At 48.6% G+C, this 69,512-nt stretch overlaps 4 protein-coding genes and 1 long non-coding RNA gene across 9 annotated transcripts in view; 3 read left to right on the top strand and 2 right to left on the bottom strand.

Annotated features, from left to right (window-relative positions):
• LOC117876295 (NACHT, LRR and PYD domains-containing protein 1b allele 2-like) overlaps positions 1–8,245 on the bottom strand; it is a 9,395-nt gene extending 1,150 nt beyond the window's left edge. The window contains exons 1-4 of one of the 2 annotated variants that reach the window (XM_034768310.1): positions 8,025–8,245; positions 5,615–5,865; positions 1,414–1,542; positions 55–196 (exon numbers count right to left, since the gene is read on the bottom strand). In XM_034768310.1, the coding sequence (XP_034624201.1) occupies positions 55–196; positions 1,414–1,542; positions 5,615–5,865; positions 8,025–8,112 (610 nt within the window). In that variant the 5' untranslated portion in view covers positions 8,113–8,245. Of the gene's footprint in view, positions 1–54; positions 197–1,413; positions 1,543–4,683; positions 5,109–5,614; positions 5,866–8,024 lie in introns of those variants that run through there. The other variant, XM_034768311.1, reaches the window with a different exon arrangement.
• Positions 8,246–9,475: 1,230 nt separating this feature from the next.
• On the bottom strand, positions 9,476–18,952 carry LOC117876607. The gene is made up of 7 exons (XM_034768859.1): positions 18,572–18,952; positions 15,397–15,456; positions 14,743–14,811; positions 12,142–12,198; positions 11,589–11,665; positions 9,679–9,743; positions 9,476–9,530 (listed from the first exon to the last, which is right to left on the bottom strand). Exons 1-7 carry the CDS (start codon positions 18,804–18,806, stop codon positions 9,476–9,478), a joined length of 618 nt encoding a protein of 205 aa, XP_034624750.1. The 5' UTR covers positions 18,807–18,952.
• An 8,206-nt stretch (positions 18,953–27,158) lies between these two features.
• LOC117876307 (apoptosis-associated speck-like protein containing a CARD) lies at positions 27,159–32,854 on the top strand. Of its 2 annotated transcripts, XM_034768333.1 has the most exons (4): positions 27,159–27,450; positions 29,012–29,068; positions 29,430–29,486; positions 30,682–32,854. In XM_034768333.1, exons 1-4 carry the CDS (start codon positions 27,174–27,176, stop codon positions 30,936–30,938), a joined length of 648 nt encoding a protein of 215 aa, XP_034624224.1. In that variant the 5' UTR covers positions 27,159–27,173; the 3' UTR covers positions 30,939–32,854. The 2 variants fall into 2 exon arrangements, with proteins under 2 accessions (XP_034624224.1, XP_034624225.1); XM_034768334.1 differs by lacking the exon at positions 29,430–29,486.
• A 6,033-nt stretch (positions 32,855–38,887) lies between these two features.
• LOC117876325 lies at positions 38,888–42,014 on the top strand. The gene is made up of 2 exons (XR_004645463.1): positions 38,888–39,239; positions 41,705–42,014. It is a non-coding gene; the product is annotated as an uncharacterized LOC117876325 (long non-coding RNA).
• A 9,457-nt stretch (positions 42,015–51,471) lies between these two features.
• On the top strand, positions 51,472–67,338 carry LOC117876277 (gastrula zinc finger protein XlCGF52.1-like). 3 transcript variants are annotated; one of them, XM_034768266.1, is made up of 4 exons: positions 51,472–51,778; positions 52,519–52,630; positions 53,121–53,234; positions 57,857–63,571. In XM_034768266.1, exons 3-4 carry the CDS (start codon positions 53,156–53,158, stop codon positions 58,903–58,905), a joined length of 1,128 nt encoding a protein of 375 aa, XP_034624157.1. In that variant the 5' UTR covers positions 51,472–51,778; positions 52,519–52,630; positions 53,121–53,155; the 3' UTR covers positions 58,906–63,571. The 3 variants fall into 3 exon arrangements, with proteins under 3 accessions (XP_034624157.1, XP_034624159.1, XP_034624160.1); XM_034768269.1 differs by lacking the exon at positions 51,472–51,778 and adding an exon at positions 65,406–67,338 and having other exon boundaries at positions 52,218–52,630; positions 57,857–58,836; XM_034768268.1 differs by lacking the exon at positions 52,519–52,630.
• Positions 67,339–69,512: the final 2,174 nt, after the last annotated feature.

Below are 69,512 nucleotides of genomic sequence, written 5' to 3'. Positions count from 1 at the left end.
ACACCATGCACAAACCTCTCCCCCTGCCGTGATCTCCTGCTGAGCTGAGCCTACCTGGTCTCACATGTGCCTCCCAGATGGGCTCCTTGTTAATTTTCTCTACCAAGCTGAACTCCAGTCCCCCCTGAATGTCCTTGGTGTAGATTTCCATATACGACTGCAGACACTCTGCTTGGATGTTACAAAACTCCAGCTCCTGATTGAAAACAAAAGAACTGCATTCAGGGTGACCCCCCTCTTGAGCCAGCAAGGCTCGGAAAGGGGATATGGTATGTTAGTTAGAGCAGGCCAAAGAATGTTTTTGAATTGCAAAAACATTCTCCGGACAGTCCTGTGTTTGGGGGAACTGAGGCACAAAGTCCACACAGCAGACAATGGCAGAGCTGGGAATAGAACCCAGAGGTCCTGAGTCCAAATCTCCTTCTCTAACCCACTAGACCCCACTCCTCTTCCACAGTTGGCAACAGAATGCACAAGTCTGGGCTCCCAGGGCCCCTGCTGTAACCCCATAGACCCTACTCCCCCCAGGCTAGGGAAAGAAGCCAGGAATCCTGACTCCCAGGCTCCCCTGCTCTAAAGACTAGGCCTCACTCCCTTTCTAGAGGGGTGTTGACTAATATATGCTGGCTAGCATAAAAAAAAAAATCATAATACGTATTATCTATACCATATTTATTAGTATGCATTACGCACCAATAACATTAAGTACAAATATTGCAACAGTGATGTAGCCTAAACTGGTCTATACCATAATCGTGTTCACTTATGCTAAGTATCCCATAACATCTTGCAGTAGCTGAAGTAAGCATTGGGCATAAACAGATAGGAAACTTGTCAGGATCAAGATACACTTGTTCTATGTCTTAATACAAGCTAGGGAAGGACCTTCACGGACCACTATCTGGAATGTTAGTATCCAAAACCAAGATAAGGAAGAAACAAGAGAAGTTAGTGAACTGGAGCAAACGGATGGGTTGGATTTTAGTGACGTGTAAAGAGATGTGTAGCCTGTAAGATCATATAAACAATACCAGCTGAAATGTGTAACTTTGGGGAGCACATCTTCTGTGTAAGGTGAACGCAACATCACTACGCAGGTCGGCTCCTCGAAGACTAGTAGTGTACAGAAGCTTTTTCCTGTACCATACTAATAAGCCTGATTGACATTGTTTATTTGGTCTCTTGAGTATATTTCATAATGAACCAAGCCTGGACAAGCAACTGACTAGACAAAATATCAACAGCTGGGACTAGAAGGGAGTCCTGACTCACAGCGCCCCCTGTTCTGACTCGCTACTAAAGGCAGGAACAAAATCCAAGCGCTTTAACTCCCAGTCCACCACTCCCCAACAGGACAGAGAACCAGGATGTTTTTCCGGCCTCTATGGAAGAAAAGAGGATCATCTCACTTGCCTTGGGAGTCACCTCTATGTTTGCTTGACTGGACACAACGTAACGAGAATCAAAGGTCAGGGGCTTATGGGTCTGAAGAGATGTCGACACCAGCCTTGATGGACACTTCTTTTCATAGTCATCAACGGCCTGTAACATACAAGCACCATCCTTTATTGGAGCTACACAGAGAAAACACAACAGCGGCTGCCAAGTTCCCTTTTCCCTCCCACACAACAGCCCTCCGAAAGAAGGGTCTTTGTTACTTAGGGTATGTCTATACTACCTGCCGGATCGGCGGGCAGCGATTGATCCAGCGGGGATTGATTTATCGCGTCTAGTCTAGACGCGATACATCGACCCCCCGAGTGCGCTCCCGTCGACTCCGGTATTCCAGCGCCGCGAGAGGCACAGGCAGAGTCGACAGGGGAGCAGCAGCAGTCGATTCACCGCAGTGAAGACACCATAGTAAGTTGATCTAAGTATGTCGACTTCAGCTACGTTATTCACGTAGCTGAAGTTGCTTAACGTAGATCAATCCCTCCTCCCCCCACCCAGTGTAGACCAGGGCTTAGACCGAGAAAAGCTGTATCTTTTATTAGGAGGGCAGACTTCTCTCGGGGAAAGGTTATAATGAGCTGGGCAAATAGTTTGCATCCATTAATTTCATATATTATTATTATTTGTATTATTGTAGCACCCAGGAACCCCAATCATGGGCTAGGACCCCATTGTGCCAGGTGCTGTACAAAGACAATCCCTGTCCCAAGGAGCTCATTTCCCCTTGAAACAGGGACACCACCCCCAGAACATGACTTCATGGCACGGGGTGGCCCTGTAGGCACCCCACCTTCAGTTCCCTCTCTTCAAGAACCTGACTGCTGCTTTCTCATGGCCACTAACACCCCTGCTGGGGGCTGGTTTATTGCAGAGATTCATAGCTTCCAAGGCCAGAAGGGGATCACTCTGATCATCTAGTCTGACCACCTGTATATCGCAGGTCACAGAACTGCCCTAAGATCATTCCTGTTTGCACTAGAGCAGACAAGGTGGGTGACGTCATATCTTTTACTGGACAAAAGATACGACCTCACCCGCCTGGTCTCTCTAGTAGCCATGTCGGTCCCAGGATACAACACCACTGCTTGACCTAGAGCAGATCTTTTAGATAAACATCACCCTCTCCATCCAGTGAGAGAGAATCCTCTACAGCCCTTGGTATGTTGTCCCAGTGGTTAGATACCCTCACAGTTAAACATTTATACATTACACTCCCAGCTCTGCTCTTCATGGTGCAGCCACTTCCAGACCTTTTTATTTGGAGTCTTTATTGCCCCCAGGAAAAGATCCAAACGCTCCCTGGGCTGTCTTCTCTTTGGCTTGGAGACACCAGGAGACAAACTTCTGGTTCACTCCCACACCACTACCTTACCTACGCCAGAGGCCTAATTGAGTCACATGACCCACGTCACATGAGTATCTTCATTTTCCCCATTTGGGGAGAGGCACTAACAGTGTCACAGGTGGGGCTGAGACCCATCTCCTCGTAAAGGGCCAGCCACCCCAGTGCGCACCTCTTTTTCTGATCAGAAATTGCCTACTGCAGATCATCATTTTCTCAGCAAATCATATGCAAAGGAACGAGAGCTAAGGCCTTGGCTACACTTACCAGCTAGTTCGACGGCTGGAAATCGAAGTTCTGGGTTCGACTTATCGCGTCTAGTCTGGACGCGATAAGTCGAACCCGGAAGTGCTTGCCGTCGACTGCGGTACTCCAGCTCGGCGAGAGGAGTACCGCGGAGTCGACGGGGGAGCCTGCCTGCCGCGTGTGGACCAAGGTAAGTTCGAACTAAGGTACTTCGACTTCAGCTACGTTATTCACGTAGCTGAAGTTGCGTACCTTAGTTCGAATTGGGGCGGGTAGTGTAGACCAAGCCTTACTGTTGTGTCACAGTCTCTGCGATGGACACAGGTCTTTAGGACAAAACTTCCTAATGGAGAGATCAGCTGCTCTCCTCCAGTATGTGCTTGCCAAACAGCTGCTCTCCCATGCCATTCTGGAGCACTCCCAAGTGTGATCCGGGAACCTCTTGGTGCCAACTGGCAGAAGACAGCAGGTGCATAGAGTTTTCCAGGAATCCCCTGGGTCAGATGTATGCCTATTCAGTTTACCAAAGCGTGGCATGTGAGGTCTCCTCCAAGAGCCAGAAGCCCATTGGTCATCACAATCATCAGGCAATGTATGCCTGGACAATGCTTAAGGAATTAAGTATCTGTACTGAAAGTTCTCTTCTTAAGGTATGCAAGTTAAGGGAAGTCACCAGAAGGGGATAAACATACTCATGTCAGGTTTCTCTCTCTGGCTAGTCTGCTTCACAGTGGAGGCCTATCTACATTACAGAGCCTGAGGCCAATCGGAAATGGCGAATGCAGCAAGAGAGGAAAGCTGTAGGGAAAAAACAAACAGCCTGGGGGTAGACGGTTTACAAGTGAAGACAGCAGATTTGGGGGGTATAACTGGGGGTACGGAGGTACAGCATGGATCCTGCCCTGAGGAGGGGAATGGTCAGCGTGTTCTGTCATATAAAAGCAGGGTCACAACCAACCTGGCAGGAGAATGCTGCAAAGACTTTAGGGGCGCTAAACTTCAATAGACAGCAATTGCATCTGGTGAATTAAGTCTAGGCTCTAGAAGGCAAGTGATGATTTTGCTTCACATGTAACCATTTGTCTCCAATACTTTTCCTTGATACTTCTCACATCTCTCTACCTTGCTAAATAAGCTTTTATTCGTTTTCACTATGAACACATCTCAGTGCTGTGTGTTAAGTGGAGCGGTGATCTGAGGTGCAACTGGTAAGCTGGTGCGTACTGCTTCTTTGGGAGCAGCGAATCTGAATACTGCAAGTGTTCAGTGGAACAGGGGCTGGACATTTCAGGAAAATACTTGGAGGGCTCGAAGGGTGGAGTGTGCCTATAGCTAACCTGCAGGGAGAGCGCGTGGCCCGGAAGGCAGTGCTTGTGTTGTTGGTGGAGTTGGGGAGCTGACCCCAGCAGGCACAGACAAGACTTCCTTATGCTAAGGGTACATTGTAGTGAGGTGCCTCACAAACCAGGGTACTCCCAGGAAGCCTGACAACAGGTTGATGAGATTGTCTCCCAGATGCTTGATAACCTTCACTTGCTCATCCAGGCATTCAGACACTGAGGAGGTACGGTAGCAGGACCTGTTCCCAGTCTTCTCCAGCTACAGTGACTGGTGAAGGGCTTCCACTCTCTTCCCCCACTCACCCTGCTCTGGCTTCTTGATGGCTTGCAGCACAATTGCTTGTTCTGGTATTTCAGGAACTTTTCTGCATGCTCCCCCTGCTCATGGGACTGCTTCTTCAAGAACTGGGCTGTTGGCCTCGAGGCCACTTCATGACTATCAAAGTAGTAGGACATGGAAAGGTAGACATAGCCAATATACAGCTCCAGATTCTCCATGAGGATAGCAGCAGCCTCACAGTCCACGCAGAAGTTCCACCATGCCTGTGACTCCATTTCTGAACCTATAAGATTATACTGCAAAGGATCAGCAAGAACTTCTTGTTTCAGCAGCCTGGGTTATCCAGAACACCAACCCAGAAGTCCATGATTTATTAATTTTTCATCATCATTTGCCATTAGACTGTTATCATTTTTAAAGCTCCTGAACTGGTTTATTTCAAAATCGGCTTGATGCTTCAGTCTCAGTGAGATCTACAGAACAAGCCAAGTTTGAAGTGTGTAGTTTAAGGCTATCTGAACACAATAAATCTGGGACCAAAACAGAAGGAGCATAAGTAACTTATATTTTTCACTGATAATCTATTAGATCATTTTCTGGGTGATGTAACAATAAAATATTATTAATAATAAATAATACCCAACTCTTATATAATGGTTTTCATCAGTGGATCTCAAAGTGCATTACACAGGCAAGTCTGCATCATGATCCCCATTTTAAAAAGATGGGGAAATTGAGGCACAGAACGGGGAAGTGACTTGCCCAAGGTCAACCGGCACACTAGAGTCAGAGCAGGGAATTGTTGGAGTGAAATGACTAGTGGCAGAAATTGGTCTTCAGAAATATGTTTCAGTGCACAGTTATCACACCAGCTGCATGCCTTGTGAATTATGCCATGCTCTCTGCTATAGGGTGGCTCACACCGATTGTAGGTTGTAGCCGATTCTCAGTTACCTTGAACCGGGAGTGGTCATTAGGGATGATGTAGAGGTGAAGAGTTGTCTTTGCCATCTTGAGTGCCCAGTAGAGCAGCACAATGGAGTGGATCAGAACTGGTGGTTTGGAGCGATTCCCCCAGACCACTCCATACAGGGAGAAGCTGGGGTTCTCCAGCACGGCGTGGAACGGCCTCACTTGCATTGGCTTCTCCAGGGTCATCCCCTCCTCGATGAAATGGGCGATTTGAATCCGGGAGGTGTCAGCCCCTGTCAGTAGGACACAACGCAAATGATGCTCCATTAGCTTGTCGTGATTTCTTGCTGTCAGAGAGGCCACGTATCCACCCGAGTTCTGCAAACGCCTGTTCCTGCCCCCCTTATGGAAGGAGCTCTGGGCTGCTTGGATTCTGGTGCTGGCGCCAGATGTCCCCCCTTCCCTATGCTCGGTCTGACCCCACTCCCTGGGAGCTCCCAGCCTGCTCCCTTAGTTACTGCTAGCCTGGGTTTGTATTTACTCCTGGACAGCCAAGCAGCTGCTGTCCAGCGTAGCATGGCCCGTATGTACAGACTCCGGGAAATGGGAGCAGAGCCCTGTAGAATCTACACTCCCAGAGCTAAATCAAAGCTCACAGTCCAATCATTGCTACTTCAATCAGCCTTGGTAAATGACTTGAAGATCTAGGGATGAAAAGCCCTGTATTAATAGTGCTCAGTACTATATTAATGATCATGATCACAAATAGGATACTCCAATTTGTAACCATCAGTGTAAATAGGTTACAATCAAAATTAAAATGGTAATCAATACAGTCCTGATTCCGACAGCAACTGTGGTAGTGACTATAATGTGATCAGGGCTGAAATTTCAATTGAGTTTGTGGCAATGACTAAAATTGTAATTAGAGCTGTCATTTCAGTTAAGATTGTGGTAATTACTAAAAGTCTGATTACAACTGTTTCAGTAAAGATTATAATTATGGGTGTGATTAAAATTCCAGTAACAATTATTATTTGATTATAATTGTGATTGATCATGACTATGGTTGTAAATATGATTAACATAGCCACTGGGATTGCAGTACTATTTCTGATAGTAGGGTTACAACTGTGACCCTCATCATGATAGCGATTATGCATTGTGATTAAAGGTGGGCAAAAGCCATTTTTCAGTTTGTTGGAATTTTGAAAGTTTAAAAAAAAAAAAAAAAAGAAATTGTTTCGGATGGAATGAAACATTTTGTTTCAGTTTCAACCTTTTTTTTTTTTTTTTTTTTTAAATGATTTTGAACTGAAAGGAAATTTGGAAACAAACAAAAAAAAAACCCGAAAAAACAAACAAAAAAAAAATTTATTTTCAAAAATGTTAAAATAAAACATTTCAATTTTTTTTTTTGTAATTTTTTGTTTTAGGCTTCCCCCCCGCCCCGCGCAAAAAAAAGAATAATTTGGGGGGGGGGGGAAGAGGACAACAAAGATTAGTGAATCTTTTTGGTGTTGCCAAATCTACAAAAGGTTAATGCACAGAATTTTGCCTATCCCTTTCATTGAGTGACGCTTGGGTCTTGTGTTACATAAAGGGATAAATAACACTTTCACCACACCATTCATGATTTTGTGACAGATATGATTGGGATTACAATTATTACATATCCTGCTGGATATGAGTCAACAGTGTGCTCTTGTTGCCAAGAAGGCTAACAGCATTTTGGGCTGTATAAGTAGGGGCATTGCCAGCAGATTGAGGGACAGGATCGTTCCCCTCTATTCGACATTGGTGAGGCCTCATCTGGAGTACTGTGTCCAGTTTTGTGCCCCACACTACAAGAAGGATGTGGAAAAATTGGAAAGAGTCCAGCGTAGGGAAACAAAAATTATTAGGAGGCTGGAGCACATGAGCTATGAGGAGAGGCTGAGGGAACTGGGATTGTTTAGTCTGCAGAAGAGAAGAATGAGGGGGGATTTGATAGCTGCTTTCAACTACCTGAAGGGGGGTTCCAAAGAGGATGGATCTAGACTGTTATCTGTGACAGCAGATGACAGAACAAGGAGTAATGGTCTCAAGTTGCAGTGGGGGAGGTTTAGATTGGATATTAGGAAACACTATTTCACTAGGAGGTTGGTGAAGCACTGGAATGGGTTACCTAGGGAGGTGGTGGAATCTCCTTCCTTAGAGGTTTTTAAGGCCCGGCTTGACAAAGCCCTGGCTGGGATGATTTAGTTGGGAATTGGTCCTGCTTTGAGCAGAGGCTTGGACTAGATGACCTCCTGAGGACCCTTCCAACCCTGATATTCTATGATTCTACCTTGCCTCTGAAACACATGAAGAGAGGGAGGTGAACAGTTCTGTCTGGGGCACATGGTTTGGGCTCTACCTCCCAGTCCTCAGTCAAGGTGTCAAGACTAGTTATTGCCCTTGGCTACGGTACCTCTGAGACACAGGAAGTGCGGGAGGTGAATGGCGGCCACGGCCCCGGCCGGTTCTGCCTGGATGCTGAACAAAGGGCCAGCGATCATCCATTTAGGAGTGCTCCATACACTCAGATGCTGATCCCAGAAGCCGTATCTGTACTGGACAGTCACTGCTGCCCTCACCTCGAGTCCCAGTTCGGTTTCAGAGCAACGGAATGAGCCTGCTCCGGGGAGGTGAACCCTGCACAGTGCGGGGAAGGGAAAAATAAAAGAACAGAGCTAAGCAGCGCTAGATGGAACCATCCCACATCTCCTGGACTAACTGAGTTGCTGTCATAAGAACCTTAGTGAGGCGTAGTGGCCTCCCTCCAAGGCCCGCAGGGAGGAACCACTCCCCACCCTCTGGTGGGCAGAGCCAGGCCAGGCCAGTCCCTCACGCCAGAAGCGGAGGGGCAGAACAGGAAGCATAAGAAGCGGGGCCTCCAGCTCAGTTGGCCGGAGCCAGGGAAGGAGTTGGACTTGCTGCTGGGCCCTGGACCAGGGACCAAGCTGTGCCAACCCCTGCCCTTGGAGCAAGACCCCAAGGGAGGGAAACTGTGGAGGCTGCCATTGGCTGAATACCCTGAGGAGCCACCAGGACTGCCACTAGAGGAATACCCCCAGGAGCCGCCGGCGGCAGAGTACCCCAAGGAGACTGAGGACCTGCAAGCAATGGAGCTCTACAAACAGGTAGGGGTAGGAAGTAGCCCAGGGAAACCAGATATTAGTCTGGTTGTGTTGCTGAAACCACAGTCAGCATGTTTCAGTAGGACCCCCGCTGACCCATGGGGGGACCACTCGCCACTGGTAAGGTGCTGGACTGGGACCTGGTGGAGTAGAGTGGGCCCGGGTCCCCCTACTGCCAACCCCACCCCTGGGGAGCAGTCTACCCAATTTAGGCCAGATGACTTGTCTGTGTTTACTATAGATTGCTACTGCTCTGCTCTACCCACAGGGCTTGAGCCTGACTGTTTGCTGTCTGCCCCAGCCAGGGATCGGAGCTAAAAGACTGGCAGCTGTGCTGCCCTGCCAAAGGGGCCAAGGCCCTAGAGTCTTTTCTGACGCTTACCACACTAGTCCCTTGTCAATTGGCTATTGGCCACTAGGTGGCGGAGCAAGGCTGAGTGGCCAAGGCTGACAGGGAGGAACCACTACAAGAACTTAAGAACGGACATACTAGGTCAGCCCAATGGTCCATCTAGCCTAGTGTCCGGTCTTCCGACAGTGACCTGTTCCAGTCATTTACAGGGTCTAGAAATTCTCTCTTAGCCTCCTGTCCTGAGGTGACGGACCCAGTCAGTAAGGGGGTAATTGAAATCCCACAATTGTGTTTTCTGCCTTTGTAGCCTCTCTAATTTGCCTGAGCATTTCACAACCACAGTCACCATTCCCGTGGTTATTGCCACTTATCCCTAGACAATTTCACTGCTTATTTAATTGACACACCAAAAGCCAGAAGAACCTTGTCTAGGTCATCATTCCCCCTGGGGCAAATAAATGGGGGTTAGCGCCAGTGAGAATTTTACTGTGAAATTCTCCAGTGTGGAGAAAGTCTCAGTGCGATAGGGACTGGCCTGGGCACACAGACTCCTGCAGAGGGGGTGACTTCAACCTCCCAGCCCCCGTACTCACCTGTACATCTCCTGGTTCCCATCTGGGCCCCGAATAATCTCTGGGTTTATTTCTTCTGGAGGCTCCTAAAACACAGGAACAGGCATTAACTCGGCTTCACTGGGGATTCCCACTGCAGAGCTCTTGTGAGGTGGAAATCTTGTCTGCTGTGGCCTAGTGTTCAGCTGGCAGCTGTCGCTGTGGCCTGGGACCCTTGCAGTGCATCTGGCAGAGAGGACTCGGTGATCAACTGAATTCCAGCCTCATGGTCGGATGCATCCCAGGTGACCGAGATGCCCCAGGTCACAACTACGATGCCTAGTTATCTTTAGCTAGCTGAGGTGGGATCCTCACCGACAACTGTCAGGTGTGATCACACTCTGGATTGCAGGAAGAGAGGTTCTGTGGAGTCATGAATCGTCTCTCTAAGCCACCAGCTGCACTGTGGTGGGTGTGAGATGGGACTACTCCGGATCGATTCAGTCCAGGGCCCAGCTATTCCCGTAGTTACATGAATATCTCCCGCTGAAGCTAAGAAGAGCTGCATGTAAACAACTGATTAGGCCTCTGATCTGCATTTGGCCAGACTCCTGCTGTATAAACAGGCTCTGTTACAAATAGCACAACAGACACCAAAAGATGAAGGGAAATGGTGTGTGCACTGGCCGTTCTGATGATGCATTACGAGAGAGATTTGAAACCCAACATTTAATAAACGCCACTGACACGATCCCTGTAGACGTGCTTGAAGGGGAGAGCGGGTTTCCAACCCCCCTCTCCCCAATCTACATTCTGATCATCTAGCAGACAAAGGCACAATGAGACCCAGTGGCTGGAACCTGAAGCTGGACAAATCCAAACTATACATAAGGCCACTGGAATAACTACAGACCTAGGGGATGTGGTGAATTCGCCATCACCTGGAATCTTTCAACCAAGACCGGATGTCTTCTAAAAGCTACACTCCAGTGCAAACACAAGTTATGGCTTGATGCAGGTTAGGTTCTCTGGCCTGGGTTATGCAGGAGGTCAAAGTAGATGATCATAATGGTCCCCTCTGGCCTTAAAAATCTATGAATCTAGGATATTACAGACTCAGGGTAAGTCTACACAGCAGTGGGGGCCTAAAAATTCACACTGTGGCAACACAGCTAGTGGCTCAGGCTAGCCCGAATACAGTCTCGCCCGAGCTCCGTGGTCACACTACTATTTTGGGGCACGAGCTGAAGCAGAGCCAGTATGCGGCCATCCACCCGAGCTGAGAATCACACCGCCCAGCTGCTGTGTAGACATACCCCAACGGGGAACACGTCTTCCTTGCAAATACAAGTTGTGTTATTAACTTGGGTTAGCCAACAGGTAAAACTAGCAGCAAAAACACAGTATCTCAGCTTTTCAATCAGGTTAGTACCTCGCGTTAAAGCCTATAGGGCCGCCAGGGTTGAACGTGAGCTGCTGATCTGAATCAAAAGTGGAGTTGCTGCATGTACACTGCTATTTTAACCCGAGTTGAACGCTCTTTGTTCTGTGGTCCACGCCTCGATCTCCCAGGCTCTACCGTAATACACCTAATACATAATATACAGAGCCCAGCACAATGGGGTACTGGTTCATAACTGGGGCTCCTACGGGCTACCGTAATACACCTAATAAACAACAGTAATTAAGAACACGTCTTTTTTTCTACCGTGAAGACATATCCTTAAATAGTTTCCGATTCCTCCATTTGCCATCACCTGACTGGCCCACCAGGCACAATCCCGCCTAAATAAATTTTCTCTGATCTAAACAGTGGAGGTGTTAGACTACCCCTGGCTCAGCTCAGAGGGTGAAATCACAGCCAGAAACCCCAGAGAAGGAGACAATACATAAGGAAAGAGACTGACAGACAATGAGCAAGGAAAAAAAAAAAAATACACCTAATCCCTTACCTCCTCCCTGGGACACAGTTTGCATTTGTCCGTTCCCCAGTTGTCCCCAGTGGGATCCTCCTTCCTGCTTTGTTTTCCTGCAGCAGTCGGGGAGATATTATTTCAAGTAACACATTCTCCAGGGGATTATTTTTAAGTGCAATTGGGTTTGGGGGGCTGGTGAAAAACAAATGAGGCCAGAGCAGAGGCAGACTCTGCAGCCTGGAGAATATTAAAAATTAAAAAAAAAAAAAAATGTAGGTGGAGATTAGCTAAACAGAGAGACAAAGGGAAAGCGGACAGGGGAGAGGGTGATGGAGGAGGGTGTGAGGAGCAGGTGTGGAGGGGAAGAGACTGTGAGGGAGAGATAGCCAATAGCCAATCAGTGCAGGGAAGAACACTATCAAAAAGCAGCCTGATGACAGTGCCAGCAATCAACAGATTAAATCCAGTGCAGCTAAAGGGGGACGTTGTGTGGATGGTCCAAGCAGCAGGCCAAGGCAGCGTCTGGATTCTATCCACTCAGGCCCCTCAAACTACCCCACTTCGCCCGGTCAATTTCAGCCTCACTCACCTGCAGCTTCGGCCTTGGAGCCAGTGAAGGAAAGATGCCTCTTCATGAAGGCAATTGCTGGGGGGTGTGGAATTACAGTATTAATAATCAATATAAATATCTAGCACAGTTCTCTAGCACCCTTTGGCCCACAGCGCTTCTCACAGGTAGGAACCCAGGAACTGCCAGACTGGATCAGAGCGGAGATCCAGCTAGCCTAGGGTCCTCTGACAGTGCAGATGCTTTGGAGGAAGGTGTAGGAACCCTGTAGTAGCAGATGTTGGGTAATCCGTCTCCCACATAGCTCTCATCCTGGTCTCTAATAGAGACTGGCTTAAACCCTGAAGCAGGTGGCTCAATATATCCTGCAAAATCGATATCATTAAGAATTATGCTAACTCGGGATATTCTTGTGATCCATATGAATATCCAATCCCTTCTTGAATCTTGTTAAATTCTTGGCCTCAGTGACTTCCTGTGGCAGGAAGTTCCACCGGCTAATTACACCTTATATGGAAAGGATTTCACTTCATCGGTTTTGAATTGGCCACCTTCCAATGTCATTGAACGTCCCCTAGTTCTTGTGTTAGGAGGAGAGGAGAGGAGAACTGAAGCTCCTGATCTCTCTTCTCCATGCCATTCATTATTTTACATATTTTTATCATGTCCCCTCTTATTCCATTCCTTTCCAATAGAACAATCCCAGTCTTTTCAAGCTCTCTCCATAGGAGAGCTTTCCCAGCTCCCTAATCATTGTCATCACCCTCCTGTGACACCCCCCCCCCTCTACTTCTGCAATATCCCTTTGGAGATGGGGTGCCCAGGACTGCACAAAGTATTCCCGATGAGGCCACACCATTGATTTATATAAAGGCTTTATGAATCTGACTAAATATGGATCCACCTCATTGAAATCAATGGAGTTGCTGAGATCAGAATCTCCCTGACCCTGGTGTAAATCCAGAATAACTATCTTGATCTCACTGGAGCCAAAGCCAGATTTACTCTGGGGTAACGGAGGTCAGAAGCTGACCTAAAGTGTTTATTTGCTGTGAGGGCCTCTCACCAATCTGTTACAGTAAGAAAAAAAAAAGTGAACATGCAATAAAACAGTATTCCAGATGAGGCCTGCCTATATGAATATGTGAAGGACCTATTATCCTTGTGCATGCACAGAATATTATTCACCCATACACTGAAATGTAGCCACCTCTGGGGTGGGGCACAACAGCTGCATAGCAGCCACTCCACCCAACACTGAAACGCTCTTTAGGTTGGATGTTTTGGAAGGAAAAGGGGAATGAAATTTAGCACCTACTCCAGGAAGCCAACCCCAGGTTTTGCTTTCCTCGATCAACCCTGTAGCCTATACAGCTAGCTTACTTGCCTGTATCTCTTTTCTTACAGTTTTGATTATTTGTTTTATTATAATAGGTTTATAGATTTATATTAAAGTAGTTTGGCTGTAACAGAAGAGACCTACAGGCCATACCCTGTATGTTAAGCGAAGGCAAAGTTCGGTCCTAGACATATGTATGCTTTCACCTAGATAGATAGTGATAAGTTAAAGCACAAGGTCCATATATGGCAGCGACCTTTCACTTTAACCGAAAGAACCAGGAGAACAAAAATAACAAATGTGTGAATGATCTAATGTCATTTATATGTATGTACACGTCATCAATATGTACACACATACCACCCTATGGAATAAGTGTACCCCAAAGTTGTGGGGGGTGGGTGAGGAAACTAAATTTGGACATATAGGGCATGGGTTCTTGAGCCCTCCTAAGCAGGATGACACACCACGCTACAATACACCATTATCTCATCTAAGTGTTTAAGAATCTACACTTCAAGTGTCTGTCTTAGTTTATTAGTCTGTTAGTTAAGTGAAATTCTAAGTCAGCTTCAATAGCTCTTAGCTCCAGCTTCTTCGAAGATCTGCACCTCCCAGTCAAAAGAATTGAGGAACCGGAGGCAAGGCTGGTCCTTGGTCTCTTATAACCAGGTCATCAAGGAAGGGTGTGAGTCTATTAATCAAAAGCGTTATAGTGTATAACAAATATAATACAACAGGGCTTAACAAAGCCCTGGTTGGGATGATTTAGTTGGGAATTGGTCCTGCTTTGAGCAGGGGGTTGGACTAGATGACCTCCTGAGGTCTCCTCTAACCCTAATATTCTATGATACAATACCATATGTATCTTTAAAATAATAGTATTGCATTTGTAACTCTCCAATATTTTGCCATTTGATTATAATTCCTTTTTATTAATAAAAGCCTTTAAGACTATATTGGTCTCAGTGTGAGCGTCCTGTCATGCCCCCAAGGGTCCTGTGCATATTCTGTGTAGCCAGATTCTGGGACAAGAACCTTTATTATCTTCTGATCAGATTGATTGGTGAGCCTATAACCCATACTATCCAAAATAATAATATTAACCTCCTAAAATCAGGCAACAACCCCCATTTGGCCCTTCCCTGAGGGGAAAAATTAAACAGGCCCAAACCCCTGCAATGACTCTGGTCTGACATACAGTTCCAGGGCTGTCACAGTCCATCACAGCAGTGAATTTCTCCCAGGGCCCCTGCTATCACCATGAGCGATTCTCAACTCACCAGATGCTAGTGTCCCTCCTTCACCAGGGGGAATCTCATCGCCTGAATGCGTGAAGTGGCTCTTTGGTCCTAAAGATAAGAGAGAGCAGAGGAGTTTTCCATGGAGAGGTACTAGAGAGTTGGCTTCCCAGATCAGAGGAGAAGGCACTAACCCTGGAGTGACGCTCTCCTAACCCCTGCACTGACACCCAGACAAACGGACAGAGGCGGAGAGAGCGAAAGTTTAGCATTACATGACAGACACACAGCTTTGTAAGATACTCAGGCCTGGTCTACACTGGGGGTGGGGGGGTGTCAATCTAAGATACGCAACTTCAGCTACAAGAATAGCGTGGCTGAAGTTGACGTATCAAAGATTGAATTAAAATTACTTACTTCGCGTCCCCGCAGCACTGGATCGACGGCCGCGGCTCCCCATTCGACTTTGCTTCCGCCTCTCGCACTGCTGGAGTTCAGCAGTCGAGGGAAGAGTGAGCAGGGATCAATTTATCGCGTCTACACTACACACGATAAATCAATCCCCGATAGATTGATCGCCACCCGCCGGTCTGGCGGGTAGTATAGACGTACCCTCAGGTACTTCCACCATGAGCTTGGGATAAAGAGATACAACAGACCACAGGGCCAGATTTTCATGGGCTCAGCACAACTCACCTGAGTCGCCTGCTTTAGTGCAAGTGGACGGCTTCCGCTCTTGTTGTGGATGGCTCGAAGCTGTGGGAGAGACCAAAGGAGAGAGAGAACTTGAAAGGTAAAAACAGGCCAGGACTAGAGATGGACAAAAAAAATTTCATATGACTTTTTGTCGACCCAAAAAAAATTTAGCTTCAGCCACACCAAAATGTTCTGTGAATTGGTGTCACTTTGGCTGACTTGTTCATTTAGAAAAAAAACCTTTAAAAACAAAACAAAACACTCCAAAAAATATGAAATATTTCATGTTGACATATTGAAAACATTTTGATTTTTCACTTCAAAACAGAACTTTTTGTTTCCAGGTTTCCTTTAATTTTTTTAAAATCAATCAAAATGCTTTAAAACAGCCAAAAGTGAAACAAAAGTTTCAAATTTTGTCAAAACAAACCTAAAATGAACATTTTTACATTTTTTGGGTTGCCATTAAGGTATAAAATAATTTTCAGTTTGATGCAAAAGGAATTCCTCCCCACCCCCCAATTTTTCAGAAACCCAAATATATATTTATTTTCCACACAGGACCTGAATAACCTGGGATCTTTAGGAATAACACTAGCTGAAGTCTGCCCCTAGTAGTTGGTTTATATCAGTTATGTTTCCAAGGCTCTGCAAGGAGAAAGAACAGAAACGTCCTTGCTGCCTGGTGCTGTCAAATCAGTTCTCCATTCACATGAATAATAGCTGTTTACACTGCTGATGATGATACAGTAGATAGTTTTTGACACCTGAGCAGAGGTCTCAATTACAACACAAAGCAAGATAGGGGAGCTTCAGGCTTTAAGAGCAGAGGGAAACAAAAGCTTAAGATGAGGAGGAATGAGCGAAAGGAAGGAATCTTTAAAACATTTGTGGCCATATAATTTTGGCAGGCTATACTCAAGTTCCATTGACCCTCATACCCGACAATCCACTAGACCAGTAGCTTCCCTTTACTGAATTCCACTGGGATTCCCCTGAATAAGGATTGAGCAAAATCAGAGTGTCAGCCACTGAGAACTGAAATCTCACTTGTATAATGTTTGCTACAAAAGAGGAAATACTCCTATACATGCAGGCGGGGTGGATAAAAATTAATGATTTAAAAACAATTTTTTTTTAAATTGATTTTTTTGATAAAATGCTTTTTGAGGAAAAAACTTATCTAAAGATAGTTTTAATTGAGATATCTTTGAGCTATAATGTATCTTACTATAGAATTAGAATTTATAATCCCTATTCCATGATATGAGACAATATAGTCATGTCATGTTTTAGAAAAGTTTTGTATGAGTTCCAATAGTTCATGGATTAGGGATCCAATTTTATGGGGTTCCACGGGCTTCTGTAGAGATTATTTAGGTTAATCTTTCTATCTACCCAATGGGATGCAGTGCTCAGTCTAGAAGATCCCAGCAGAGATGCTTAGTTTTGCAGTTCTCAAGCTGTGGATTTGTGTCTCCAGGGGTAACATGCTTTTGTTAACAGCAAAAATGTTTTTACATAAATAAATATATAGAGGTGAGAAATAACAGACCTCAATTCTATTGTCCCTCTGCAAATTTGTGTACACAGCGTCAATCCCTTACCTCTCTCTAAAAGTGCAAGGTTTCAAAAAGTTCAATGAATAGAAGATTGTTGGGGGTGGACTAGATCTGGACAAGGAGAAGAAGTCTGGAGATAAATGTGAGAAGTGAGGGACATATGCTTGTTTTGTTAAAATATTATATGTTTGCTGTTGAAGAAAAAAAATCCAAAAATACTTAACTTGGTTGTTTTAGTTAAATAAAACAATTTGAGTATCTGTCTGGTGATGTTCTCCTCCTAATACAGCATGGCAAAAAACCCCTCCTAATATTAATGATTAACCTGTTGAATTGGAGATATTTATGAAGTCATTGGGAGGTGAACTATCTGCTTCAATTACCTTTGGTAAATGAAATAACCAAACAATCATTCATTTTCTCATATAGCTGTAAAACTAATCTGAAAAGTTTTCAAAATAAATCATTTAAAAAAAATGTATAGTGTGTACCTTCTAAAACTGAAACCTACATCTATCTCGGAGTTGTGAAGAACATGTATTAAGGTTATAACAACCAACAAGAATGCACTTTTATGTAGAAAACCATGATTAAATTGAGTCTTCCTGACTAGTGATTTAAATCAATTTGATTTACATCAAATCCACCCAGCACAGCAGGGCTCCTATCCTGAGAGGAAGGCGGGCTGGTTTTGTGGTTAAGGAACTAGCAAAGGGCCCATGAAATCTGGATTCAATTTGCAGTTTGGCCACAGACCCATGTGACATTTGGGGAAAGTCACTGACTGTCTGGGCCTCTGATCCCCATTATTAACCTCCCAGTGTCTGCCCTGCCTGGTTAGATAGGGAATTCTCTGGGGCAGGGACTGTTTTTCAGCGTGTCTGTCCAGAGCCCGGCACAACTGGGCCCCCCGATCTCCATCAGGGTTTGTGCAGCACCCCTGCTCTCAAGTGAGTAACCCATGCTCACAAGCAGCATGGGGAAGTGGAATTCTGGAGCAGGCAGAAGAAGGCTAGATCATGGGAGCTTTTACTCATTTGACCTTTCCATCCACAGCTCTCCCACTCTCTGCCCTTGAGCAGACAAGTTCTCCCATAAGGCCATGCCAAAAAAAAAGTCAGCCCGGCCCAGGGCACTCTGGGATCACAGTTGCCAACTTTCCCACGGTAAATAAGCACCCCGACTTTCACAATAAGCCAAAAAACAAGCTAATCCCCTTTCAAAACAAGGTCAAAACAAGCCAGTCTCTAAGAACCCCAACACTGTATGTGACTAGATCCCCCCGCCGTGCAGTCTGGGATTGTAGTGGGCCCACAGTGCACCCCTGACTCTCTCCCCCTTGCCCCTGCTTGCCAGGAGCCGATCAAAAAAAAAGAAGCCACAAGCCAAAAACTAGCCAACAAGCAACTCACAAGCCAATTAAGCCAAAAACAAGCCCAATTTCTGCATTGTTTGTGGGGGTTTGGCATGTCTGTCTGGGATGCTTGCCCATAACCCATTGCACCTGCGCCCAGGGGGCCCCCCCATCAGCAAACCCTGTAAGAGACGTATACACACTCCGCAAGACGGGTTGGACCTCAAGTGAAGAGCAATCGAGTCAGCTCTAGATTTACCTTTCCGGAGTCTGCCTTCAACATCTTCCAGGACTTTCAGAACCACTTTCGAATCCCCTCTGCAGTGCCTGAGCACCAGGTCGGTTAGTGCAGCCGGGTCAGCTGGTGTTTTGGGGATGGGCTCAGATCCCCCCTCCAGCAGGACTTCATTCAGCTTATCCTTGAATCCCTCCAACTCCTCCTTGCCCAGGGCTTTCAGTTTCCTCAGCAGGTCACTTCTCCCAGGGGCCTCCATGCTGCTTTCTGATCAGCCTGGCCAGCAGAGAGAGTCAGGAAACTGCAGTTCAATGCTGAGTGCCACGGGAAGCAAAAAAGCTTGTTGCCCCCTGAGAAGTGGGAAGGACTCAGGCTGCAGGAGCCCGCCCCATTACCCCACACACCCTCCAGCACTTCCTGATTCCTGCTCTTTTAATGAGATCACACTGTCCAATCAGGGTGCTGGTTAGGTGGAAATCTTGCCTCTGTATTGCCTGTGACTTTTACTCACATCTGACATCGCCTGTCCAGAGATCAGAGTGGTGTTTCTCTCTCTCTCCAAAATACGCCTGGTTTGGATCACTGCAGTGCTACTATAGATATGGGAATTGACTCAACAGACTCTGGGGCACATTCTAACCACAGCGGTGGAGTCACTTCGGATTTACACCAGGATCACTGAGATCTGAATGCAGCCCTGACAGTACTGACTGCATTAGAGTCACTCTGGATTCACAGCTGGGTAACTGAAACCATAATCAGGCCGTGACTATTACCTTTAGTGGAGTCACTCCAGATTTACACTGGAGTAACTGAAATCAGAATCGGGCCCTGCTTCCATTGACTTCAGCGGGGTCGCTCTGGATTTACATCAGGGTCCCTGAGATCAGGTTCTTGACAGCTGCGTATTTTTTAAACGCTCTGCATATAATACCTAATTAATTAGGCCACACTACACCCCTTTGAGGTAGATCACTATCATTAACCTCATTTTACAAATGGGGAAACTGAGGTAGAGAGCGAGGGGAAGTGACCAAAGTCACACTGCACGTCAGTAACAGAGCTGGTCTTAGAACCCGAGAGGTCCTGCTTCCTAGCACCCCGTTTGTCTCTGTTTGGGAGAACTTTTTGAAAAGATGAGCCGCCCCACCGGCTCCGATGCTGTCTCTGTGCTGAGCTCTAAGCTACACTCGGGGAGACATTGGGGAGAATTAGCCAGTGTGTGGATTCACCAGGTGAGAGTTATCAGTGGTGTGGGGGGGGGTGTTGTAAGGCACTGAAAGAGTTAACTGTGCTGACTCAGTACCAGGCTGCCTTTAATAAAGCTCTTATTTCTGTGCCCCCTTGTTCCTGCCTGCGCCACAACAAGACAGGCGGTGGGAACTGATGGACCCCATCTCTCCAGCCACAGAGAGGCAATGGAAAAGGAATAAAGAAGGACAGATGAAGTGAGAATCCTCTGCAGTGTGAGGGTTTGTATGCCTCACCTTTGAACACCCAAGCAGCCCCTGGAACAGGTGGAGCAGAAGGAAGACAGAGGAAGGCCCAGATCCACAAAGATTTTAGGCACCTAATTCCCATTGATTTCCATGGGAGTTTAGCACCTTTGAGAATTTGGGACGAAATCCCCCTCCAGCCTGTACAGGAGACAAAATAAGTCCCTTAGGATGTGTGTCTGCAGTGAAACAGGGGTGCAAACCCAAAGCCAGGCACAGCTGCACTTTGGAGATTCCCTTCCACAGGAGGGGAAGAGGAAAGGGTTGTGCGGGGAGAGAGAAGCCACGCTCCCTTAAAGGAACAGACCTAGCAATGGGAGAGGAATTAAAGCAGAGAGCTTGTAGGGCAGTGGTTAGTCAGCATTTCCTGTAACATCTCTAGAAAGTCAGGGTATTTTTGAACAGTTTCTTGTTGCATCAGGAATTGAAAGTTTTCAATCACAGAATACCAGGGTTGGAAGGGACCTCAGGAACCATCTAATCCAACCCACTGCTCAAAGCAGGACCAAGCCCCAAACAGATTTTTACCCCAGTTCCCTAAATAGCCCCCTCAAGGATTGAACTTACAACCCTGGGTTTAGTAGGCCAGCACTCAAACCACTGAGCTATCCCTGCCCCCCTATGTAGAGGGGTGCCATTTGTGGGGGCCCAGGCGGGTGACTTTCATACAATAGGTGTGCAGTGCTCCCAGGCAGAGCTCCTAACTCCAGCATGGGCATTAATGTGAGTTCTGCAGAGGAGAGGTGCCCCTGGGCCAGGGAGTGGGTATTTTGATTACAAACAGAGGCAGTGTGATGAAGATCAGAAAGGGCTGGTAATTGCCTGGAAAACAGGAATCCCTCTGCAGGGGATGGGGGTGTTGGAGAGAGAACACAGGGAACTCAGAAGAGCCAAGATTATATTCTGAAAAGAGGGAGATTTGAGGGACATAAGTGAAAAGAAGGGGCCAAAACCCAGGGAAGGGCCAGCAGTGGTATAGAGAGGTTCCCACTCTACCTGGGGTACTTATGTGGTCCCATCACCCTAACATCTGAGTGCCTCACAATGTGAGTGCCCACCTTAATTGACTACTCTTGTTACAGTTGGTATGGCAACACCCATTTTTTCATGTTCTCTGTGTATATATGTCTTCCTACTGTATTTTCCACTGCATGCATCCGATCAAGTGGGTTTTAGCCCATGAAAGCTTATGCTTAAATACATTTGTTAGTCTCTAAGGTGCCACAAGGACTCCTCATTCTTTTTGCTGATACAGACTAACACAGCTACCCCTCTGAAAAATGTCTAACTATTGATCCTGGAGAAGATGGCTCAGATATTTAAGTATGAAGTGTATAATTATTGAGCACATGTTAATATCTGTGAGTGGAGGCGCTGGTGGTAACAGAAGTTTTACTTGATTAAGAACTAGAAGATTTGACCCTCCAACTTTCTTTCAAGACAAAGAGCTGCCCAGGCCTCATTCCCACCATATCCTCCTCACAGCAGCAGCAGAAGAAGAATATAATGTCTTATTAAAACCCTGCGTGAACTGGCCACAGTTGTGACGGGTAGAGGTGTTAAAGAGACAGAGCTGCCAGCAGAACAATCTCTGGAGGTGAATCTATGCCCTGGTCTACACTGGGGTGGGGGGAGCGGGGATCAATCTAAGTTACACAACTTCAGCTACGTGAATAACGTAGCTGAAGTCGACATACTTAGATCGACTTACCGTGGTGTCTTCCCCACGGTGAGTCGACTGCTGCCGCTCCCCCGTCGACTCTGCCTGCACCGCTCACGGTGCTGGAGTACGGGACTCGACAGGAGAGCGCTCGGAGGTCGATTTATTGCATCTAGACTAGACGCGATAAATCGATCCCCGCTGGATCGATTGCTGCCCGCCGATCTGGCGGGTAGTGAAGACATACCCTATGACTTTGGAATTCACTCCTGCTCAAACTTGGTTTGAAGAATCTGTTTATATTCAGCTCCCACTGCTAAGTCCATTTCTGAACAGTCATTTGGGGAAGTCTTGGGTGTGGGGTTTCCGTAGGGAGGTGTGGAGACCTGGGGGGGTGGATTTGGCAATATTTGTTTTCTAGCTGGCTGCTCTAACCACTAAACACCCTTCCCCTCCCAAGAGCAGGAAATAGAACCCAGGAGTCCTGACTCCCCCTGCCCCCCCCAGCTCTGACTGCAATCCTCTCCCAGTCAGAGCTGCAGATGGAACCCAGGAGTCCTGCTGCCACCCACTGTAACTACACTAACATTCACCAGGACAGATTACCCAGGCGTGTCAAGGGGCAGAAGATTTTAACAGTCCTTGATGTCAGGTGATGGACTCAGGCCTGGTCTGCATTAAGACGTTAGATCAACCCAGCGATGTCACTCAGGAATATGAAAAATCCACTTCTCTGAGCAATACCGTTAAGCTGACCTAACCCCCAGTGTAGGCAGCGCTAGGTAGATGGAAGAATTCTTTCATCGACCTACCACGCCGCCTCTCGGGGAAACGGATTAACTACAGCCATAGGAGAACCCCTCCCGTCGCTGTAGTGTGTGTCTATACTGAAGCACTCCAGCCGTGCCACTGCAGTGTTTGTAGTGAAGTCATAGCCTCGTGCAGTCAGGTGACTCATCTGGAATTAGGATGTGAACCGGTTCTTGTCCCCTCTGGAATGGGCTCTGGGAGGGGAGTAGGGCCTAGTGGACTAAAGCAACTAGGACTGGGACACCGGATTTCTGGGTTCTTCTATCCCAGTTCAGGGAGAAGAATGGAGAGGAAGGTGTGGAGTTATGACTCTGACTCCTTCCCAGAGCTGGGAATGGGGCCCATCTAGCGAGTTGGAACAAAGAGGAAACTGAAACCATGACTCTTGGGTTTCATTCCTGATGCTTTAGTGCCCAGTAGGGCAGTGCAATGGAATGGGATTGGACCAGGTTATTGTGTAGACAAGGTGAAAGTGACCTTGACACAGCACAAAAGGGCCCAGGAAAAAGACCCTGAATAGGGGGACCATCAGGGGCAAACTGAAATTAACAAAACACCCTGTTTATGAAAAGAGACAAAAGGTCAGAAATGGTATAATAGAAAGAAAGGCACAAGACACCTCTCCATTCACCGACGGGAGGGGGGGGGAAGCCAGTACAAATTACCGGGGCCCGGTGGTCCGGAAGGGGGCCCAACTCCCCTCACCCCCATCGGCCCTGTTTAGCCAGCCTGCCCTTGCAGGGGGGCCCGAAATTTTCACCGGAGCCCGAACCCTCTCTCAGCGGCCCTGCAAGACAGCACCCATGAGGGAGGCAGCACTTTGCCAGCATGAGTGTCTCATGGAAAATGGATCCCAGCTCTCTCAACTGGACAAACACAGTACACGAGAAAGGAACTAGCCAGTAAGTCTAGGCTCTAAGATGCATTTTATATTTTTCTTTGATCTGTAACCAGATGTTCGTACCCCTTATACTTGCGTCTATTTGAATCTTTATCAAATAAACTTCTATTTGGTTTTACTAGAGACACCTGAGTGCTGTTGGCTAAGGAGAGCACTGAACTGAGGTGAAGCTAGTGAACTGGGGGGCACTGCTTCGTTGGAGGCAACAAATCTGTGTGCATGGTGGGTGTCCGGAAGTTGAGGGACTGGGTACTTGAGTGTAATGAAGCGGGGTGCACAGACAGGTGGGAGGGAGCTGGGGCCTGAGCAGGACTCCAGGGGCTAACTGGAGAGATTTAGCCACAGGTTCTCTCTGCTGTGCCCCAGGGGTGTTGCCAGCTTAGCAGGTTCCTTCACTCCATCTGCCATGCTGAAGGTGCCGCAGCATTTGACCGGCTGGATTTCGAAATAATGGTTTCCTTTTGTACAGGGAAGGGAATTAACCACTTGTCTTGCTGTTATGCAAACAAAGCGGGTTTTTTCATTCTATTTCAGTGCCTGCTGAGCTGAGAGAGAGTTCCTCACTGTGAAAGCCCTGGAGGGGGACTCAGGATCCCTGGGTTCTGTTCCTGGCTCTGCCACTGAATGGCTGATTTGTGGGTCCATAGACAGTGTCTCACGTGATGAGAACTTTTTTTTTTTTATTGTCTTCTGTTCCATATATCCCTTACACCAACACAGCGGGAACTGATCTAGGGACCTCCAGGGTTAAAAGCATGAGCTAAAGCGCTGTAGCTGGGGCTGTAACAATTCACATCCTCTTTGGACTGGTGCAGAGGGGAACCTCTGCCACACTCACTAAACACTAGGTTACACTCACATACAGGCGCTAGGCCCAGTCGGGAATGGCAATCCTGCAGATGGTGCTCAGTTTCCTTCTCTCTGAGATGCCCTGGCCCACCACCAAATATTAGCACAATTGCACCACAAGGAACTCTGCTTACACGGAATGAAGACAGGGTTGAGAATCCAGATTTACACTGGGGTCACTGCAAGCAGAATCCAGCTTGGATGCCACTGAGTTCAGTGCAGTCACTCTGGATTTACCCTTACTTACCAAGAACAAAATAACCTTCAGATTTGGCCCCGTATCATAGTGCAGGCTCACAAAGCAACAGAGTCAAAGTTATCCTTTAACTTTGCCATATTCTGACTCTTATTTATATGAATGACCTTCACTTCACTTTTGCAATCTTAATGTTCCAGTAATTATGTGTGTATGCACACCCAGTCTCTTTCTCTGATCATTATTAATTATTATGGTGAATTGGCAGTGAGGACTCCTAGGTTCTAGTCCCATCTTTAGAAGGTGAGAGGGGTCTAGGAGTCAGGACTCCTGGATTCAATCCCAATCTCTGGGAGGGGAGTGGGGTCTACTGGGTTAGAGCAGGGGGGCTGAGAATCAGGACTCCAGGGTTTCTCTTCCTAGCTCTGTGTGTGTCTGTCTGACCGACCTTGGGAAAAGTTCCTTCCCGGTCCTCAGTTTCCTCATCTGTAAAATGGAATTCGTAATGTTACTCAATTAAAACATAGCAATGTATTTTACAGAGGTAAAGTGCTATATAAGAGCAACGAATCAATATTATTTGTTCAGGTCTGGCCCTGTGCACAGAACTGTAAAAGTCTCCAGGGTAAAAATAGCCCCTGCCCAGACCTCTGCCAATCCAGAAGACAGATTCTGAGGCAATTGGATGCACCGGGAGACCCCACTTTGCATCCTGCAAAGGGATCAATCTGGACAGACCTCTGCAGCCACACACAGGGTACGCCTATGCTTTGAGCTGGAGATGTAATTCCCAGCTTGAGGAGACACACCCATGCGAGCTTTCACTGAGCTAGTGCATTAAAAATACACTGTAGTCATAGCGGTGCCAGTAAGTGGCATGCATAATATCTCAGTGTCACAGAGCGTGGGGGAGACCAGGCCCTGCACCCCCGGCTTCCTGCGATTCACCATGACCTGTTTCCCACCTCTGCCAATCCAGATCCAAGGACATGAGAAATATACAGTCCACTGCAATCCTCGACTCCAAACAGCAGAAGGGGAGACTGTACTGCCTAGTCAACTGGCAGGGTTATGGTCTTAAAGAACCCCCCTGGGAACCTGCTACGAAGCTCCATGCCCCGGACCTGGTAAAAAAGTTTCAGCAGGATCACCCAACTAAACCCAGCCTGGCACCCCCAGAGGAGGGGTGCCCCTGAAGGTGGATGTAAGGGGGTAAATATAAAGATCCCGGGACTAGAACCCAGGTCTGCAGAGAAACAGCCAGGGAGCACTGTGGGGAACAGGCACTGCAGGAAGTCCAGCCCAAGAAACCCAGCGTGGTAGTACCCTGAGGCCCTCTGATGGGCCAAGTGTTCCTACGTAATCCTGGGGGTTGCCCTAGGAAGTTGTCTGAGCAACCACACAGACTTCAGCCTGCTGCAATGCCAGACTCCTCACCTCATGAGCTCTGGTCTCTGACTCCAGACTGACTCTGACCAGATTCCGGCCTCTCCAATAATGGATTTTTCAGTTCACTGGTAATCCTGAAAAAATTGGGAGGGAAAAATTCAGGTCAAACCAAAAGTGAAACTTTTGGCAAACCAAAGCGTTGAAAAAAAAAATCATATTGGGTCAAGTGAAACATTGTGTGTTGACAACATTGAAATGTTTCATTTCAGCTTCAACCATTTTTAAAAATCAAAAACAATTAAAAAAAAAACGAAAGTTGTTTTGAACCAAAAAACCCAAACGTTTTAAAGTGAAATCATAGAACCATAGTAATGTAGGGCTGGAAGGGACCTCAAGAGGTCATAGAGTCCCCACACACACACACCCCTGTGCAGAGGCAGGACAAAGTAACCCTAGTATCTAGACCATCCCTATTTGTCTAACCTGTTCTTAAAAACCTCCAGGGATGGGCACTACAACTTCCCCACGTAACCTCTTCCAGTGCTTAACTATCCTTAGAATTAAAAAAAGTGTTTCCTAATATCAATCCTGAAACGCCCTTGCTGCAAACTAAGCCAATTTCTTATCCTGCTCTCAGTGGACATGGAGAATGAATGATCACCAGCCTCTTTATAACAACCCTTACATATTTGAAGATTGCAACAAAGAGTCCTGTGGCACCTTATAGACTAACAGATGTATTGGAGCACTTGCATCCGAAGAAGTGGGTATTCACCCACGAAAACTTATGCTCCAATACATCTGTTAGTCTATAAGGTGCCACAGGACTCATTGTTGCTTTTTACAGATCCAGACTAACACGGCTACCCCGCTGATATTTGAAGATTGTTATGTTCCCCCTCAGTCTTCTCTTCTCTGGGCTAAACACACCCAGTTCTTTCAACTTTTCCTCCCTCTGTCAAAGGGCAGCACAAGCAGGGGCTCTCCTGAAGGGAGCTGGTGACAGGCTTTACAAATGCATAACCCTCTTCTGATGCTAACAGGGGAGTGAAGGTGCACCGGAGTTTAGGTTCTGCATGTCTCTGTTACAGCCAGGAAGCGGGAGGGTTTTGTTGTTACTTTGTTTAGATCGGCACCTTGGGACAAAACCTTTCACAGGAAATGAGGACGAAGCAGACGAAGAGCAGGCCCATTTATAGCAAGCGGATCTGGCTGCCTGAGCCCTGCCCCATTTCTGAGCACCAATCCCTTCTCAGGGCAAAGAGCTGCTCCCCTAGCTCTGGTCCTGCCCCCTGGCAGTTTTGCTCAGCTGCTGAGGAGGCAGGATGGGGAAGACGGTGAGGGATCACCTCGTGGACACCCTAGAAGAGCTGACACAGGACGGGTTTAAGAGGTTCAAGACCAAGCTGAACGTGTTCCCAGTGAAGGCGGGTTATAGCAACATCCCCCGGGGCCAGCTGGAAAAAGCGGATGTCCTGGATGTGTGCGACAAGCTGATCAGCTTCTATCTGGAGAAGTATGCGGTGGAGGTGACCGTGGAGGTCCTGACAGCTATCAATGAAAGGGAGCTGGCAGACAGACTCCGCAAGGCGACAGGGACTGGTACGGATCCGGGCAGGGGAGAGCATTAAGGGGGATAATGATACTGAGCTCCTTTGTAAAGTGCTTTGAGATCTCTGGATAAGCTCGATAGAAGAGCGCAGTATTATTAGGGAGGTTCCACTGAGCCTGTCCCTGAGCTCTCTCTCCTACTCATGTGCAGGGGGCTAGCTAGGAAAAGGAGGAAAAGACAGAAACACTACATTTGCAGGATGAGCTCTACTCTATCTTCTGCCACTGACTGCATCGCTCTCTCTCTGTAAGTACTGTGTCTATTCTCTCGGTGTCTAACATCCTCATTCCTGAACACACAAATCAAGTCGCATCCAACCCTTCCCAAAGGCGTAACAAATAGGCATACTCACAAGAGACTAGATTTCTATTTTGGAAGTCTATTGTCCAAGCATTAGCTGGCCAGCTCCTTTCTCTCTACAACTTATCACACAGAGTTAAGGGCAGGGGGGAAATCTTATATTTTTTTGAAAACAAATCTTCCATTTTTTTGTATCGATTTTTTAATTGGGTTTCTTTCTTCTGTGTGCTTGAAATTTGCTTTCACTTTCAACCACAGTCACTTCCACGTCCCTGCCTGAACTTGCTGGAAGGTTCCGCAGTTTGTTAGCTTTGCGTCTGATTTCCCCTCCTTGTCCTGTGGAAAGAGAGCAAACTTCACTGGAACTGCACCAATTTACCCCAGCAGAGAAACTGGCCCACAATGCCTCTTGTTTAGAAATCTAGGGCCAGATTCTCAGCTGGAGTAATTCGACATAGCTCCATGGTATAAAGTCGTGTAGCTCCAACTGAGGATCTGGCCTGAGTTGCTTATTAATTAGTCTGTGCATAACATTGTATGGAATACAAAGGACTCAGTCCAAATGCCCCCTGACTCAGACTGAAAAAGAGGGAACACACTTTTAGATTGCTGCTATTAAAAGCAGATGGGTGGGGGGGGGGGAATGGCAGGAGGCAGAGGAATGCTATGAAATATAAATTCCTCATCTCCTGTTGCTTTAAAAGTGTAAGTCTCATCCCAACTAAAGAGCTGAACCCGTCAATCTGTCTTATTCTCAGTTTCCCTGGATCCTTTTTGGGCTCTGTGTGTCTGTCCCTCACTCTCTCCTCCATAACTCGCTGGGTTTCTGTGGGTATATCTGCACTGCAATCAGGGGAAGCGTAATTGCAGCATGTGTAGACGTACCTGAGGTAGTTTTAATCTAGCTCGCTCAAGTAGCGATAGCAGTGAAGCCGCACTAGCACAGACTGCAACACAGCCGTTAGACTCGAGCTCTCTCCTACTTCCATGCAGGAAGTTAGTTCGAAAGAGGAGCTTTCCCCGGTCTAAGCAGAAGTGTCTCTATTTCTCACTGGATCCCTCTCTGCTTCTCTGTCACTTCTCTGTCACAGTGTGTCAGTCCTAGTCTGTGAGTCTGTCTCTTGGGGAGGGAGGGCTCAGAAGGGGGCACTCTCCCCTAGCAGACAGTGCTGACCCCAATGTCCCAGTGGGGTGCTAGAGAACAATGTGGGTGACTCAGACACTCTCTGACTATACATCTCAATCCTGCAGGTTCCGGTGGCGAGGGGCATCAGCCAGGGCCATCTGACGGTGCCACAGGAAAAGAAGGTGAGTCCGTAAGCACCCATGGGCTCTTTCATCCCCAGGCAGTCCGAGGGGTGTTAGGAAGTGTGGTCTGCAGAGTGACTGACCCTCCTGCAATCTGCCTCCCCAACCAGAGCTACCTCCCAGCTCCTGGGACAAACCTTCCACCCTGCCTGATCACCACCAAGCCATCCAGAGCCCAGCTCTGCCACCACCAGCCACTCTAGTGTGGCACTAGGGGGTGCTGTGCTGGAGGGCGTGGGTCAGGGGGCTCAGTAGGGGATGTTTTCTCCTCTGTCAGAGCTGACCCCAATGCCCCATTGAGGTGCTAGAAAACAATGTGGGTGACTCAGACACTCACTGACTATACATCTCAATCCTGCAGTTTCCGGTGGCAAGGGGCAGAAGCCAGGGCCATCCGATGGTGCCACAGGAAAAGAAGGTGAGTCCATAAGCACCTGCGGGCTCTTTCATCCCCAGGCAGTCCGAGGGGTGTTAGGAAGTATGGTCCCACTGCAGAGCGACCTCACCCTCCTGCAATCTGCCTCCCCAACCAGAGCTACCTCCCAGCTCCTGGGACAAACCTACCTTGCCTGCCAACTGCCAAGCCATCCAGAGCCCAGCTCTGCCTTCACCAGCCACTCTAACGTGGCACTAGGGGGTGCTGTGCTGGAGGGAGTGGGTCAAGGGGCTCCGTAGGGGATGCTCTCTCCTTGGTCAGAGCTGACCCCAAGGCCCCTGTGTGGTGCTAGGGTGCATTGCTACAGGGAGTTCAGTAGGGGGCACTCTCCCCTCAGAAATGGTGTCAACTCCAAACCCCAGCATGGCACTAGGGGACGCTGTGCTGCATGGCACTAGGGGGCGCTGTGCTGCAGGGAGTGCTAGGAGGCACCAAACCAAAGCTTTGCTTACTTGTGGCCTTTAACCCCGCCCCACCTCCCGGGCTCTTTCTATACATTGGGGTGTAAATTTTGGGGTCCTGGCAAAATCCTAACCCAGGTGACCGCAGTCTACTTTTCCTAAGCACCCCCTGCCATTTAAACAGGGGATGGACCCCAGCCCAGAAGCAGCTGCATTTCAGCACTGGGCGAGTGATTCTTGTGCAGCATGGCTGTGTAGCTGTCAAGCAGCTGCAGCTGTAATCCATTGAGCGTGGTGCTCTCTTGCCCTCTAGTGGTGGCTGGGCCACAGATGGGGGCTAATGAGCCTGTTATAACCTTGACTAAGAGGTGGGTTTTTCAGCTCAGGTAGCAAATGCTTTAAGATAAATTAAATTAATGGAGATATCCTATCTCCTAGAACTGGAAGGGACCTTGAAAGGTCATTGAGTCCAGCCCCCTGCCTTCACTAGCAGGACCAAGTACTGATTTTGCCCCAGATCCCTAAGTGGACCCCTCAAGGATTGAACTCACAACCCCGGGGTTTAGCAGGCCAATGCTCAAAGAAGTCCCAGATCCAGTCCCTGCTACTGCCAATGCATCCAGGGGCACGGCATTACAAGTGCAGTAGGGCTGTGTTGTGTAGCTATCATCTGCCATGCTTGCCCCCCTAATCTGCTGTATTTCAGTACTGGTTGGAATGATGAAACCGTATGTTTGCAAATATCTATTCATTACTTGTGTTTGTGGTCTCTCCAGAGGCGCATTTTGTCGATCGATACCGAGTGCAGCTGATTGAACGTACCGCCCCTGTGGAGCCCATCCTGGACCTTCTTCATGGGGATATTCTGGACGAGGAGCAGTACCAGACCATTCGATCTGGGAACACCAACCAGGAGAAAATGCGGAAGCTGTATCTACTAATGCCAAGCTGGAATAAAAAGTGCAAGGACCGGCTCTATGAGGCACTGAAAGCCAAGAATAAGTTCCTCATTGAAGACCTTGAGGGAAATTAAGACAATCAAGAAGTTACGTTCCTTGTGAACGTGCAGCCATTCCAGGTGCATGCAACCCTAGCTCCAGATTCCACGTGGCTTTCTGGGCAGGATGGTGCTTTCATCCCTTTGCTAACATTGTTTCAGGTAAAAAACCTCTTTCCAGCGCTCCCTTTGGTGGAATGGGTGAGCCTGTGATGTGATGCAGCAGGGAGGAGGTCGCTAAGGACTGTCTACACTGCAACTAAACACCGCTGCGGCTGGCCCGTGTCAGCTGACGCAGACTCACGAGGCTCAGGCGAAGGAGCGGTTTAATTGCAGCGTAGATGTGCGGGCTTGGGCTGGAGCCTGGGCTCTGGGACCCTCCCTCCTCATGGGGTCCCAGAACTCAGGCTCCAACATGAGCCCCAACATCTACAAACAATTAAACAGCCCCTGAGCCCGAGTCAGGTGACATGGGCCAACCGCGAGTTTAATTGCAGTGTAGACATCCGTTGTTGGCTTTAGGGTAAGTACATGATGGATGGGATACCAGTAAGAGAATGGAGCAGAGCTCTAAGGTGCTTAAAGGCTGCACGGGGATTGCTTGCCAGGGTCTGAAATGGGGGGACCACTCAGCAGCTCTGCACAGGGATCACTCACCCAATGCTGAAACGCATCCACCTCTGGGGTGCAGCATGGCAGCGGATTAACAAATGCACAGCAATGCCGTACAGGGATCACTCATCTATGCCTGAAATGCAGCTGCCTCTGGGGGAGGGTTATATGCCCTGGGTTTTATGAGACCATGACACCGTAGTGAAACAAACATCTTACAACAAATGGTGTGAGGCTAGGTGGACAATGAGGAGTTGTACTCTAGCATGGTGGGGCACAAACTGCGGGGCACACCTCCCTAGGGGGGGCACGGAGGAACATGCGGGCAGATGAGTAGCGACACCGGGTGGCTTCTGTCGCCTCCATCCCCGAATCATCTCAGCAGGCCGCCCAGCCTGGGGTCAGTGTGCTGCACCAATTTCCACCCCCAGCAGCCTCCGCCCCCAGCACTGGTTCCGCTGCAGACACCTTCCCCAACACTGGGCCCTGCCCTACCAGGGCAGCCTGGTTGCAACGTAGAAGCAGCCCGCGGCTGAGGAAGCTGCGCACCACTGCTCTAGTATCTACAACTGCTGGAACTCCCACCAGCGTCCCAGCCATCATGCACGGCCACACGTTCCTTTAGCGCCCACCCCGGCATCTCACCACAGACACTTCGGCTGTGGCTACACGACAGAGCCTGCAGCTGTGCCGCTGTAGCACTGCTAGTGTAGACGCTGTAAGTGGACAGGAGTTAGCGGCAGTAGCTTCTCCTGCCGACATAGCGCTGTCCACATCGGCACTTAGGTCAGTGTAACTTACATCACTCAGGGAGGTGGTTTATTCATACCCCTGAGCAACAGAATTTATACCAATGTAAGCTGCGGTGCGTATAGAACATCTGTCTTTTTCCACAACAAGATCTCATTCAAGTACACCTCTACCCCGATATAACGCTGTCCTCGGGAGCCAAAAAAATCTTACCATGTTATAGGTGAAACCGCGTTATGTCGAACTTGCTTTGATCCGCCGGAGTGCGCAGCCCCGCCCCGCCCCCAGAGCACTGCTTTACCGTGTTATATTCAAATTTGCGTTATATCGGGGTAGAGGTGCATCTGCCTAAAGGATCGCTGTGCTGGACCAAATTCAACCTCAGAATTCCTGCCAAGGCTCTGACTTCATCTTACAGCCTTCCTCACCAGCTGCCAAGAACTCAGGGGCCTGTTTTCTTGGTGAGGTGGTTTTACTTTTGTTTGGGAAGGGGGGTTAGAATCATAGGACTGGAAGGGACCTTGAGGGGTCATCTACTGCACACATGGCAGGACTAAGTATTATCTAGACCTTCCCTGGCAGCTGTTTGCCCAACCTGCTCTTAAAAGTCTATTATGGAGATTCCACAACCTCTCTAGGTAATTTATTCCAGTGCTTAACTACCCTGACAGTTAGGCAGTTTTTCCTAAGGTCCAACCTAAATCTCCCTTGCTGCAATTTAAGTCCATTGCCTCTTGTCATAGCCTCAAAAGGTTAAGGAGAATAATTTTTCGCCTCCTCCTTGTAACATGGTTAAAGGTGATTTTGCCCAAACTATATTTTTTTAAATATATATACACACATACATTTGTATTTTGTTATAAAATGGAAAACCAGAAACTCTGTCCATAAATAAAGCTAGAAGTGCCTCCCAGATGACCCAGTCCGAGTGTGATAACGTACTGCTCTGTGCCTCCCTGTTTTTCATTCAAACTGTCTGTAGGTGAGAGGATAGTGGAGATGGATGAATAGGAGCATGGATTAGAAGGATGGTTGAGGAGGACAGATGGCATGGTGGGGTTGGTGGATGAACTGGTTGGCTGGTATGGACAGACTGGTTTGGTGGCCTGGATGAATGGCGTGTTTCAGAGAGTGTGTGGATGAACAGCACATGCCATGGATGAATGAGCGACCTGCGAGGGGAGGGAAGATCAGGGGTTAAAGCAATGGGTAGCATGGAGACCCTCAGCTCCCCTTCCTCTGCACAAAGCACAAGGAGCGCTCCCCCTGCAGGCTTGAAATGAAAACTTACCAGACAGGAAAATTAAATGGCAGCAGCAGGTGGAAGTGGTTTCTGGGAGGGCTTATTTCTTTGGCTCCTAACCTCTCCCCTCCGGAGGTGGAGCAGCAAGAGCCGCATCTAATAGGGGAAGATGCCCCAGCCAGGACTCCCCCACTTGTGTCCCTTCCCCACAGGGAGAGCCCGATAATAGTGTGTAGTACATATGTGCTACATAAAATCCCTCTCCTGAGAGGTCTTAAAATCTTTTCCAGGGCAGGAAATTGTACTGAGTGGTTATATCCCGGGGAAGAACCCCGGAGCCTCCGACTCTCCATCCAGGTCTGAGCCACATGGTGGCATTTATAGGAACGGGGAGGGAATGATACACAGCTTCCCACACGTGGCCTTTGGCTAGGCTCACTGCGGCCCAACGGCTTGCAGATAGGATGTCTTTCAGGTAGAGTCATTTGCCTAGGCACTCAGAGGCGATGTCGACACCCTGAGCTAGGGGGGTGATTCCCAGCTGGCATACACACCCTTGCACTAGTTCTCATCAAGCGAGCAGGAGTATAAATAGTGTAGTGTGGCAGCATAGGCATCGCTCAGCTGTTCTGAGTACAAACCCACCTGAATCCAACTGGTACTCACTCAGCACGGCTAAGCCCGGCCTCCGCTGCTGCTGCCCACGCTGCCACAGCTGCACTGCAATCTATTCTCACGCTAGCTTGAGGAGAGCTAGTGTGTGTCAGTGCAAGCTGGTTGTAGTGCCGACTCCGGCCAGGTCTACACCACACACCTACTTTGTGTACCTACATCGCTGAGGGTTGTGAAAAATCCACATACCTTAGCCTCCCCATGTAGACAGTCGCGGAATAACTAAGCCAACAGGAAAGCTCTCTCCCGTAGGCTTAGAGCATCTTCATCAAAGTACCACAGCAGAGTTTGTAGTGTAGACCTGCCCACAGTTTTCACCAACTCAGCGAGAGGTTAGGGGGTTTACTACAGGAGCGAGTGGGTGAGGTTCTGTGGCCTGTAACATGCAGGAGGTCAGACTAGAAAGATGATCACGATGGTCCCTTCTGACTTTAGTAAGAATATCTGAGTAAGATTAGACATTACAATTCTAAACCTAACCAGTGTCTCTTAAGTGACTTGCCACAAGATGTCAGAACATGTTAGTATTAGAGCTGAGTGGGTCCAATATTTATTTACATTTCTTTCTTGAGATAAGAATTAGATACAGTGCTCCTGTCAATAGTTTCCAAGGTATTATCTGAAAACAAAACCAAGCCACACAACCCTAGAGTTTTCAGTTGCCTAAGTAGTCCTTGGAATCATGGTTAAAATTGTCTCCCCCGAAAAAAAAAAATCTGAAAAGGTGCCCCTGTGGGCATGCATGGAATCTGGCCCTCGTGAATGACCCGTGGGCCTTACTGGAGCCACACACACCCCCACCACCACACCCCCCCCAAATATAGATGTCAAACTACACCTATAGCTGCAAGCCACAGATCCTGCCTCTGCTCAGGCACCAAAAGCTCCCAGATAAACCAAATAATAGAACAACACAGCGCAAAGGAGTCACAATGGGCAAGTCTGGTTCCACTGTGCATAGGCTGGGTAAAGTGGGATTGGGAGGGGAAAGAGACCAGGGCATAGAGACAAGGTGAGAGAAACAGAGAAAGAACGAGAGAGAGAGAGAGAGAGAGATCAGAACAAGAGAAAAAGAGACAGAGAAAAGGAAACAGGGAGAGAGAAATTTAGAAACTGCCACTTTACACTTCTAACTCTGGAACAGGTTCTAACCCACTGCTCTAAATGTATAAGCCACCTTTCCACTATCAGACACTGCCACTTTCATAGCGGAACTTGACGTTCTACAGTTAAGAATCCACATCTTGGGATGGGTAAAAATAGCCCAGGCTGTTTCTCACATCCCAAAAAATTCTCTTGACCCAGTTCTTAATGCTACCCCCTCCAGAGTCTGATCCTGCTACCTCTCTGTAATTTCTCCTTGAACCTCCCTTTGCTGTATTTATTCTTCTCATAGATTCCCAGGCCAGAAGGAACCATTGTGATCATCTAGTCAGAACTCATGTATCACACAAGCCCCCATACAACCTGCTTAAAATAATTCCTGTTTGACCCAGAGCAGATCTTTTAGAGAAACGTCCCATTCTGATTTTAAAATGACCAGCAATGGAGAATCCACCGTGACCCTTGGCAAATTGTTTCAATGGTTAATCACCCTCACTGTTAAAAACGGACCCTTTATTTCCAGTCTGAATTTGTCTAGTTTCAAATTTCAGCCATCTTTTACCTTTGTCCACCAGATTGAAGAGCCCATTTGTTTCCCCTCCCCCCATGTAGTAATTTACAGACTGATCAAGTCACCCTTTAACCCCCTCTTTGTTACGATCACTAGATTGGGCTCCGTGGTAGGGTGCTCTACTCACCACAGGATAATGCCTCTTCCTGGTCGCTCTGGGGATTAGCTCTGCAAGGCCAACGCCCCTTCCTGCAGTTTCACACCATTGCTCTCTCTGTCTGCAGCCCCCCTCTCGCTGTAGAAGTTGCTACTGCCTCTTTATGACTCCGCCCTGAGGGTGCTCAGCGTTCCCACCCTTCCAGGGTCATGTCCGTCAAAGTTTCATCTGTTCAAGGGGCATCCAGTAGTCCTCACATGCTGTCATTCCCACAGCGGCCCAGGCAGTCTTCCAGTTCACTTCCTGCTGGTGCCACTCCCCCATGGCAGGGAGGGTAACCCAGGCCCATCCTCTACTCTGGGTTCCAGCCCAGGACCCTACAACACACAGCCAAGGCTCAGTCACTAACCATGCTGCTAACCCCCCCTCCCACAAAGCTGCTTCCCACAAGGTGCTCTTCTCCATCCTACTGTCTTCAGGATTCCCTTCCCACCAAGCTGAGCCAGGGACCTCCTCTTTCCCTGGGTTCCCTCCTTCTCTCTCTACTACCCAGAAGGCAACCACAGACTTCCTCCCAACAGCCTCTACTGTGGCCAGCTTCCTGAGTTTATTCTAGCCCTGCCTACCTCTGCTCAGGTGAACTTCCTCCGAATTAGGGCTTTCCTCTCACCCATAATTCCCTCATCTTGCTACCTAATTGGCTGATGGGGCCTGCCTGGCCCACCTCAGCCCTCTCAGAACCAGTGTGGGGGAGTGTACCTGTCACAGGCTCCTTGAGTCTTCACCATAAAGCATGTTTTCCAAGTCTGTAATCATTCTCATGGTATAATGGATGGGTTAGTTAGTGTGTTCCCATATATTCTTTCCCCAGGGCTTTGCTGGCAAAAGTGCTCTGGACACAGGTATCTCTGTGGAAAGTTAATCACTGCCAAGGGTCCTATACTTACTTCCTCTCTCTGAAAACACTTAAACTTGCAGTGTCAGTAAAAAAAGCTACTCAATGATCTGGGAGATGGGAGAAGAATGTAATTGAATTATCCACCCTAGAGCAGTAGTTGGTTTAGGGCCTGATTCTGAAGGGTGTAACTGAAATCACTGACTTCAGTAGTGTCACTCCAGATTTGTCCTGGTATAACTGAGATCAGTTGACTTAAGTGGAGTCACTCCAGAGTAATGGATAGCAGTTCAGATCAATAAATACACAAAGGTTCTAGTGAGGGCTCCTCTCAGATGCTAATTATGTATATTTCCTTTCTTCTTTCTCCTAAATCTTCCTTATGCTTTTCTGCTCTGCAATGATCAAAGCCAGTGCAGTGAGCCTAGTACCTAGGGAAAATTGCGGACAATAAGGATGTTCTGAAGGGTTGTAGATTTTACAAGTTAAACAGAGTTGAGAGTGGCCAGTACATGAATGGGACAGCAGCAGCGTTCAACAACAGCTGTGAGACACAGACCACAGCCAGCACAGGTCACTGTGACATTCCTCATTCACCTTCCTGAGCCCCGGGATCCCCAAAGAATTCTCTCTCTCTGATTCGAATACAAAACAATTCAACTTTTCAAATTGTTTTCCCTTGTTGTTATCTTTTTCTCGCAAATTTTAGCACCAGATTGGTGGACCCTGGAAACGGAGGCTATGTCTACACCAGCACTTTTGTCAGTTTAAATTTTGTCGGTCAGGAGTGTGAAAAAAACACACACACGACCGACAAAAGTTTCACTGACAAAAGTGCCGGTGCGGACAGTGCTATGTTGGCGGGAGACGCTTTCCTGCTGATGTAGCTATCGCCGCTCTGGGGGTGGTTTAATTATGCTGGCGGGAGAGCTCTCTCCTGCCAGCACAGAGCAGCTACACGGGAGACCTTACAGCGGACATAGTGCGGACATTGGTCTACTTAAAGATCTTGTGGGGGGCTGGCTGTTTCAGTTAGGAGGGTGATTTTTTACCAAAATAGTTATCCTGGTACAACCTCTAGCGTGGATGCAGTTATACATTCCCCTTATTCCCCTTCCCATACAGGAATAAACAATACCACTACAATTGCCTTTATACTGATAAAACGTGTCCAACACTAGCGGGTTGTAATTATACCAGTATAGTTAAAAAGGTACAGCTTTTGTGTGTGAACAAGTCCCACTGTGTGTCCCCACTAGGGTGACCAGATGTCCCGATTTTATAGGGACAGTCCTGATATTTGGGGCTTTTTCTTATAAACGTGGCTATTACCCTCCACCTCTGTCCCGATTTTTCACACATGCTATCTGGTCACCCAGAGTAGGTGCAGTCCTAGCAGCAGAGGGGAGGACTTCTCCACCTCCACTCCCACACCCTCTCCTGCCCATGCATTTCAACCTGCCCTGGATACCTGACACTCCTGTGTATCCTGCAGAATGGGCATGTGCATACACACACACACATACACACACACACTCTCTCTCTCCCTCCCCCTCCCTCTCCCTTCCCCCCCCCCCCCCCCCCCCCCCATGTGCCCATCAGATGGATATTCAATCTCTGTGGCCCACTCAGCCCGGGAAAGATGTTTGGCCAAGGGAGCTGCTTTTCAAACGTTCGGCTTGTGCCTCTACATTTTGCTCCCCTTGGTAAAAAAAAACAAACAAAAAAATAGCATCAAACCCTAAATTATCATATTTCCCTAGGAAATCAGTCTGGGTAGCGGAAAGCCTTAAAAGAGCTCGGATAGCTCACAGACTCTGCCAAGGCTAACTAGTCAGAAGGGGAGAGGGCAAGGGAGAAAGGCAGTTTCAACCCCACCCCAGCTCCCTAAGGGGCTGATGAGGCTTTCTCTGATAAGGGGCACAGTGCAATTTCCACAGGGATCTGGAGCGCGTTGCAGAAAGCCAACCTGCCCTGATTTCCAGGAAATCATTTGCTTTTCAGAGCATTGGTTCCCAGTGCTGCCCTGCCTTGCGACTAGGGGCTGGGGGAGGAGACAGGGGAGGAGACACAGGAGGAGGAAAAAGGAGAGTTTCGAAGCGGTGTTGGCTGCCACTGCAGTACGAATGAGCGCGCGGGACCGGCTGGAGAATGTCCTGGAGGAGCTGGAAGAGATGGACTTCAAGAAGTTCAAGGTGAAGCTGAACCAGGCGCAGCCACCCTCGGGCTGCAGCAACATCCCACGGGGTCGGCTGGAGCGGGCAGACCATCTCGATGTATGCAGTCTGATGATCAGCTACTACCTGGAGACAGGGGCTATACAGATGGCCAAGCAGGTGCTGGAGGACATCAACCAGAGGGCCTTGGCTGCCAGGCTGGAGGGGGTATAAGAGGTGAGGGGATCTGACTCCGGATTGGGCCCACAACGAGCCCTAATTTCTGCCCATCTCTGGCTCATCGAGGGCTTTGTTGCTTTCACTTTCGATTTCTGGGCTGGAGGAAGAAGGCCTCAAGAGGGCGATGCTGTCAAGCAGGTCCCTGCTCCAGGAAACAACTCTGCTAAAAGCGGGCAACTGGCTGGGTGCTGAGCATCTTTTCCAATAGGGGGTGCCAGCTCCTATCCAACCTCAGATCAGGGGTATTGGCTGGCTTAGCAGGCAATGAGATATGGGGTCTTTGCTCTTAGGGGTTGCCAGTTCCTATCCAGCCCCTGATCGGGGGACTGGCTGGCTACGGGGGTTGAGGAATGAGATACGGGGCTTTTGCCCTTTAGGGGTGTCAGTTCCGATCCTGCCCCAGGGCAGGGGGGATATGTGGCTATGGGTGTTGGGGAATAGGATACGGGGGCATTTCCCCTCAAGGCGGTACCAGTTCCAAGCCAGCCCATTGTTAGTTCTGAAAGTTATTCGCATGTGAAGTTTTGGAAATGGTGAGAAAATACTTAGGTTGTCCTAGTTCAAGCTTCTAGTGCCAGGGTAGTCAATAGGTGAACCACGGGCCAAATCTGGACCGCCAAACGCTTTTGAACGGACCCAAAAAAATTTTATTTACTTACCCATTCTTGAAGACCATTCTCCTTTAGTGTTAAAGGCTGGTTGCTTCTGCATGTGTTTGCGTGTTGAGATTTAAAATCAAGGCCTTGATCATTTGTGGCCAGACAAAAATCCCGTGACACTTTTTTGAAAGCCCGGGCTCCCAGTCGGATCCCAGCTCAGGAATTTTCATTCTGATTTCTTAAACTCTTCCCGCAGTTCCCCCCAAATATAAGCTTCTCCTTCACTTCTTTCCTATAGCACTGCCATGTGGCTGTTAAACAGTCTCACTCCAGAAATGGTTGTATTTCAGCACTGCATGAGCAATCCCTGTGTAATGTTGCTGTGTACTTGGTACACCACCCCAGAGGTGGCTGCACTTCATTACAGTTCCCTAATTTTTGGCTCCTAAAAAGCTCATGCTTCAGGGTTTCAAACGGTCTCTTGCAGGGGTCATGAAGGGATATCCCCCCACCCCAATGTATTCTGGAGTTGTTGGTTTTTTTATCTCCTTCCTCTGAAGCATCAGGGATGACCAAGGCTGGAGATGGAAAATGGAATGGGGAGGGCCCAGGCTCTGAGGTAAAATCAAGCATTCTCTCTCTCTAGTGCTTGGCTGGCTGGTTCTTGCTCACGTGCTCAGCGTCTAACTGATCACCATAGAGAGAGTCGGGAAGGAATTTTCCCCCAGGACAGACTGGCCGGAACCTTGGGGGAAGTTTCACCTTCCTCTGCAGTGTGTGAGTGCAAGTGACTTGCCAGGATTATCATAGAATCGTAGGACTGGAATGGAACTCGAGAGGTCTTCTAGTCCAGACCCCTGCATTCAAGGCAGGACTAAGTATTGTCTAGACCATCCCTGACAGGTATTTGTCTAACCTGCTCTTAAAAACCTCCAACGATGGAGATTCCTCCCTACGCCGTTTATTCCAGTGCTTAACCACCCTGACAGTTAGGAAGCTTTTCCCATTGTCCAACCTAAACCTCCATTGCTGCAATTTAAGTCCATTACCTCTTGTCCTATCCTCAGATGTTAATGAGAACAATTTTTCTCACTCCTGCTTGTAACAACCTTTTATGTACTTGAAAACTGTTACTGTGTCTCCCCCTCAGTCTTCTCTCCTCCAGACTAAACAAACCCAATTTTTTCAATTTTTCCCCATAGGTCATGTTTTCTAGACCTTTAATCATTTTTGTCGCTCTTCTCTAGACTTTCTCCAATTTGTCCACATCTTTCCTGAAATGTGGCACCCAGAACTGGACACAATACTCCAATTGAGGCTTAATCAGCGTGGAGTAGAGCAGAAGAATTACTTCTCTTGTCTTGCTTACAACTCTCCGGCTAATACATCCCAGAATGATGTTTTTTGTTGTTGTTTTCCCAACAGTGTTACAGTTGACTTGTTTGCTTGTGATCCACTATGACCCCCAGATCGCTTTCCACAGTATTTCTTCCTAGGCAGTCATTTCCCATTTTCTATGTGTGCAACTGATTGTTCCGGATATATCTGATTATTTGGGTATATCTCACTTAAATCATTCTCCTGTCATTGCAGGGGCCTCGGGCACTGGAGCACCTCGGTCCCTTCTATTCTCTGCCTCTGGCACATAATAGTCTAGTCTCCTGAGGGCTGCAATACTTTGGTCTAATGACGGCTGTTGGGTGCTGGGTGGTGTTGGTGACCTGTGATATGAAGGAGGTCAGACTAGATGATCCATCGGCCCTTCTGGCCTTAAACTCTATGACTTTATGACTCTAAAGTGCTTTGTGGTTTGCATAATGAAAAATGCTTTGCTAATCACTTCCTACCAAATTCTCCCTACAGGGGAATCTAATGAAAAAGAAAACATCCCAGACAACAAAATGCACTTTCCCCTCTAAAGAGCTCCAAATCCTGCCACACAGAGACAGCAAGAAAACTCATGATCCTGCCACCCACCTGGGTCTCTCGGCACATGCCCGTGGTCAACGATGAAGGTCACAGAAGCATTGCAGACACCTTTCTCTGCCATTCCTGCCTCGCTCCAATTCCTGCCTCGGTGTCTTACGGCTTTTGCCTTTCCCTGCTCAGGATGACCACAGATTTCCACCATTCCTATTTTTGAACAAATAAAGAGATATTTTTACAGTTGTTACTTACCGCTGTTATTTTTCTGGTCCATTTAGCGCTGGGGAAAGGCAGACCCTGGAGAATGAATCCTGTGTGTATGCCCAGAGAGAGTGAGTTTGGCGCTTGTGGCCTGTTCAGTGCCTCAGCCTTTTTGCTGATTGCAAGTAGGGGGGAAATAGAGACGTGGACTCCTGTTTTGCTAGGAAGTAGGTCCTGCTGTACTCATTTCCCAGCAAATGACTTCCCAATGGGAACAGCTTTCAGTCCCAACTGCTGTATGGGAGATTTGAAACATTGGAATAAGTGTCCTTGAGGTAAAGGGCCCTTTATCTCATTCCCTACTCTAGCCAGCTAACCAGTCTCCCCGCTTGGAGTTACATTAGAGGCTGGTGATGTACAGGGGAATAGGTCATATCCCATTTGCTGCTCCTCCAACCAGCCCTTCCAACCTGTAGGTAGATTGGAATGCAGTAGGGGAAAAGACCCATATCCTATTCCCCCAAAGAATACCAGTCCCCCCAACCTAGGGCTGGGTTAAAACTAGTGCCCTAGAGTTGAAGAGCTCCATCTTCCAATCCCCATATCTCCTAGATGTTGCAGGGACTGGCGGGGTCAGGCTGGCTTTCAGAGGCAGGAATGGAACCCAGAGTTTTTATATTACACTCGCCTACACAGTTGAGCTCTGAACACAATACAAGTGTGTATATTTTTTTCCCGTGCAGCTTACATATTTTAAGTTTCTTCCCCTCACCCCATATGGAGATTTTGTTGTGGTGGTTCATTTGGTTGCTAAATCAAGCCAACGAGTTGCATTTTGTTTTGCATACAGTGAGGTTCATGGTCAGGGTGTGAGTGTCACAGTCATGGGATGGCTGGGGAGAAAGCTCTGTCCAACAAGGCCACAAGTCTCATCTTTGAGGCTGAGTCGTGACTCCCTCTAACCACTGGACCCCATTCCCCTGACAGAGCCAGGGGTGGAACCCAGGAGTCCTGACTCCCAACTCCCTCCCTTCCCAGTCCCCTGCTGTAACTACTGCTCCCCTCCAGACTTTATGCTTTACAGTATTGCATGAGTCTAGTGCTTCTTACATACAGATATCCCCCTCTGAGACACCCCAAAATCTCTCAGAGACACCCCAGTATACAACCTTGGGAGACCTCATGATAGGAACCTTGAGTGGCCCTGATATCTCCCCTCAGAGACTCTAATGCCTCCGTCAAAGACCACCCCAATACCCATGTGAGGGCTTCCTGAAAGCTCCTCAGGAACTCCTAGCCCGACTAAGGACCCGCAACCATGGATCCCCAATATCTGCTTCAGAGACCCCCTCAAAAGCTCCCTGAGTGCCCAGCCCCTCAAAGATGCCCCCAATATCCCCAGTGAGGGGCCTCTAATATTCCTCCATGGACCCCAACCTCCTCAAAAAAACCCCAAATCCCTTCTGAAGGGGTCCCCAATGTCCTCCTCAGAGTCTCTCCAATAGCCCCCCAGGGGGGCCACAATATTCCCTCAGGAACCTCCCCCTCCCCTCCTCTGAGCTCCCTCCATTGTCAGTTAAAATAGTTAAACTGCACCTCCCCCACCCTGTGGAACTCCTTCCTGCAGTGCAAGACGGAGGGGGGAGGGGCAGTAACGGCCCCAACTGTCACTGGGGTCAAGAGGGGGCTGACTGGGGGGGGGGAACCCATTGGGGTAGCCTCTTGGGGGGGTCCATGAGCAGGAATATTGGGGCTCTCAGAGGGGTCTGTTTTGTGGGTTCATGAGGGGATGATACTGGGAAACTAAGGGGGCTATTTAGCAGCTCTGAAGACTCTATATCGGGGAGTAAATGAGGAGAAGGCATTGGGGGCCCTAAGGCAGCTATTTAGGCAGTCCCTGAGGGGGTTATTTTGGGGGTGCAGGAGGCGAGACTAGGGAGGGTATATTTGGGGTCTCAGAGGGGTGAGTATAGGGGGATCCATGAAGGAGGATAGTGAAGGAGTCTTTGAGAAGGGAATTTTGTGGGAACCCCTGAGTGGGATTTGTGGGGAGGGACTTAAAGAAGTGTCTCAGAGGGGTCAGTATTGGGGGAGTCCATGCGGGAAGGTATTGGGGTGTCTCTGAGCGGTTAATATGTGGGGATCTATGAGGGCATAGATTGGTGGAATCCATCAAGGGAAAATATTGGGGGTGTCTCTGGGAAGTCAATATTGGGGAATTCTTGGAAGGGATATTGGGGGACCCTAAGAAGGGTATATTTAGGGGTCTCAGAGGGTTCAGTACTGGGAGTCCATAGAGGAGGGTAATGGAGGGGCTTTTGAGGGGGGAATATTGGGAGATTCCCTGAGCAGGATATATTGGGGTGGGATAGTGGGGATGAGGAGGTTCCTGAGTGGGATGACAGATGCAAAACAGGGGGGGGGCAGAACAAGAGGGAAAGGAAAGAGGCCAAAACAAGAGGAGCTGAGAGGGATCTGTCTACATTTTTAAAAAAAGAGGATTGTGGGAGAGATTGAATTCTTCCAGAAATAGAAAAGAGAGAACTCTAGAGAGAAAAACAAAATGCAGAGAAAATGAAATAGCGAGAAATGGAGACAGATGGAGGTGAAGCAGACCACACAGAGAGGGGAAAAGAAACAATACAGTATATCAGAGTGAATGGATCTAACTGATTCCTCAATTTAACTGCACGTACAGTGAAAATACACATAATGAAAGCATGTATCTGTCTCTAGTCCTAGACCTTAAGGCTTTGTCTACATTCAAAGGCTTTGTCTATAGGGAAAAGGTTATAACGATATAGTTACCCAGTTGTATTTATATCAGTATTACCCCCTGTGTGGACACTAAGGCTATGTCCACACTGCGCACCTTACAACAGACTCAGCTGTGCCACTGCAGCCATGCCATTGTATGGTGCGCTGTGTGGCTGCTCTTTATCTCTCTCCTGGCTACAAAATAAAACCACCCCCAACGAGGCATGGTAGCTTCATTGACGGGAGCGCGGCTCCTGCCGACAAAGTACTGTCCACACAGGCGCTTTTCGTCGCTAAAACTTTTGTCGTTCAGGGGGGTGTTTTTTCATACCTCTGAGCGACAAAAATGTTAGTGACGAAAGTGTCAGTGTAGACAACGCCTTAGACCTTGTCTACACTAGAAAGGGTTTGCAGAACAAGAGTTCTTTTGCTGGTACAGTTTATATACCAGTTCCCCAAAATGAAATAAAGCTATAACACCAAAACTTTTAAGTGTAAACCAGGCCCTATTCTAGGATAAGAGTGACCTTTTTCTCGGTTCAGTTTACACTCCTTCCCAAGCAGCATAAACTAAAGTGAAAAAAGTACTCTTGTTCTGGAATAAAAGGCCTGGTCTACACACTAAATAGATATGTCAGCACAGTTATATCAGCTAGGAGGGTGGAAAAATCACACTCGCAGCCAACATAGCTGTGCCAGCAAATCCCCTAGTGTTGACACAACTATGTTGACAGAACAAAGTTTCTATCAGCTTAGCTAATGTCGTTCAGGGAGAGAGTGAGTATGTCTACACTACAGCAGCACAGTCACGCAGTGCCGTACTAATGTAGATGCTTCTTACAAGATGGAAGGGGGGTTTTCATTGATGTAGTTAATCCATCTCTCCATGAGACATTAGCTAGGTCAATGGAAGACATGGGCAGAGCGTCTACATGGTTATGTTATACTGCTATAACCATTCTGGTTGAAATTCACACCTTAGTTTATACCAAAAGAAAGTTCCCATATAGACAAGGCCAAAGTTGCACCTGTTTAAATCAGTTGAAATGTAATTTAAATTTTAAATTTAAACCAGTTTAAAAACTGGTTTAGCGTTTGTCTACACACTTTTTATAGCACTTTATCAGTTTGAAATCAGACTAGTTAAAGGAGTACACCTTCCTAAAGTGGGTGCAGTTATTCCAGAATAAATGTTTCATACCAGTATAGTTTATTCCTGTAAATTCAGGGGAATAAGATATACTGATACAAGTTGAAGTTATACTGGTATAAATGTATCCACACTAGGGTTCATACTATTTCGGTGAATGAAAAAATGTTACCCCTAACCAAAATAGTTAAATCAGTACAAAAACTGTGTGTAAACCAGGCCTCAGTTAGACCAATGGAAAACAAAGTATGGACCCTCTTAATCTGATTTAAACCTGGTGTATATATATATATATATTTAAATTAATTCCTTACTGAATTAAGATAAACTAATATGAAGGCAGGTTTAAATAGAATTAAGAGTATCCACACTGTGATTTGTATCAGTTTAACTAAATTGGTTTAAAATTAGATGTAAACACCAGCACAACTTTGAAAGCAGAGCATAAGAAGCTGCTCGCTTTCCCTCCATACATACCCCTATAACATTTATCTATCTATCTACATTTCTACATTCTAGTGTATTTCTTCCTAACCCATCTCTCTCTGGTATTTCAGGGACCAGTGACCGCAGCATCCAGTTGCCAACCTCTCATGGCTTTTCTACTCACAAACTGGAATTGAAATAGCTTCCTTTTTGTTATTTCAGTGTAAATCTCTGTGTGTGGTCACTCTTTATTCAGATTAAGAGCATCCTATTTTGATTTAACCTTCCCCCAAATGAGGGATAGAAAGATAGGCCTGGTCAACGCAAAGCAGCTTACATTGACCTAACTGTAGAAGTGTCTACACTTAAATTTCGCTCCCACCGATGTAACTGGCCTGCGACGCCAACTTAGTCCTGGTCTATGCTAGAGAGGGTATGTCTACACTAAGAAATTAGGTCGATTTTATAGAAGTAGATATTTAGAAATCGATTTTATACAGTCGATTGCATTTGTCCCCACTAAGCGCATGAAGTCGGCGGAGTGCGTCCTCACTACCGTGGCTAGCATTGACTTACAGAGCGGTGCACTGTGGGTAGCTATCCCACAGTTCCTGCAGTCTCCGCTGCCCATTGGAATTCTGGGTTAAGCTCCCAATGCCTGATGGGGCAAAAACATTGTCATGGCTGGTTTTGGGTACATGTCGTCAGTCGCCCCTCCCTCCGTGAAAGCAACGGCAATCGTTTCGCACCTTTTTGCCTGGCTTACCCGTGCAGACGCCATACCATGGCAAGCATGGAGCCTGCTCAGCTCACCGTCACTGCTGCTGTTGTGAGCATTGTAAATACCTTATGCATTATCCTGGAGTATATGCAGAACTGGGCTAAGAGATGCCAGCACGAGGAGGATTTTGATGAGGACATGGATACAGACATTCCTGAAAGTATGGGCTATGGCAATTGGGACATCATGGCGGCAGTGGGGCTGGTTGTTACAGTGGATTGCCAATTCTGGGCCAGGCAAACAAGCACAGACTGGTGGGACCACATAGTGTTGCAGGTATGGGATGATTCACAGTGTCTGCGAAACTTTCACATGCATAAGGCCACTTTCCTGGAACTCTGTGAGTTGCTTTCCCCCACCCTAAAGCACAGGAATACCAAGATGAAAGCTGCCCTGAGAGTTGAGAAGCAAGTGGCGATAGCCCTGTGGATGCTTGCAATACCTGACTGCTACTGGTCAGTCGGGAATCAATTTGGAGTGGGCAAGTCTACTGTGGGGGCTGCTGTGATCCAAGTAGCCAATGCAATCATTGACATTCCGTTATCAAGGGTAGTGACTCTGGGAAATGTGCAGGTCATACTGGATGGCTTTGCTGCAATGGGGTTCCCTAACTGTGGTGGGGCGATAGACGGAACACATATCTCCATCTTGGCACCGGACCACCTTGCCAACCAGTACATGAACTGCAAAGGATTCTTCCCAATGGTGCTGCAAACACTGGTGAATCACAAGGGACGTTTCACCAACATCGTGGGATGGCCGGGAAAGGTGCATGACACTCGCATATTTAGGAACTCTGGGCTGTTCGAGCAGCTGCAAGAAGGGACTTACTTCTCAGACCAGAAAATTACCATTGAGGATGTTGAAATGCCAATAGTTATGCTTGGGGACCCAGCCTACCCCTTGCTCCCATGGCTCATGAAGCCTTACATAGGCAGCCTGGACAGTAGTAAGGAGCAGTTCAACTATAGGCTGAGCAAGTGTAGAATGGTGGTAGAATGTGCCTTTGGACGTTTAAAAGCTCGCTGGTGCTGTTTGCTGAGTAGGTCAGACCTCAGCGCAACCAACATTCCCATTGTTATTGCTGCTTGCTGTGTGCTCCATAATATCTGTGAGAGTAAGGAGGAGATGTTTATGGGCGGGTGGGAGGTTGAGGCAAATCGCCTGGTGTCTGATTTTGAGCAGCCAGACACCAGGGCAATTAGAAGAGCACAGCAAGGCGCGCTGTGTATCAGAGAGGCTTTGAAAACCAGTTTCATGACTTACCAGGCTTCGGTGTGACAGTTGTGTGTGTTTCTCCTTGATGCAAACCTGCTCCCTTTGTTGATTTTAATTCCCTTTAAGCCAACCACCCTCCCCCTTTCGAAATAAAGTAACTATTGTTTTGAAACCATGCATTCTTTCTTTATTAATTAAAAAAAATGAGATAAAGGACAAGGTAGCCTGGATGTGATGGGGGAGGAGGGAAGGACAAGGCCACATTGTTTATTGTAGCCACACTAAAAATCAAACTGTTTGAATGACAGCCTTCTGTTGTTTTGGCCATTCTCTGGAGTGGAGTGGCTGGGTGCCCGGAGGCCTCCCCCCCCACGTTCTTGGGCATCTGGGTGAGGCGGATATGGAACTTGGGGAGGAGGGCTTGCGGTTTTACAATGGATGCAGCGGGGGTCTGTGCTCTTGTTGGCTTTCCTGCAGCTCCAACAGATGCTTCATCATGTCCATTTGCTCCCCCATTAGCCTCAGCATCGCGTCCTGCCTCCACTCTTCACACTCACTTAATTCTTTCCTGGCCTCTGCCACTGAATGCCTCCATGCATTAAGCTGTGCCCTATCAGTGTGGGAGGACTGCATGTGCTCGGAAAACATGTCATCACAAGTGTGGGTTTTTTGCCTTTTAATCTCGATAACCTCAGGGACGGAGATGATACGGGGAGCGTAGAAACATTTGTACCTGGGGGGAGATAAAAAGGGATGAGGAAGAGGAGGAGGAGGAGGAGGAGAAGGAGAAGGAGAATGCACAGGCAAGCAGTGAAGGGAATCCATCTCCCCGGCAGCCAGGACCTTTTCATCACCCTGAAACCTCAGTGCTGCTGAGTTCGCAGGAAATTCAAAAGTTCCTGGGGTTTTTCCTGTGTACCTGGCTAGTGCATCGGAGTTCAAAGTGCTGTCCAGAGCGGTCACAATGGAGCACTCTGGGATAGCTCTCGGAGGCCAATACTGTCGATTTGCGTCTGCACTACCCCAAATTTGACCCAGCAAGGTCGATTTTAGCGCTACTCCCCTCGTCGGGGAGGAGTACAGAAGTCGATTTTAAGAGCCCTTTAGGTCGACGGAATGGGGTTGGTTGTGTGGACACAGTAATTTTTAAATCAACCTAACGCGGCTAAATTCGAACTAACCCCATAGTGTAGACCAGGCCAGAGTTAGGTCAATGTAAGGCAGCTTATGTTGACCTAACTTTGTAAGCATCTACACTAAAATGTAGCTCTTACCCATGAAACTCGTCCACTACACCAATTTACTAACTCCACCTCCACGAGAGGTGTAGCAGTTACGAAAATGTAGTTAGGTCGACGAAGTGTCAGTGTAGATGCAGCATAGTGTGGACATGCAAACGCGATTTAATGATTGTGATGGCTCTATGTCGACATAACTTAGGTCACCCTAATTTTGTACTGTAGACACACCCTTAATAACTCTACCTCCATCAGAAGCATAGTCAATGTCAATGTAGTTAGGTTGACATGGTGTCTGTGTAGACACTGCATTGCTTACATCAACCGTTGCTGCCTTTCAGAAGCCATCCCACAATGCCCCACTCTGACAATATAATTGATACAAGAGCTCCTAGTGGGGATATGCAAGGCCGAAACAAGAAACAAAGAGTAGATACACACAAGCGATGTAATTACTGCAGAATGTTAGGCCATGGGTTCAAAAAAGAACTAGATAGATTCATGGAGGATATGTCCATCAATGGCTATTAGCCAGGATGGGCAGGGATGGTGTCCCTAGCTTCTATTTGCCAGAAGCTGGGAATGAGCAACAGGGGATGGATCACTTGATGATTACCTGTTCTGTTCATTCCCTCTGGGGCACCTGGCACTGGCCACTGTTGGAAGACAGGATACTGGGCTAGGTGGACCTTTGGTCTGACCCAGTAGGGCCGTTCTTATGTTCTTATCATAGAATCATAGAATATCAGGGTTGGAAGAGACCTCAGGAGGTCATCTAGTCCAAGCCCCTGCTCAAAGCAGGACCAACACCCACTAAATCATCCCAGCCAAGGTTTTGTCAAGCCAGGCCTTAAAAACCTCTAAGGATGGAGATTTCACCACCTCCCTAGGTAACCCATTCCAGTGCTTCACCACCCTCCTAGTGAATATTCTTCTCTTCATGTCTATACTACCACTTATGTCAGCAAAACTTATGTCGCTCAGGAGTGTGAAAAAAACCACACCCCGAGCGACACACGTTTCGCCGGCATAAGAGATAGTGAGCACAGTGCAATGCCAGCAGGAGAGCTTCTCCCGCAGACATAGCTAATGCCGATTGTGGGGGGTGGTTTAATTATGTGGAGAGGCACGCTCTCTCCTGCCGGCATAGAGCGGCTCCATGGCAGATAGAATCATAGAATCATAGGCTTTAAGGTCAGAAGGGACCATTACGATCGTCTAGTCTGACCTCCTGCACAACGCAGGCCACAGAATCTCACCCACCCACTCCTGTAACAAACCCCTAACCTGTGTCTGAGCTACTGAAGTCCTCAAATCGTGCTTTAAAGACTTCAAGGTGCACAGAGTCCTCCAGCAAGTGATCCGTGCCCCACGCTGCAGAGGAAGGCGAGCAACCCCCAGGGCCTCTGTCAATCTGCCCTGGAGGAAAATTTCTTCCCGATCCCAAATATGGCCATCAGCTAAACCCTGAGCATGTGGGCAAGACTCACCAGCCAGACACCCAGGAAAGAATTCTCTGTAGTAACTCAGATCCCACCCCATCTAACATCCCATCGTAAGCCATTGGGCATATTTACCGCTAATAGTCAAAGATCAATTAATTGCCCAAATAAGGCTATACCATCCCCTCCAACAACTTATCACGCTTAGTCTTGAAGCCAGATACGTCTTACAGATCTTACAGCAGTGTAGACGCAGCCTTAAATTAAGCTGACTTAATTTTGTAGCATAGGCAGGGTGACCAGACAGCAAGGGTGAAAAATCAGGACGGGGCTGGGGGGGTAACAGCCACCTAGAGAAGACAAAGCCCCAAATACTGGGACTGTCCCTATAAAATCGGGACATCTGGTCACCCTAGCACGGATCCCAGCTGCGGAGACAGGAGAGAGCTATCTGTGGCCATGCCTGTACTGTACTAGGCATGGCCACCGATCTCTTCCTGTCTCTGCAGCTGGGATAAATTCACACGGCCAGATAAGTATCTTCAGTCACCCCAGCTCCCTCCCCTTGACCCTCAGGGCGAGGCCGGTTGTGTCAGAGACACACACCGCTTCCCTCCTCTCTCGCACCCGCACCGAGAAACCCCAAACCGCAGGGGAAGCCGGGCTTGCACGGGTTGCTGACAGCCAGGAACCATCGGGCCGGGAAATTTTCCCGGGGAGGCCCTTAGTGGGGCACCACCGGAGCCGATTCCTGTCCCCGAGGCTGGGCTGAGCTGAGCTGCGGCTGCGGGCGCCCGGGTGAGCGGGTCCCTGTCCCCGGGGAAAGGGCTCGGAGCGCGCGCGCGTCTGCCCCGCTCCCCTGCTAGCCCCGAGCGCCTTGCCGCGCCGGGGGAAGGGGCAGCGCCGGCGGGAGGCTTTTCAATCGCCCGGGGGCTCTGCAGGAAGGGTGGGGATGGGAAGGGAGGGGGGGCGAGTGGCTGTCTCCCCCCCGGGGGGGGGGGGCAGGGTAGGTTGGTCTGAGGCTGGGCTGGGGGTGCATGGGGCAGAATTCATGCCAGACTATCTGTGATGCTGGAGCAATCTTTGTGTCTATCTGTCCATCCCTTCCTCTGTCCCTAGATCCTAGTGCTGCTATCTATCACCATACACACACCCCTTCATCTCTCCATCCCCTACACGCCCCTCAGTCGCTGTCTCTCTCTCTCCCACCCCGTACACACCCCTCTCTCTCTCCATTCAACCCCTCATCTTCATACACCCCTAGGGTGACCGGACCGCAAGTATGAAAAATCGGGACACAGTGTGCGGGGGTAATAGGTTCCCATATAAGAAAAAGCCCCGAATATCGGGACTGACCCTATAAAATTGGGACATCTGGTCACCCTATACACCCCTCTCTCTGTCTCAATCTCTATATATTGCTCCAAACATCTCACTCTCGGCCACTCACAAACCCCTTCTCTCATACACCCCTCTCTTTCCCCATATACATCTTTCTTTCTTTCTTTCTTTCTCTTTCTACCTCTCTCCATCCCTAGATCTCATTATGCTGGGCTATCTGTATATCCTATCCCAATGCCACAGTCTAGCTCCTCTGACTTGGAAAATGCAGTTCATTTGACCCTGAATCAATAAAGGAAGGTAAAACTGGTACGTTAAATTGAAATGAATTTGACAATTTCTTTGGTGGCGAACAGGAAAATTGGTTGGGCTAGTCACACAATGAAAAACAAAGATTGGGCAATCATTTCCCCCCACTAGTTGATGGGGGATAAATTAACCAGCTTGTTTTTTTTAGTGAATATTATCCAGCCAGCTCTAATTATCATCACCATTATTTGCATTAGAGTAACAGCTAGAAGCCTCAACTGAGAATGTGGCACCATGGTACAGGGCACCGTCCATGCATATAGTAAAAGAACTTGCTGTCTAAAGCCTAGCCTACATACAGATTTTGTACTGATGTAACTATTGTGGTTTGTGTTTTGGGTTTTTTTTACTGAAATAATTATAGCCGTATATCCTCTAGGGTAAATGAAATTATACCAGTATTAAAGTCCTTATTCTGGTGGAGCTTGTTTCCTTTCTTGTACAGCTTTCGATGGACGTTGATTTAACCTATTTGCTTCCCCACAAGCAGGATTTCCAGTCCTCGAACTTCCTGTGATCTCCTGGATGGAGCAAGAGGAAGAGCCGTGCATCCTGGATATCCAGGGCTCCGAGGAAAGGGAGATCCAGAGAGACACACCCACAGGTGAGGAATGAGTGACATTGGCTCAGAGATTGTCCAGGAGTGAAGAGGAAAGCTGGGATCCCAGCAAAGCCACTGGGTGCCTCCCCGGTTCTGTTTTTTTCTCATCTCATCTCATTCAGTATCATCCAAGCAGGTGTCCTAGCCTCCTGGCACTCACAGCATAGGCCCCTGTATATTACTTTGCCATGGCATCCGCACATTGACACAAAATCATGCTTCAAATTCCAATTTTTGTTTCACTCGTAGGCTTGCAAAGAAATTCTTAAAAGCAAAACCCATTATATTGATGCAGTGATGTCTACCTGACCCTGCCGACAACGTGAAACAATTGTGTGTTTGTGAATTGCCCCATTCGTTGCAAAGGGGTATTGACTCTGAAACCTAACAATGGCAATTTAAATATTCAGACTGTTCACTATTTCACTGCTGGTCATTTTAACAGAAACATCCAGCTAGTGTTCTTATTCCACTGTACCTGACTCCCCAAAAGCTACAGCTGCCTTTACCCACCTACCATAGCCTGCAGTCTTACTTCCCACACTGAAAAAAGTGGAATTAAACAAACAACTCAGGGGGGTTAGATTATTTCTTTCCATAGCTAATGCATTCTTTTTAAAAGTCCATTTAAAATTAATTAAATGAAGAAAATAAATAATGAATTTTGCATGCACTGGACCACATGGAGAAGCCTGAGCAGGGCTGAGCCGTGTGGTCTGAGCGGTTTCCCTGGGATTGGTGGCAAACGCAGTGGCCAGGGGGTTGTTTGGCTAGCTCTGTCTGTGAGAGAGAGCTGGAAAGCCAGCTGACAGGGACAGAAGAAGTTATATGCATGACACTGAATGGACTAGAGGAGCAGACTTGGAAGTAGTGAGCAAGGAAAGTGCCTACTGTTGTTTTTTTTCCTACTGTGTTCATTTGTGTGTATTCTTTGTAAACAAAGTGGATTGAACCAAAGAATATACCTGACTCATATGATCAATTTCTTCTCCTAATGGAAACAACCTGGCAAAACATGCATCCGATGAAGTGGGTTTTAGCCCACGAAAGCTTATGCTCAAATACATTTGTTAGTCTCTAAGGTGCCACAAGTACGCCTGTTCTTTTTGCGGATACAGACTAACACGGCTGCTACTCTGAAACCTGGCAAAACCTTGAATATTGTCTATCTGGTCAGGCCAAAGGGGCCACACTGGTGTGAAGGTGGGATGGATTTCCCAGGAGAGAAACCGAGAGTTGTATTCCTGTTAAACCAAGCTGGAGCAGATAATGGAGGTGCTTGCAGAAATCAAAGATGGCTAGAAGGAATTAAAACAAGACCTAAAACAGGAGCTGGAGCCTTCTCAAAAGGAATTAAAGCAACATCTAGAGGTTTCCCAGAAAGGACTGAGAAATGACCTGCATTCGGAGATAGTATCTTTGTTGGTACAGCAGTTACAACGTATTCGGGAAAATTTCAAAGCCCGGCTACAAAACATCCACTCCAGACTGGCAAGACAGATCAGTGAGGTGACCAGCAAACTGACTATTATAGACTGAAAGGTTTTCCAGGAAATAGAGGAGACCAAGGAAGTTATGGCCAGCTTGGAACATGCTAACAGAGATGAGCTACAGCAAGGACTTGAGGAGCTAAAAGATCTCCTAAAGAAGGAATTTAAAGGGTCACAGACCACAGTGGAAGTCAGTTGCCTGGATAAGGAATCAGGCCAGCCAGAGAACTTGGGTAAGACCAGACATTTGTAACCCTCAGAGAGTTTGGACTGTTTTTCCCAGTCAAGTAATACAAAAGCCCACTATCTTTGAGGGAAAGCTCCCTGGGAGGGTTATTTGGCTCAGTTTAACATCCTAGCTCCAATGAATGTCTGGGGAGATGAACTGAGAGGGGGGGTCTCTAGCAGCTGACTTGAGTGGTCCAGCTCTGATGGGGTGGCAGAACTTACCCAAGAAAAGAGACTGAGTTATCCAGATTTGGTACAAGCCCTTGTTTTCCGGTTTGGGGCTAGTCATCGATCTGAGCTGGCCAGGGCATAGCTAAGGGCTAGAAGAAGAGGGAAAGTAGAAACTCCACCTGAACTGGCAGAGGACTTGCAGCGATTTGTGTTCCTGGCTTACCCAGATACCAGTGAGGCCTTCCAGGATACATTAGCAATGGACCGATGTATAGATGCTCAGCTGGACCTGGACTTGGACTTGCAGATCAAGATCAGCAAAAGAAGGCCAAGGATGCTCAGAGCAGGGCTGCCCAGAGGGGGGGGCAAGTGGGGCAATTTGCCTCGGGCCCCACAGGGGCCCCCACGAGAGTTTTTCGGGGCCCCTGGAACAGGGTCCTTCACTTGCTCCGGGAGCCCCGGAAAACTCTCGCGGGGCCCGGGCCCCCGGAGCTTCTTCCGCTCCGGGTCTTCGGCGGCAGTTCGGTGGCGGGGGGTCCTTCCGCTCCGGGACCCGCCACCGAAGTGCCGGGTCTTCGGTGGCAATTTGGCGGCGGGGGGCCCCCTGCCGCCGAAGACCCCAGGCTCCCTGAATCCTCTGGGTGGCCCCGGCTCAGAGAGGCTGTGGAATATGCCACAGAACTTTAATCTTTCCTTGCAGCAGACCAGGAAGCAGCCGCTAGAGAGGAAGATGTTTCCCATGAGCTTTGTAAGTACAGCTCTGTGTCTAATGTGCCTGCTGGAACAGAGGATTCTAATCTGGTTCATGACATTTTTGAGTGATTGGAAAAGTTGTTCAATTCAGTTTGTAAACCAATGGAAATTGGTAATAATGCAAAAATGAAGGGTAACAGTTCATTTAAATACTGGTATTTGTGGAAAAAAATTATCCACTAAAAGAATTGTTATAAATTTAAGGCAAGCCGGAACTGAGCGTCACAAACACTTAGTGAAAATCCATCATCCAAACTGGGAAATGAGAAGCACCAAGATGAAGGGGGAAAGCTCGGAACTACAAGGATCAGCTCCACAGTATTTGCTAAGATCTGGGCAGTTAAACAACAATAATGGGAGTATGAACATGTAATATGATCCTGTTACATATTCATATGAATATGTAATAAGATCTGTGAAATGCATAAGAATAATGGACATTGGCTCAGAGATAACAGTTATTAGACCAGATGTGTTAACCATGTTATGGAATAGAGGATCTAAAACTGAACCAGCTACGTGGTCCCAAATGGAGACAGTGACTGGGGAACATGCACCAGTCCAAAAGTAGGGAAAACTGGGTTTGAAAACTGGACCTTGGGAATTTGAGCAAGAAGTTGATAGCCAACAGAATGGAGGATCTGACAGTTGGTTTGGATTTCATTATGGCTAATTACTGTAATAAATACCAGGAAAGCTGTCTTACAGATTCATTCTGTAGAAATTCCCTTGAAAGATGTGGCCTAGTTGAAACAAATTGTTTGTAAACAACTGGTTTGCTGTGAGCAAATTGTCCTACCTTCAGGGGGTAAAAACCATAAGAACAGCTACATGCGGTGGTAGCTTTCCAGCAAGGGGAAGATAGGGAGTAGTGAGACCCAGGGGGAATTCTAGCTCCTATAGTTCTTGTGGAACTGAAGCAGGAACGGATCTCTGTTCATTTGCTGAATGTTTCAGACAAACAGCAAATAGTACAAAAAGGGACCCACAGTGGCAAAATGAGAACCTATCGATCGAGTAAATGCCGGTATAGGGGAAAAAAAACTAGAGAGGCGAAAGGGGTGAAGGTGAGCTCCCAGAGGCTATGTCTATACTATGGTGGTAAGTCAACCTACGCTACACAACTCCAGCTATGTACCTTAGGTCGAGTTACTGTGGGGTCTACACCGCAGGGGGTCGATGGGAGAAAATCTCCCATCACTTACCTTACTCTTCTCGTCGGGGGTAGAGTACAGGGATCGACTGGAGAGCGATCTGCAGTCGATTTGGCGGGTCTTTATTAGACCCGCTAAATGGACAGCCGGTGGATCGATCTCAAAGTGTTGATCCCAGCTCTAGTGTAGACCTGCCCAGAGTTTCTACTGAACTTGTTCCAATGCAGTGCTGTACATTTTAATGACTAGCAGCAGAACGGTCTAAGAGACTTTCTGGTTAGGAATCTAATTGTTCTGAGTCTACAAAGATCTAGATTGTACTGCCCTGGTCCACCACAAGGTTGACATTTAACAGCCACCTGACCATTTACCAGAAGCAAAAAGGGAAGAGGTTTTACAAGCCACTGAAGAAATGAATCCGGAAGATATAACTGAGCCTTCAACCAGTTCTTGGGCCTCACCCATAATGCTGGTTAAGAAATAAAGACGGCAGCACCAGATTCTGCGTGGAGTATAGAAAACCACTTTAAAGGATTCATTAACTAGATGATTCCCTGAATGCTATAGCAGGTTCACTTTGGTTTTCCACAATGATTCTTAAAAGTGGCTGTTGGCAAGTGGAAGTAGGAATGGAATTCACAGCAGGCCAAGGCCTGTGGCAATTTAAAGTGATGGCTTTCAGCACCCATCTAGATTGATCCCTGGTAGGAGCCTGTCCCATCCTTTCCTTGAGTGACATTGGAGCAGAATCCAGAGTCTGGAGGGATGGATTTGAGTCCTGGTTTCCACACTTGCCTACTGTGGTTTAATTCTCTTCTTCTCTCGGCAGGTGACAGGGCGGCAAGTGAGGATGAGGTGAATCCTCAGCAGGAAGTGGAGCCGTGTGGGACGGTCTCGGGGCTTGTTCCAGCCTGCCAGAGCCAGGGTGGACCAGGGAGGCTGCGTGTGAACCCTCCGAAGATGAGGCGTCGCCGGTCTGCCCACCGTGAGAGGGGATTCATCAACCTGCTGGGCATCCTGGAGCCCCGGCGCCCGGCAGACAAGCCCTACCGGTGCACAGAGTGCGAGAAGAGCTTCAGCCAGAGCTCGAATCTCATCGAGCACCAGCGGATCCACACGGGCGAGCGCCCCTTCACCTGCAGCGAGTGCGAGAAGAGCTTCAGCCGCAGCTCCACCCTCATCGAGCACCAGCGCACGCACACGGGCGAGAAGCCCTACACCTGCCCCGAGTGCCAGCGCAGCTTTAGCCGCAGCTCCACCCTGACCGAGCACCAGCGCACCCACACCGGGGAGACCCCTTTCCACTGCCCCGAGTGCGGCAAGAGCTTCAGCCGCACCTCCAACCTGGTGAAGCACCTGCGCACCCACACGGGCGAGAAACCCTACGGCTGCAGGGAGTGCGGCAAGCGCTTCAGCCTCAGCTCCAACCTCATCAAGCACGAGCGCACCCACACCGGGGAGAAGCCCTTTGCCTGCGGGGAGTGCGGCAAGCGCTTCAAGAAGAAGACCCACCTGGTGTCCCACCACCGCACCCACACCGGGGAGCGGCCCTACGAGTGCACGGAGTGCGGCAAGCGCTTCAGCCAGAGCTCCACCCTCATTGAGCACCAGCGCATCCACACCGGCGAGAAGCCTTTCCGCTGCCCCGACTGCGGGAAGTGCTTCTGCGTCAGCTCCAACCTCATCAAGCACCAACGCATCCACACCGGAGAGAAGCCCTACGGCTGCAGTGCCTGTGGGAAGAGCTTCCGCTACAAGCCCCAGTTCACCCGCCACCAGAAGCTGCACCAGGGGGACGGGGAGGAGCCAGTGGCCGTCCTGACCCTGGGACCCTGGGCTACAGCAGCCCCGCTCATACAGATCACGGAGACTGTTTAAAGCGGGCAAGCTCCCACCCCGGGGATGAGGGGGATCAGGGACTAGAGTCAGCGTGTGGTTGAGCTCTGTTAGGCCAAGCGCAGAGCTGGAATTGACGTGTGTTTCTCCAAGCTGTTTGGCCCAGCTCTGATTCACTTGCAGCTGGAGTTTCTCTGATTCCTGTTTTAAGAATATGGGAATTCCTGATGGGCTCGTCTAGCTCCGCATTCTTCCCCCAACACTCCCGCGCAGACCGACGTGGTATTCCTCCTCCTGCTTCGCTACATCTAACCCTGTATCCCCACTCCTTGCTATTCCACATCAGACTAATGGGCCCATCTAACCTGATACGCCTTCTTCCCTGCTTCCCCAGATCAGATCAATAGGTCTGTCTAGTCAGTATCATCCCCCTTTCCTGGTGGATCAAAATATCTGAAAGTTTCCCATTCAGCTCCCTGCTGCCCCAAGTCAGCCCGATGGGACTGTCTAGCCCAATATCCCCCCTACTCCTTGCCATGTTGGATCAGACTAATGGGCCCATCGAGCCCAATATCTCCCACGCCCATCCCTGCAGCACCAGTTCAGACTACTGGTCCATCTGGTCCAGTATCCTACCTCCAAGAGTGGCCAATGCTAGATGCTGCAAAGGAAATGTTGAATGCACTTCACTCTGCTGTGTACCATTGAGGGAGAAAGCAGTTCCTTCCGGACTGCAACTGGCTCTCGGCTTCCATGATGGATCATGAGGGTCAAATGTCCTTGACGTTTCAGTGTTTATCCTGTCCATTGTCACTGCAGGTGCTATTCTTATTCCTACAAACATCAAATCCTTATTTTTTTTAATGATTTAGTGAGATACTTGCCTCCATAATATCCTGCTGCAGGGAATTCCACAGGTTAACAATATCACTTTCTATTGCCATTCCCTGTCAATACAGCGGAGGAAATCCCGCAAAGCAGGCCAAGTCCTTTGGAAGGCTGTTGTTTCTTAGGTCTTGACTACAATTAGTTTGCGGCAGCAGGGTGTCAGTCTACTCTGTGCTAGCCTGCCACGGACTAGCTGTCCCTGTGGACCTTACTGACACGTATTAGTAGTTCATTAATGCACTTTGATCTAGTTCAATTTCAAAGAAGACTTTCTGCCAACATTTAGTCTGCAGCAAGCTAGTGTGGAGTCGATTCACAACCCAGCTTGCCACAAACTAAATGTTCGTGTAGACAAACCCTTAGACTGGACAGCAAGTTCTTGAGCTGGCAGCCTCCACTCTTACAGGATCTGGACAGGCATCTGAGGCCTAATGCCACTGCAAAAGGAGCAAATGTCTGGAAGATCAGAGGTTGAGTGGAACCCCCCCCCCCCCACTAGAATCTAAAAACATTCTAGTTATTGCAAGAGGTGGGGACCTTGAGTAGGTAGCATGGCTTGAAGCCATCACCATTTGATGGTATAGGAGTCCCTTACATGGAACGACTTGATTGGGTCTCAGTCTTGTTCTTAGCAGGATGGGTGTGTCTGCCACAAAATCGCCATTACATTGGCACTAAGTAGCTCCGTTGTTGGCAGTAAGGCTAAAGCCTGAAAAGGGGCCGAATTCACCTTTGCCCCTTATGGAGGCAGTATCGTAATATGAGGCACAAAGGCGTTGTGTGTCCCTGTGCTACCCATTCGGGGGGATATGCCAAGAGCTTCGGTCTGGTGCCCTCCATTTTGTCTTGTTTCATCCAAACTGGCTGGAGCAGGATGTGGCCACGGCTCACAAAGCTGCGGGGAGCGAGGCAGGGATGCCAGAGGGCAGAAGGAGCGTTTCAGATTCCAGCTCGGACTGGGATCCCCAGGAGCTCAGGAGAGACCAGGAGACTCATTGCTTCTCCTGGGAAATTGGATGGAGTGATTTGTTAAGACAAGTGTCCTCTTGTCTTCTAGACATCAGCCACTGGGGGAAATAAACCATCTTCCTGTCTCAGATGGTTAGACTAGATGACCCTTGTGGTCCCTTCCAACCCTGTGGTTCTGTGATTCTATTTTTTTGGACAAACCCACAGGCACCTGCCAAGATGGAGCAAGTAGAAAGGTTTTTGCCTGTACACTGCACTGGTTCTGTCCCCCTCCAAGGCTAAGAACGTGGTGCATGACTGGGCAGAGGATGCTGATGCTATGTGAGAGCCAAGGGAGCCTGTGAACTATGGGGAGATGGATTTGATCTGGACAGATGTCTCTCTATTTCCCCCCCCCCCTTTTTTTTTTACTGTAAAGCGTGGGAATTAATCTCTATTTGAATGGGGGGGGAAGAGTGGTAGTGGGGAGTGCCTGAATGTTGAGGTCACCTAATGGCTCTCTTCAGCGACTGCAGAATCTCAGTTGCCTCCTGGACCTTCAGCCTGTAGGTCACTAATGCAAATCCGCCTAGGACAGTTGCAGTTAGCATTCCGTTGACCCCTCGTATGAAACGAGTCTGTTGAGCCTCGGTCTGCTTCCCAGCAGGCGAGCCTCCACGTCCCTTAATCACCAGCACTAATCCTTAGCTGAGGCTGAGGACTAAATGGACCACAGGGACTGAGCTCCCTTCTTGTTCTCCGCCCCCAAGACATCCCTTCAAGGCAGGGTTGAACCCGTTCTGGGAGTACACAGAGGATCCAGCCTCCAGGGCAGGGTGAGGCACAGCGGAAGGGGCACAGGATGCGTGTATTGGGCAAGCTCCATCTCACACTTCCCAGGCTCCTGTGAACATACCTAGAGAATCCAGTCTCCCAGGGCACCTTTCCCTGGGATTAAATTCACACCCAAATATAAACTCAATATTATTTTTAATAAAGCAAAATGGAAACTAGGGATAATTCAAAGAGGTTGCTTCTGACAGGAGTTAGCCCTGTGATTCTGGAGTGATGAGCGCAAAGGTAGGTAGGTAGGTAGACAGGAGGTGACTCTTAGTGTAGGCTTTACTGTATATGGTTGCAAACCCCTGTATTAAGAGGGATTACTATATTAGACTCTTAATGGTTATAAAGACAACATTCTTAGGCGCTTGATTGTGGTGTTACATTGCCATATAGACTAGTTCTTACGTGTTTTTACAGACCTACTTTGAGATAATGTTACAGCTGAGATTTTAATTCTCACACAAAAGCCAGGTTGAAATTCAAAGCAAAGCTTTTGATCCTGAGTATTAACTCTACTCATTAGGAATAGACACTAGAATAGGGTCCTTCCGTTACTATGATGGAAAAGAGGGGTGGTCTGAGCAGAGGACTGGATATCACGATTCCTGGGTTCTGATCTCAGCTCGATGAGAGGAGTGGGATCTAGTGGTTACAGTGTGAGGGGAAGGAGGGAGAATTGGAAATCAGGATCCCTGGATTCTATTTCTAGCTCTGAGAAGGGAATAGAGTCTGGTGGTTAGAGCTAGGGGGTAGCAGGATCAAGATTCCTATGTTGTATTTCCAGTTCTGTTACTGACTTGCAGTGTGACTTCAGAGGACATATCTCAACTGAGTTATTCCTGATTTACACCTGTGTAAGTGAGAGCAGAAGCAGACGCAGAGACCTTGCGATTTGATTCATGCAATGCACAGTTCTTTATATTCCGTTCTCAAAACACCGGAACATCCAGTTCCTCACTAAATATTCTGGGTAGTACAGTCCAACACGCATTTCCTAAACTAAAGAGTACTGTAAATAGACCTATGATTAGAGGACATTCCAAACACTAGATGGACAAATTGCTACATTACTTAGGGTCCATAGGCAGTGACACAAATGGCAACCTGATATTAAAGCGGGGAAACATTGCATATCCATTGTGGTAATGATTTAGCACATAGTGTCGTTTAGCAGAATGCCATGGGAAATGACCCAGTGTTGAGTGATTATGTAATAAAGGATCATACTGTTTAATTTGATAAATTGGGGGCTCTTACCTGACCACATCAGTCTGGCTCATTCTGTCCAGTTCTGTTTTGTAAATGTAACAGATTTTCTTTTTGTGAATTTTAATATAAACTATGCTGACTTCTTGTTGGCTAGCCAGATTGCACATGCAGTACTGCCAACCCTAAGTGTTCAAAGTCCATGAATCAGTGTCCTCCATCCCCCAAAAGATAGGCTTAAAAACTCATGACTTTTTTAAACATGAGAAATTTGTGGTTCTTTTTCTTTGCTTTCTTTGAGCCTTTAGAGGCCACCTTTTCACACTTTTCTCTGTATCCACAAGGGCTAGAAACTTATTTTTTGGAATGAAGCCTGAGATTTTTTACATAGGCAGATAAGTTCAGGAGTTGCGATGCTAAGAAAAACAACAAGTATTGTGTGACTTGCGATAAAATCACAAGAGCTGACAACACTACATACATGAAACATCCACTATATGAATCAATCTAACTCCAAAACCACTTGAGATGCTTATGATAACACAGGGGATTTAGCTTTAACTGTCACTACTAGTAGGGCTAATCTCTCTGTGCGTTGGTCACTGTAGGACTCCTATGTCAGAGATGCTCTTGAATCCATTCATTAAATCAAATGTTACTGTGTCGTTTTGTGTTGGCAGACATAACTCAGGTTCTCCGCTCTTGTGTCTCTGATTGTTTTGTACTGACCGTATTCCTGCTTAACTGCTCCTGTTTTCTTTCTTTCTTGTAAAACATCAGTAGACTGTCACCGAAAATAAATGTGAAAGTCCCTGAAATGTCAGCTTTGTCTTGCAGTGTGCTGTGAAAGTGGTGCCTAGTGATTAGAGCTGGGGTGAGTCTGGAGTCCTGGGTTCTGTTCTCAGCTCTGGGAAGGGAGTGAGCTCTGGTGGGTAAGAGCTGGGGGGGCTGGGAGCCAGGACTCCTGGGTTCTCTTCCAGCTCTGGGAAGGGAGTGGGCTCTGGTGGGTTAGAGCAGGGCGGGGGCTGGGAGCCAGGACTCCTGGGTTCTCTTCCAGCTCTGGGAGGGAAGTGGACTCTGGTGGGTTAGAGACAGGACTCCTGGGTTCTATCCTCAGCTCTGGAATGGAAGCGGACTCTGGTGGGTTAGAGCAGTGGGGGGGCTGGGAGCCAGGACTCCTGGGTTCTATCCCCAGCTCTGGGAGGGAAGTGGACTCTGGTGGGTTAGAGCAGGGGGGGGGGGCTGGGAGCCAGGACTCCTGGGTTCTATTCCCATCTCTGGGAGGGAAGCGGACTCTGGTGGGTTAGAGCGGGGGGCTGGGAGCCAGAACTCCAGCCTGGGTTCTCGTCCCAGCTGTGGGAGGGGAGTGGGGTCTCACAACTAAAGAAGCGGGGAGCTAGGATACATGAGTTCCCCTGCCAGCTTTGGGAGGTGGTGATAAGGGGCAGATCATGCTGGGAAGGGAGGGAACCCTGGGGGAGGGGGGGGTAAGAGAGAATGGTGCATGCTGGGATACCAGATGACAATGGGGCAACAGCTCATCTTTATTAATAACAGTGTATCCTGCAGGAACCAAAAACAGTGAGGCCCTCTAGGCCTGTCTGTCTCCCTTGGTCTCCTAGCAACAGCCGCTCCCCCCCTTTCCCCTTCATCACGTGACCCGGGGGCTATGACATCATCACCGGGTTCCCCCTGGAATGCTGGGCTGAGCCGATGGCCCGGTCTCTGCAGGGAGCCCCGGCTGGAGCCTGGTCCCGCCCGCTGAGCGGGATTCCCAGCGCCTGCCCCGCTCGCCCACATGGAGCGCGGGGCCGAGCCGCGGGGCCCGGCTGGGCGGGGCTCCGCCGAAAGGGAGCTCCCAGGTGATGAATCAGTGACACCGGCTCGCAGGGTCCGGGGCAGGAGGGAACAGCTGGGACCCCAGCAGGGCTTCCCCCTTCCCCTTTGTCTGGCTCAGGACCTGATGCTAGGCTCCTGCCTGTCCTGAGGACCCCTATTCCCTGCCCCCCCCGGCCCCCCCGGGCTCAGATGGGATGTTGGGGCAGAACCAGCCTCTCCTCTCCCCTCGGGGGAAAGGTCTGTCAAGGATTCAGTCCTTGTTGATTAGGGTCTTTTACATCCTTTGCCAACCCCTTTCTCCCTGCTGCAGGGTAGGAATTCCTTTCCCCAGCCGTAGATCATCCTCCAATCGAGGGATCACCGATGGTGATGATTCATTAGGTGTATTACGATAGCCTCTATGAGCCCAGTCATGGATCAGGGTCCCCCTGTGCTAGGTGCAGTACATTATGTAGTAGGTGTATTACAGTAGGGCTTAGCAGCCATTGTGCTGGATGCTGTAAAGACACGGAGCAAACAGAGAGTACCTGCCCCAAAGAGCTGACAATCCAAGTGCTTTGCTGGCCGTCAGAAGACATAATCACAGTGGTCCCTTCTATCCTGATAATCTATTAATCCTTCTTCTCCTGGCAGCTGTCGGGACAACAAGTAAAGCAGAGCCACATGGGACGTCCTCCAGTGTCCGAGTCCCGGGAAACCAGCAGAGAGACCCTCCAAGGAGGAGACGGATTAAACACGCTTGCTCCGAGCCGGGCTTCATCAACCTTCTGGGCATCCTGGAACCTCCCCGCCCTGCCGCCCGGCGGCCAGCGGACAAGCCCTACCGGTGCACGGAGTGCGAGAAGAGCTTCGGCCAGAGCTCGGTGCTGATCGAACACATGCGGATCCACACGGGCGAGCGCCCCTTCGTCTGCGGCCAGTGTGGCAAGCGCTTCAGCCAGAGCTCCACCCTGCTGGGCCACCAGCGCACGCACACGGGCGAGAAGCCTTTCACCTGCCCCGAGTGCCAGCGCAGCTTCAGCCGCAGCTCCGCCCTGACCGAGCACCAGCGCACCCACACCGGGGAGACCCCTTTCCACTGCCCCGAGTGCGGCAAGAGCTTCAGCCGCACCTCCAACCTGGTGAAGCACCTGCGCACCCACACGGGCGAGAAACCCTACGGCTGCAGGGAGTGCGGCAAGCGCTTCAGCCTCAGCTCCAACCTCATCAAGCACGAGCGCACCCACACCGGGGAGAAGCCCTTTGCCTGCGGGGAGTGCGGCAAGCGCTTCAAGAAGAAGACCCACCTGGTGTCCCACCACCGCACCCACACCGGGGAGCGGCCTTACGAGTGCACGGAGTGCGGCAAGCGCTTCAGCCAGAGCTCCACCCTCATCGAGCACCAGCGCATCCACACCGGCGAGAAGCCTTTCCGCTGCTCCGACTGCGGGCGCGGCTTCTACGTCAACTCCAAGCTGGTCAAACACCGGCGCATCCACACCGGGGAGAAGCCCTACGGCTGCAGCGCCTGTGGGAAGAGCTTCCGCTACAAGCAGCAGTTCACTCGCCACCAGCAGCTGCACCAGGGGGAGGAGCCGGTGGCTGTCCTGACCCTGGGTGGGGTCAACGTCCTCCTAACTTAAAGTACAGGAATTCCTTGGGCCTCCTGTCTTGGAGCATGGGAATTCCTTGTCCAGATTTCCTGCAGCTCTGGGAGTGGGGTCTAGTGCGGGGGGTGTGGGGGTGTGGAGGGGAGGCTGAGAGTCAGGACTGCTGGGTTCAATCCCTGGCTCTGGAAGGGGAGTGGAATTTAGTGGTTAGAACAGGTGGGGGCAGGACTCCTGGGTTCTCTTCCTGGATCTGGGAGGGGATTGAGGTCTGGGGGTAGAGCAGGTGGGTGGCAGTCAGGACTCCTGGGTTCTACCTAGAGTTTTTGGGGCGGGGGAGTGGGGTCTAGTGGGTTACTGCAAGGCGGGGCTGCCAAGAGTCAGCACTAATGAATTCCGTTCCCAGCTGTGATTGAGTATTTGGAAATTTGTGTGGGGGAAGGAGGTTGGGAGTAGCTGAAAACTGATGTTATGGGGAGCCTTGGTTTAAGCTACCAGGACATCACCAGAGCTAAGCTCCAGGTTAGTGGTTCAAATCTAGCTGAGACAAGGTGCTCTCAGCCTGAGAGATACTAATTCAGTGTGTTGGAACCCTTCCCACAGCAAAACTGCCCTGGGATTCCCCTCCCATCTAGGGCATGGTGGTCACACACCTGTTCATGACTCACCCTTCCATTATAGCGACTAACAGACTGTAGACTCTCAACAGTTCCAAAGGCAGTGTTCTCGGTCTCTTGGCTGTGTTATATCGGTTTGTATGCGCTCATTGTGTGTTTGTGTGTATTGGTAAAATACCAACCCTGCACTGATAGCGTGCTGAGGTTGAGACATATAAGTAGTTGCAGGAAGGTCGGGGGGGAATTAAAGTCTAAACTTCCCACCTCAGTATTAACCTCATTGCACCAAGTCATTGTAACAGGGTCCATCCATTGCAGCAGAAGAGAGGAGGAGTCTAAGGGCTTATCTGCATTGGCAAATTGACTGCAGTAGATCCCTATGTGGGTTCTCTGTTCTGAGAGAAGAGGGATTTGAGTCTAGAGTAAGGGCATGCTACACTTGCAGATGTAGAGCGCTTTGAGTTAAACCAGCCTTCGGCGAGCGCAGTAGGGAAAGCGCTGCAATCTGTCCACACTGACAGCTTCAAGTGCACTGGTGTGGCCAAATTTGCAGCACTTGCAGCGGCACTGGGAGCGGTGCATTATGGGCAGCTATCCCAGCATGCAAGTGACTATACAACGTGCTTTTCAAATGGTGGGGGTGGAGTGGAGTGTGACAGGGAGTGTGTTGTGTGTATGTGGGGGGCGAGAGAGTGGGGTTTTGGGGGGCTGAGAGTATGTCAGCATGTTGTCTTGTAAGTTCAGACAGCAGCAGACCCCTCTTTCCCCCCGCCTCTCTCTCTCACAGCATTCCACAGTAATGGGTGCTTTGTCTCGGAGCAGATAAGCAGCCGGCTGTCAGAAACGGAGATTTGAAAGGGCATATCGGCATGCCTGCAGTGATTCCAAACAATGACAAGAGTGGCCACTTGACTTAAGGGGATTATGGGATGTTTCCGGAGGCCGATCAGAGCGCAGTAATGCAACACCCCGTTCACACTGACGCCCGGGCGTTGTAGCCAAGGCACATTATACGTTACTCCACTCGCCGAGGTGGAGTACCAGGAGCGCTCTAGCTGCGGAGTCAGAGCGCTCTACGTGCCTTGCCAGTGTGGACGGGTAATGAGCTAGGGCGCTCAGGGCTGCTTTAATGCGCTCTAACTCGCAAGTGTAGCCAAGTGGTTCACTTCAGAAGCTCACTAATTTTTCCAGAATAGAGTGGCCACCTGGGGAGCTTATTCCACATAGATTCTGGTCAGTTTCCCCATATAGACAAGCCTTAAAAGGAGCATTGAGAGCCAGTATTCCTGGTGTCTCTTCTCCTCTAAGGGTGGAGTGTGTGGTCTAGTTAGAGTAGAGAGGACTGGGAGTCAGGACGTCTGGATTCTATTTCTGTCTCTGCTGCTGACCATAAGGGGGCAAGTAATTTCCTCGCTCTCAGTTTCCCCACTCTTAAACAGGGTGATAACACTACTGAGCTGAGTTTTTATTAGTTAATATTTATAAGTGCGATATAAGTATTAGTACTGTAAGTAGACCTACCACTAGAGGGCATTCAGTACACTATGTGGATGAATTATGATGTTATTTAGGGTCAATAGACAGTAACTCAAATTACTACCTCCTTGCATCTGAGGCTATGATGGAAAAAAGATGCATATCCCTGGTGTTACGTACTGTCCGGTGTTGTTTGGCTGAGTGCTATGCTCAAATGGGCCATTGTTGAGTGATCACATAGTAAAGGGTCATAGTTTATTCTAGTAATACTGGGCTATAGTCTTGGATCGTCCTAATTCTGTTTTGTGAATTTCAACCTAGTGGGTTTTAGTTTTGTGAATTTAAATGTAACCCAAACAGATGTTCTGGTCATTGGCCAAACTATACCCATAGCTGTTGGCAACACAAATCAAAGGCCTAAAGACAATGCTTACAGTAATGTAAGAGATTCCCTTTAGCTAGTTCTGATATACTGTTTGCTGGTCCATGGATAGAAACCAACAATTTTATACACATACTTAAGTCCTTATGTTGGCATAAAGTTTCATTGTGTCATGTTTGGAGGGGGAAGGAACCTAGATTCTCTCCTCCCTGTCTGTGGTTTTCTTGTATTGACTGTACTCCTGGTTAACTGATAATGTTTTCTTTGACGTAAAACCTCAATAAATGATATATATTTCAAAATCCTTATCAGATTGGCAGTGTGTTTTATAGGCACTTTGGGAGGGGAAGTGGGTTGCAGCACGGGAGGCTGGGAACCTGGACTTATGGGTTATCTATCCCAGCTCTGGGAGGGGAGTGGGGTCGAGTGGGTTGGAGCAGGGGGGAGGGGAGCTAGGACTCCTGGGTTCTATGCAGGGGGATGGGGTGATAGTGAGGGGCGCAGGCTGGACGATGGGGAGTGGTGCATGCTGGGACATGGAGGGGCACTGGGACAAGGAGCAATTCATGCTGGGATACTAGGGTGACCAGGTGTCCGGTTTTCGACCTGAACGCCCAGTCGAAAAGGGACCCTGGTGGCTCTGGTCAGCACCGCCAACTGGGCCGTTAAAAGTCCGGTCGGCGGTGCTGTGGAGCTAAGGCAGGCTAGTCCCTACCTGTCCTGGCAGCGTGCTGCACCCCGGAAGCAGCCAGCAGGTCCGGCACCTAGGCCGGGGGGGGGGCCACGGGGCTCCGCACGCTGCCCCTGCCCTGAGCACCAGCTCCACACTCCCATTGGCTGGGAACCATAGTCAATGGGATCGGG

This window comes from Trachemys scripta, chromosome 4 (assembly GCF_013100865.1).
Source record: "Trachemys scripta elegans isolate TJP31775 chromosome 4, CAS_Tse_1.0, whole genome shotgun sequence".
NCBI classification, from domain to species: Eukaryota; Metazoa; Chordata; order Testudines; family Emydidae; genus Trachemys; species Trachemys scripta.
The sequence above is the reverse complement of the archived record's forward strand: the minus strand, read 5'-3'. Positions and strand labels throughout refer to the sequence as shown.

Bases quoted from the DNA above. Each gene is read 5' to 3' on its own strand.
- LOC117876307 (XM_034768333.1), top strand. From the start codon at position 27,174: ATGGGGAAGACGGTGAGGGATCACCTCGTGGACACCCTAGAAGAGCTG. The intron at 27,451-29,011 runs GTACGGATCCGG...TCAATCCTGCAG, and splicing joins CCGCAAGGCGACAGGGACTG to GTTCCGGTGGCGAGGGGCAT. The intron at 29,069-29,429 runs GTGAGTCCGTAA...TCAATCCTGCAG, and splicing joins CGGTGCCACAGGAAAAGAAG to TTTCCGGTGGCAAGGGGCAG.
- LOC117876607 (XM_034768859.1), bottom strand. From the start codon at position 18,806: ATGGAGGCCCCTGGGAGAAGTGACCTGCTGAGGAAACTGAAAGCCCTG. The intron at 15,457-18,571 runs GTAAATCTAGAG...TCTCTCCCACAG, and splicing joins TGAAGGCAGACTCCGGAAAG to CTTCGAGCCATCCACAACAA. The intron at 12,199-14,742 runs GTGAGTTGAGAA...CACACCCCCCAG, and splicing joins AGGAGGGACACTAGCATCTG to CAATTGCCTTCATGAAGAGG.
- LOC117876277 (XM_034768269.1), top strand. From the start codon at position 53,156: ATGGAGCAAGAGGAAGAGCCGTGCATCCTGGATATCCAGGGCTCCGAG. The intron at 53,235-57,856 runs GTGAGGAATGAG...TTCTCTCGGCAG, and splicing joins CCAGAGAGACACACCCACAG to GTGACAGGGCGGCAAGTGAG. The intron at 58,837-65,405 runs GTGGCCGTCCTG...CCAGCGGACAAG, and splicing joins AGGGGGACGGGGAGGAGCCA to CCCTACCGGTGCACGGAGTG.